At 46.2% G+C, this 70971-nt stretch overlaps 5 protein-coding genes and 1 pseudogene across 6 annotated transcripts; 3 read left to right on the top strand and 3 right to left on the bottom strand.

Annotated features, from left to right (window-relative positions):
- The first annotated feature begins 45807 nt into the window (after nucleotides 1-45807).
- LOC125514261 (uncharacterized) lies at nucleotides 45808-46953 on the top strand. Its single transcript, XM_048679556.2, has one exon. It carries the CDS (start codon nucleotides 45907-45909, stop codon nucleotides 46711-46713), a length of 807 nt encoding a protein of 268 aa, XP_048535513.2. The 5' UTR covers nucleotides 45808-45906; the 3' UTR covers nucleotides 46714-46953.
- A 140-nt stretch (nucleotides 46954-47093) lies between these two features.
- Nucleotides 47094-50340, bottom strand: OTP51 (endonuclease). Of its 2 annotated transcripts, XM_048679555.2 has the most exons (4): nucleotides 49719-50340; nucleotides 47551-49555; nucleotides 47287-47460; nucleotides 47094-47202 (listed from the first exon to the last, which is right to left on the bottom strand). In XM_048679555.2, the coding sequence occupies exons 1-2, from the start codon at nucleotides 50208-50210 to the stop codon at nucleotides 47690-47692; spliced, it is 2358 nt and encodes a 785-aa protein (XP_048535512.1). In that variant the 5' UTR covers nucleotides 50211-50340; the 3' UTR covers nucleotides 47094-47202; nucleotides 47287-47460; nucleotides 47551-47689. The 2 variants fall into 2 exon arrangements, with proteins under 2 accessions (XP_048535512.1, XP_048535511.1); XM_048679554.2 differs by having other exon boundaries at nucleotides 47094-47460.
- Nucleotides 50341-51801: 1461 nt separating this feature from the next.
- TSC10A (NAD(P)-binding Rossmann-fold superfamily protein) lies at nucleotides 51802-54261 on the bottom strand. The gene is made up of 3 exons (XM_048679553.2): nucleotides 53398-54261; nucleotides 53142-53289; nucleotides 51802-52314 (listed from the first exon to the last, which is right to left on the bottom strand). The coding sequence occupies exons 1-3, from the start codon at nucleotides 53932-53934 to the stop codon at nucleotides 52013-52015; spliced, it is 987 nt and encodes a 328-aa protein (XP_048535510.1). The 5' UTR covers nucleotides 53935-54261; the 3' UTR covers nucleotides 51802-52012.
- Nucleotides 54262-54985: 724 nt separating this feature from the next.
- On the top strand, nucleotides 54986-56240 carry LOC147965808 (uncharacterized). Its single transcript, XM_087526943.1, has 4 exons — nucleotides 54986-55090; nucleotides 55204-55513; nucleotides 55605-55786; nucleotides 55905-56240. The coding sequence occupies exons 1-4, from the start codon at nucleotides 54986-54988 to the stop codon at nucleotides 56184-56186; spliced, it is 879 nt and encodes a 292-aa protein (XP_087383069.1). The 3' UTR covers nucleotides 56187-56240.
- A 1549-nt stretch (nucleotides 56241-57789) lies between these two features.
- Nucleotides 57790-58488, bottom strand: LOC147965807 (uncharacterized). Its single transcript, XM_087530617.1, has one exon. It carries the CDS (start codon nucleotides 58486-58488, stop codon nucleotides 57790-57792), a length of 699 nt encoding a protein of 232 aa, XP_087386743.1.
- Nucleotides 58489-65930: 7442 nt separating this feature from the next.
- The window catches only part of LOC125516852 (uncharacterized), a 23854-nt pseudogene continuing 18813 nt past the window's right edge, over nucleotides 65931-70971 (top strand).

Below are 70971 nucleotides of genomic sequence, written 5' to 3'. Positions count from 1 at the left end.
AATCAAGCAGGACGTATGGTTTTACCTCCATCAAGAGGGCCCGAACCTGGGTAAAACATCGTGTCCCCTGCCTCCTGTTACCATCCGCCTTAGACGCACAGTTCGGGACCCCCTACCCGAGATCCGACGGTTTTGACACCGACACCTGCGGTACTACCGCTCCGAAGAGCAGTACTACCGTAGGCCTCAGAACAGCAACATTAGGAATTCTTCTTTTTGCACAAACACGAAGAAACGGAGGATGCTCCAAAGTGCTAAGGGAAAGGCGGTGCAAAGAGGAGTAAACGTGTACGTAACGATTCCACCCAAACCTTTCCAAAGCGGACCCCCTCTTAATAGTACGACTTTCCTACGACTCAAATCCACCAGAAAAGGAGCGTAGAAAAAACACTGTCTTCAATGATCTCCGAGGGGGGGGGGGTTCCTAACCATCTTGTGCCTAGTAATGAAATACCTGAAATACTTGAGGCACACGATTAGTCCGCAAATGCATTGTCATCGATCACCAAAACACCTTACGGATAAATATGCCCTTACAATCTCCCCCTTTCTGGTGGATTGATGACAATACGGGATTTGCACAAGGGAGAAAGAGTAGAACAAGAGCAAATCATACATCTCTAAAATATAGACGGGCTCCCCCTAGATGTGTGCTATTTAGATGAGTGCTTTGTACTGCACGGCACACATACTAGGATCAACACTCCCCCTATATTTTATAGACATGGCATATCTTGCAATAATAATGCTAACACTAAGCACGATAGTAAATAAGAGCATAAACTAAGTAGCACAATATATCATAAGCTCAGTAAGGTGCAATAGATAGAGTGCATATGTCTTACACCATATGATAGATAAGTCTCACAAGCTCAAATAAACTCAAACCAAACCAAAGCAAACAAGGTTCAACACACCAAACACAAGTGAAGCAAACACGACATGACAAATCCCTACACTCTCTCCCCCTTTGGCATCGAGACACCAAAAAGGCAGAGAGGACACCTACAACACAAGTGGTGGCTCAAGTGGAGTAGTCGCTCGCACGCTCTTCGTCGGACTCGGCAGCGGGGATGCGCTCCTCCTTAGAATCAGTCCACTTGTAGCCTTTTTTTGCCATCCATTCGTCCTCTGGAGTGATGTGCTCCTCGAAGCCGCCAGAAACATCCTCTCCAAAAACCCTCATGATCTTATTGTTGCGGCGATGACTCTCCTTGGAGGCAAAGTGAGTCCGGTACTGCCCCTTGGCGTGCATGCAGAACAAGGCCTTCATCTTGGCCCTCTAGCTTCTTCACCCATGAGGGATCAGTGGAGGGAGGTGCATATCCAGCAGAGTTGTCCTCAACTACATTCTCCTCCTCAATCTCCCCCTCATAAGCAGCCCTCTTAGCAGCCTCAGCCTCGGCACGAGTAGTAGTGTTAGCCCACTTGGGCTTGATGCGGAGTCTGATGGGGTCATGACGGATCCAGTCAGGGGCCAAAAACTCCTCAGTGGGATAGAGCTTCTCCCAAGTCTTCGGTATCAGGAGGAACAAATATGGACCATAGATGGGTACCTTGCGGGTGAACACCGCGAACCAAAGCTCGCACCACATGATATGTGAGACATCAAGTGGTTGAGTCTGAGAAACGCGTGCCTCCTCACAAATGAGCAACATGTCCACAAGAAAGGCATGCACCTTGTCCTTGTCCCCAATGCGAGGAAAGAGGGAGTGGCGGAAGATCCGATGCATGATGTCAAGGAATGAGTTGAGCACCCACGTCGACTTGCCACTGGCCAGTTTCGTCTCAACATAGAACGGCAGAAGCTTGTCCTTGCTTGCTAACTCGACGTTGGCATGAGGGTGAACACCAACAGGCGTGTGGAGCCCCTCATCAGGCACTCTGAGCAAATCCATGAACTCCTTCCAAGTAGCAGTCAACTGACATCCATTGGTCATCCAGGTCATCCTCCGATCCTCCCCAGAATGGAAGTGGACTGAAGCAAAGAACTGGGCCACCAGCTCGGGGTCATAGTCCAGGTGGAAAGAGATCACATCCTCAATGGCAAACTGCTCCACGAGATCCAAGGCCTCACCAAAGTAGTCACGATGCTTATCATCCCTCATGTGATGCATGTTGATCCAGTGCACATCCACATACAGATTTTGCTTGGCCTTGATCACATCCAAGTAAATGAGATTCTGCTGCTTGGTCCAGAATAGTTCATTCCCTCTGAAGTTCGCACAAGGATTCACATAAGGGTTGATCTTCCTTCGAGAAACAAACTCAGCAAGAGGTATGTCATCCATGTCCTTTGATGGTTCCTTGAACTTGCTAGCAGTGGTCTTGACATTGCGCTTGGGGGCATTGGAGCCCTCTAGAACATCCTCTTGGTTGCGCAGACGTTTGGAACCCGTATCATGGCTTGGATTGGAACGACGAGCAAGGACACTGGAGCCACCACCTAAGACACACAAAAAACACAAACACACACGAGAAGCAAGACGGGTCAAAACAAAGACCACAACAAAACACAAGAAACTAGTAGAAAGTGCATATGGTAATTGCCATGAAGAAAATTTGACAGCGGCGGTAGTACTGCCTGTTCGCGCGGTACTAAAATTTTAGTGCCGCTCCTAGTCGCGGTAGTACCGCGTCAAGGCACGGTAGTACCGGGGCTTGGAGCGGCAGTAGAACTTTAGTACCGCGTCCCGCGCGGTAGTACCGCTCCTGAGGAGCGGTAGTACCGCACCTGTTATGCGGTAGTACCGCACGGCATCAGATTCGAACGAATGAATCTGAGAACAACCGAGACAACGAGGCGGTACTACGGTTGATCAAATCTACCACGAGACAACATATCAAGTACACTTTCTACGCATCACTACTCTCCTACATACTAATCTTGCAAAGATTTGGCCTAAAATCTCAAGAACAACATGCATCTCCCCAAAACCTAGAAGCGAAAGCATGAACAAAAGAGAGATGGATTTGGGGAGAGACCTTGATCCATGGCAAGAGGAAGTGGTGGGGAACGATCCCACCGGTCGGAATCCGAGGAGAGCGGCCGGGGACGGAGATCCGGCAAGGGTCTCCGGCGCCGTTCTTGAGCAGGAGAGAGAGGCGGCAGGGAGAGAAACTGACTAATGTGTATGGGGGAGTTGGAACTCCCCCTGCCCGGGTCTTAACCCCCACGCACCCTCGAGAGTGCGGTAATACCGCACCACAACGCGGTAGTACCGCTCGAGCATAAGTGCCGTACTGAAGCGGTAGTACTGCTCCCCCAGGAGGCAGTAAAAAATTACTGCCACGCTGGGTGCGAAAGTACCATGCGCTCCACAAGCGGTAGTACCATGGCAGGCCGCGGTAGTACCGTGAGCTCAAGAAGATGCAAGTTTCAAACGAAAGAGAAAGGGTCTTCGCAAGGAAACTTCAAGCGAATGAGACGCCGCAAGAACACGCTCAACACGAAGAAATAAAGGCAAGAGATGACAGGGACAAACCATGAGATACAACCTCTCCAAGGAGAGGGCGGTGGCCGGAGCCACCTATGTTTGAGTCAATTGGTATGGCACCGCGAAGAATTATCCTTGGGCCCATGACCAAAACTCGTCTTTGAAGCACAAGTACCATCAAAAATGGCTAATGTGAAAGAGTTGATCAATTTATGCATAATGGGGGGAGGGAGAGTTCATTGAGACAACAACACTCCCCCTATGTCCATGCCTACATCTAAACTAGACAAAAAGTTGAGTGTGGTGGGGTGTGCAAGGGTTCAAGTCACATTGCTCGAATCAGTGATATTTAGCTCATGCCTTAACTCGCGAAATCTAGCTTCATCCAAGGGCTTCATGAAAATATCTGCAAGGTTGTCATGGGTGTTGACATAGTTGAGCTCGATCTCCCCTCACCTAATATGATCCCGGATGAAGTGATACCGAATCTCAATATGCTTCATCTTGAAGTGTTGCACCGGGTTGAGAGAAATCTTGATGGCACTTTCATTGTCACACCAAAGAGGCACTTTGTCACAAATGACACTGTAATCCTTTAAAGTTTGCCTCATCCATAGAAGTTGTGCACAACAACTACCGGCAGCCACATACTCCGCTTCCATGGACGAGAGAAACACACAACTTTGCTTCTTGGAAGACCAACTCACCAAAGAGCAACCAAGAAATTGGCACCCTCCGGAAGTGGACTTCCTATCCACTTTGTCTCCCGCCCAATCCGAGTCCGAATAACCTACAAGCTTGAAATTTGCTCCTCTTGGGTACCATAAGCCAAAGTTTGTGGTATGAGCCAAATATCGAAAGATTCGCTTGACCGCCACGAAGTGACTTTCCTTAGGCACGGCTTGAAACCGTGGACAAATTCCCACACTCAACATGATATCCGGTCTAGATGCACAAAGGTAAAGCAAGGAACCAAGCATGGAGCGATATACCTTTTGATCCACCGCTTTACCATTGGGATCTATGTCAAGTTGGCATTTGACGGGCATAGGAGTGGACGCCGGCTTGACATCACTTAGCTTGAATCTCTTGAGCATGTCTTGAGTGTATTTAGCTTTGTTGATGAAGGTTCCTTCTCTTTGTTGCTTGACTTTGAACCCAAGAAAGAACTTCAACTCTCCCATCATGGACATCTTGAACTTGGAGGTCATGAGCGCGGTAAATTCCTCATTGAAAGATTTGTTAGGGGAACCAAAGATAATATCATCAACATATAGTTGGCACACAAACAACTCCCCTTTGATCTTCTTAGTAAAAAGAGTGGGGTCGATTTTCCCAATTTCAAAACCACGATCTTGAAACAACTCGGTAAGGTGGTCATACCACACACGTGGGGCTTGCTTAAGGCCATAGAGTGCCATATCGACTTGATACACTGCTACCTCTTTTAGCACTGCGTTGGTTTTCCCCGAAGAGGAAGGGATGATGCAGCAAAGTAGCGTAAGTATTTCCCTCAGTTTTTGAGAACCAAGGTATCAATCCAGTAGGAGGCTACACGCGAGACCCTCGCACCTGCACAAAACAAATAAATCCTTGCAACCAATGCAAATAGGGGTTGTCAATCCCTATAGGGCCACTTACGAGAGTGAGATTGATAGATATGATAAGATAATATTTTTGGTATTTTTATGATAAGATGCAAAGTAAAATAAAGGCAAAGTAAATAGCAAAGTAAATAACTAAGTAGTAGGAGATTGATATGATAAAGATAGACCCCGGGGCCATAGGTTTCACTAGTAGCTTCTCTCGAGAGCATAAGTATTCTACGGTGGGTGAACAAATTACTGTTGAGCAATTGACAGAATTGAGCATAGTTATGAGAATATCTAGGTATGATCATGTATATCGGAATCACGTCCGAGACAAGTAGACCGACTCCTGCCTGCATCTACTACTATTACTCCACTCATCGGCCGCTATCCAGCATGCATCTAGAGTATTAAGTTAAAAACAGAGTAACGCCTTAAGTAAGATGACATGATGTAGAGGGATACACTCATGCATTATGAAGAAAACCCCATCTTGTTATCCTCGATGGCAACAATACAATATGTGCCTTGCCGCCCTTACTGTCACCGGGAGAGGACACCGCAAGATTGAACCCAAAGCTAAGCACTTCTCCCATTGCAAGAAAGATCAATCTAGTAGGCCAAACCAAACTAATAATTCGAAGAGACTTGCAAAGATAACCAATCATACATAAAAGAATTCAAAGAAGATTCAAATATTATTCATAGATAGACTTGATCATAAACCCACAATTCATCGGTCTCAACAAACACACCACAAAAAGAAGATTACATCGAATAGATCTCCACAAGAGAGGGGGAGAACATTGTATTGAGAACCAAAAAGAGAGAAGAAGCCATCTAGCTACTAACTATGGACCCGTAGGTCTGAGGTAAACTACTCACACTTCATCAGAAGGGCTATGGTGTTGATGTAGAAGCCCTCCGTGATCGATGCCCCCTCCGGCGAAGCTCCGGAACAGGCCCCAAGAAGGGATCTCGTGGATACAGAAAGTTGCGGCGGTGGAATTAGGGTTTTGGCTCCGTCTCTGATCGTTTGGGGGTACGTGGGTATATATAGGAGGAAGAAGTACGTCGATGGAGCAACAGGGGGCCCACGAGGGCGGAGGGCGCGCCTGGGGGGGGGGGGGGGGTAGGCGCGCCCCCTACCTCGTGGCCTCATGTTACGTGTCTTGACGTAGGGTCCAAGTCTCCTAAGTTGTATTCGATGAAAAAATCATGTTCTCGAAGGTTTCATTCCGTTTGGACTCCGTTTGATATTCCTTTTCTTCAAAACCCTAAAACAGGCAAAAAACAGCAATTCTGGGCTGGGCCTCCGGTTAATAGGTTAGTCCCAAAAATAATATAAAAGTAGATAATAAAGCTCAATAATGTCCAAAACAGTAGATAATATGGCATGGAGCAATCAAAAATTATAGATACATTGGAGACGTATCAAGCATCCCCAAGCTTAATTCCTGCTCGTCCTCGAGTAGGTAAATGATAAAAACAGAATTTTTGATGCGGAGTGCTACCTGGCATAATTTTAATGTAATTCTTATTAATTGTGGTATGAATATTCAGATCCGAAAGATTCAAGACAAAAGTTCATATTGACATAAAAACGATAATACTTCAAGCATACTAATAAAGCAATTATGTCTTCTCAAAATAACATGGCTAAAGAAAGTTATCCCTACAAAATCATATAGTCTGGCAATGCTCTATCTTCACCACACAAAATATTTAAATCATGCACAACCCCAATGACAAGCCAAGAAATTGTTTCATACTTTTGATATTCTCAAAACTTTTTCAATCTTCACGCAATACATGAGTGTGAGCCATGGATATAGCACTATAGGTGGAATGGAGTGGTGGTTGTGGAGAAGACAAAAAGGAGAAGATAGTCTCACATCAACTACGCGTATCAACGGGCTAGGGAGATGCCCATCAATAGATATCAATGTGAGTGAGTAGGGATTGCCATGCAACGGATGCACTAGAGCTATAAGTATATGAAAGCTCAAAAAGAAACTAAGTGGGTGTGCATCCAACTTGCTTGCTCATGAAGATCTAGGGCATTTTGAGGAAGCCCATCATTGGAATATACAAGCCAAGTTCTATAATGAAAGATTCCCACTAGTATATGAAAGTGATAACATGAGAGACTCTCTACTATGAAGATCATGGTGCTACTTTGAAGCACAAGTGTGGTAAAAGGATAATAATATTATCCCTTCTCTCTTTTTCTCTCATTTTTTTATTTGGGCCATTTCTCCTTTTTTATGGCCTCTTTTCTTTCTCTTTTTTCCGTCCGGAGTCTCATCCCGATTTGTGGGGGAGTCATAGACTCCATCATCCTTTCCTCACTGGGACAATGCTCTAATAATGATGATCATCACACTTTTATTTTTCTTACAACTCGATACTTAGAACAAAATATGACTATATGAATGCCTCCGGTAGTGTACCGGGATATGCAATGATGCATGAGTGACAAGTATGAAAGAATTATGAACGGTGGCTTTGCCACAAATACTATGTCAACTACATGACCATGCTAAGCAATATGACAATGACGGCGTGTGTCATACACGGAACGGTAGAAAGTTGCATGGCAATATATCTCGGAATGGCTATGGAAATGCCATAATAGGTAGGTATGGTGGCTGTTTTGATGAAGGTATATGGTGGGTGTATGATACCGGCGAAAGGTGCACGGTATTAGAGAGGCTAGCAAAGGTGGAAGGGTGAGAGTGCGTATAATCCATGGACTCAACATTAGTCATAAAGAACTCATATACTTTTTGCAAAAATCTACAAGTTATCAAAGCAAAGTATTACGCGCATGCTCCTAGGGGGATAGATTGGTAGGAAAAGACCATCGCTCGTCCCCGACCGCCACTCATAAGGAAGGCAATCAAAAAATAAATCATGCTCCGACTTGATCACATAACGGTTCACCATACGTGCATGCTACGGGAATCACAAGCTTCAACACAAGTATTTCTCAAATTCACAACTACTCAACTAGCACAACTTTAATATCACCATCTCCATATCTCAAAACAATTATCAAGTATCAAACTTATCATAGTATTCAACACACTCATAAGAAAGTTTTATTATTAATCTTGCATACCAAGCATATTAAGATTTTAAGCAAATTACCATGCTATTAAGACTCTCAAAATAATCTAAGTGAAGTATGAGAGATCACTAGTTTCTATAAAACAAATCCACCACCGTGCTCTAAAAGATATAAGTGAAGCACTAGAGCAAAATTATATAACTCAAAAGATATAAGCGAAGCACATAGAGTATTCTAACAAATTCCAAACCATGTATGGCTCTCTCAAAAGGTGTGTACAGAAAGGATCATTGTGGTAAACTAACAAGCAAAGACTCAAATCATACAAGACGCTCCAAGCAAAACACATATCATGTGGTAAATAAAAATATAGCTCCAAGTAAAGTTACCGATAGAAGTGGACGAAAGAGGGGATGCCTTCCGGGGCATCCCCAAGCTTTGGCTTTTAGGTGTCCTTAGATTATCTTCGGGGTGCCATGGGCATCCCCAAGCTTGGACTCTTGCCACTCCTTGTTCCATAATCCATCAAATCTTTACCCAAAACTTGAAAACTTCACAACACAAAACTTAAAGTAGAAAATCTCGTGAGCTCTGTTAGCGAAAGAAAACAAAAGACCACTTCAAGGTACTGTAATGAACTCATTCTTTATTTATATGGGTGTTATACTTACTGTATTCCAACTTCTCTATGGTTTATGTTCCATATTTTACTAGCCATAGATTCATCAAAATAGCACACGAAAAACAGAATCTGTCAAAAAACAGAACAGTCTGTAGTAATCTGTAGCTAGCGCAAGATCTGGAACCCCAAAAATTATAAAATAAATTGCTCGACGTGAGGAATTTATCTATTAATCATCTGCAAAAATAATTAACTAAATAGCACTTTAAAAATAAAAATGACAGCAGTTCTCGTGAGCGCTAAAGTTTCTGTTTTTTACAGCAAGTTCAACAAGACTTTCCCCAAGTCTTCCCAACGGTTCTACTTGGCACAAACACTAATTAAACACAAAAAACACAACCAAAACAGAGGCTAGATAATTTATTTATTACTAAACAGGAGCAAAAGCAAGGAATAAAAATAAAATTGGGTTGCCTCCCAACAAGCGCTATTGTTTAACGCCCCTAGCTAGGCATAACAAGCAAGAATAGATCTAGGTATTGCCATAATAGTAAGATAGATTATTAAAAATCATTTCATATTCTCTACGTTCAGCAGCAAGTTTTCTTTGAGGCAAGAAAAAGTAATCAAAAGGGCTAAATTTATTGGGAAGAAAGTCTCCAAGATCAACCTTGGGAGGTATAGGTTCCTCCTTCGGTCCTTCATATTGCACAACCAATTCATCATTATAAGCATTTTTTGACAGAACTTTGTGAGCCTATATTCAAGAGAATATCCCAATTCATCATTTCGAATAGCCAAATCATCATTAAGTTCAAAAATTCTATCAACAAAAACATTGGTAGGCACCCTTTTTCTAAGATTTTCATGGAAAGCAACATAGTCTAGAGATTTAAAACGCATTATTTCTTCTTGATCAAAGAGGATGGCCTCTATGGGAGGACGGCAAGCGTCCACCCTATAATGTGCAAAGATTTCTTTGGCCTCTTTTATTATGAATCGAAACTCATGAGCCAAAAAGATAGTAACGACACGCTTAACAGAAGAATGCTCAATATTAGAAAATTCTAGGAAAATCCTTTGTATGGAAGGATGCATGTGCATAAATTGCCTTTGAAGTTCAACTATAAGCATGGCAATAGCATCCGCAAGACTACTAGTTCTATGAAGGATAGAACTACCCATAGAGGGTAAAGCACCGACACAAGTAAAGAAATCTTGAATAACTCCTTTTCCAATAATATTACCACTACCAACACGGAATCTTTTTATATGTGAGATAGTGGGTTCTTTAGTAGGAGCATCAAAATTATTATCGACAATAGTATCCCCAATTTCAGACATAGAGGCAGAAGGTAAAGAACTAGCCATAATGACAAGCAAACAAACTAACACACAAGCAAACAAAAAGCAAACGGGCAAAAAGAGGCAAATAGAGGGAGGATAGAGAGAGAGAGGGCAAATAAAACGGCAAGGGTGAAGTGGGGGAGAGGAAAACAAGAGGCAAATGGCAAATAATGTAATGCGGGAGATAAGGGTATGTGATGGGTACTTGGTATGTTGACTTTTGCGTAGACCTCCCTGGCAACGGCGCCAGAAATCCTTCTTGCTACCTCTTTTAGCACTGCGTTGGTTTTCCCCGAAGAGGAAGGGATGATGCAGCAAAGTAGCATAAGTATTTCCCTCAGTTTTTGAGAACCAAGGTATCAATCCAGTAGGAGGCTACGTGCGAGTCCCTCGCACCTGCACAAAACAAATAAATCCTCGCAACCAACGCAAATAGGGGTTGTTAATCCCTATAGGGCCACTTACGAGAGTGAGATCTGATAGATATGATAAGATAATATTTTTGGTATTTTTATGATAAAGATGCAAAGTAAAATAAAGGCAAAGTAAATAGCAAAGTAAATAACTAAGTAGTAGGAGATTGATATAATAAAGATAGACCCGGGGGCCATAGGTTTCACTAGTGGCTTCTCTCGAGAGCATAAGTATTCTATGGTGGGTGACCAAATTACTGTTGAGTAATTGACAGAATTGAGCATAGTTATGAGAATATTTAGGTATGATCATGTATATAGGCATCACGTCCGAGACAAGTAGACCGGCTCCTGCCTGCATCTCCTACTATTACTCCACTCATCGACCGCTATCCAGCATGCATCTAGAGTATTAAGTTAAAAACAGAGTAACACCTTAAGCAAGATGACATGATGTAGAGGGATAGACTCATGCAATATGAAGAAAACCCCATCTTGTTATTCTGGATGGCAACAATACAATACGTGCCTTGCTGCCCTTACTGTCACCGGGAAAGGACAACTCAAGATTGAACCCAAAGCTAAGCACTTCTCCCATTGCAATAAAGATCAATCTAGTAGGCCAAACCAAACTGATAATTCAAAAAGACTTGCAAAGATAACCAATCATACATAAAAGAATTCAGAGAAGATTCAAATATTATTCATAGATAGTGTTGGGGATATAGTTACTGGAGGTAAACCGGCTAGGCATGGCTGGATTAGCTCCATGAAGATTGAAACCCATGAAGATGAGAAGATACTAGTGCTTTAAGAAGGCCCAAGGCCCAAAGACGGATTAAAGCCTGTAGATGTGAACCTACTTTATCATGTAAACTTGTATTGTAAGTTAGAGGAATAGAGACCGAGCCGGACACCTCTATGATCCGGCCTCGGGACTCTGTAAACCGGCGGGCGTCAACCTGTGTATATAAAGGGACGACCCGACCACGGTTTGAAGACAGAAAACAACAACTCGAGGACCAGTCAAAGCGGATTCGCTCCCTGGTCATCGAAACCCTAGCAATACCAATCACAACTAGACGTAGGCTTTTACCTTCATCGAAGGGGCCGAACTAGTATAAACTCCCCGTGTCCCATTTTCCGGTTTAACCCCTTTAAGCTAACCCATTGCGATGGCCCCACGACTAAGTCCTTTCACGAGGACATCTGCCGTGACAAACCCACGATAGTTGGCGTCCACTGTGGGGCTATCGCACGATGGTTTCGAGTTCTTGAAGGGCAGCTTTGATGGACTCAAGGGATACGCTATGGGCCGGATGACGAAGAGTCGTCGCGGCAAGCTTTACATCGACAACGCGGGATGGGGCCCCGAGGCCGATTCAATTGAATACGGGTACCGGGTCCCCTTTGGTGGGATTCACGTCTTCATCGGCAAGATTGGCGAACCGGGCCCTGAGCCGGACACCTGCACCGACATCATCGAGACGTTTCAGCGTGCAAGCCCTTCCCCAGTTCAGCCCATGGAAAAGCATGTTTTCGTAGGTGTCATCCATGGAGCAGAATACGAGGACGGACCAGCATCCGATGGAGAAATCGTTGTCTGCTCCGACAACGAGTCTTCTGGAGAAACCGAATCGCTCTATCAGTTGCAGGATGGCCGGATTAGTGGAAGTTCTGAGGGCAACAACATTCCAGACTCCCCTGATCTGCCAAACCGGGCGGCTATCTTCATGGACGGTACTCAATCAGCGCCCCACTCATCAACCGCCGCAGCAATGCTCTCCGGTTCAGCAACAGCCACGGCAGCGGGGGCAGGGAGCTCTGCGCCACCTCCGGCTCAAGTTCTGTCTGACTTGTTCGACGCCTTGGCAACATTGATGGCCGCGGAGGTGGACGCAACAGCCCGGGATCAGCACAACGCGGAAATCGCAAAGGCGAAAGATTAGATAACTCAGGCTAAAGCGGACCTAGCAGCAGAGAACACTAGGATGGCTACAGAACGGGCCGAGTTGGAAGCTCAGGCCTACCGGCTTAGGCTGGATCAGAATGCTTCAGAGGAAGTCATGACAAGAAGATACCGATCGCATCTCCTGCCGAGTTATGAGCCAAGAAATCTCTTCAACACGCCAGGAGCAGGAACTAGTAACCAGCCAATATTAAACCGGACGGAGGCGCTAGGAACAGGAGCGCCGGTTCAGTCGCGCACGATGGACCTGCCTCGTCAGAACAACATTGTGCCATAGTATGTTCCAACACTTCCCGGGCATTACTCCAACCCGTTGGACAACATTGTGGCCGCCGCTTCACGGTTGGCAGCCCTCCCTACCGACGGTGAATCACCAGCTGCGATTGAGGCACGACGGGCCAGAGATCTCCTTCAAACAGCTCTAAACCAGCAGCAGGCTTATTCGCACAGTCATGAGAGGATTCATTCCACCCCCCATCCAAGACGGAGCTATAGCAGGCACGTTGAGGATGAACCGGCTGTGTCAAGCAGTGCACGTCGCCGTAACTCGCCGCGAGGGCACAACCCGGCAGGGGGAGGTGCTAATGCGCAGGATGCGGTGGATCATGGTCGCGCGCGTCGAGAGGCCGAGTTAGCAGCTCTGCACGGAGCCCGTTAACCCACTCCGGTTCACCCTACCGCTTCAGTAGAGCCAGGTGTGGTATTCAGTTCCTTAGGGGTGCCGTGTCTCACCCCCGCTTTGCATAATGTGTGACTGCCCAAGGATTTCAAAGGACCTCGTAAGGTACCCAATTACACCGCCGATCTGCAACCAGAGGCATGGGTTGAAAGCTACGAGATGGCAATGGAGATGTTAGATGTGGATGAAGCAGTATGTGTTAAATACTTCACCATGATGTTGGAAGGAACAACTCGTACTTGGTTGAAGAGCTTACCAACTAATTCTGTCGGATCATGGGCCGAATTGAAGCACTGGTTTATCTAGAACTTCAAAGATACTTGTAAGCAGCCCATGTCAATTGTGGATCTGGCCGCTTGTGTCCAAGAGGATGGGGAGTCCACGACCCATTGGGTAAAGCGGGTCTCAGCTATTTTGCATTCATCGGATCGTATCAATGCAGATACCACAGTGCTAATGTTGGAGGGCAATTACCGTTTTCTGCCGCTCAAACAGAAGTTAGGAAGGCTCAAACGTCACTTCAATGACATGTCAACGCTTATGGCCGCTTTGGTTAAGTATGCCGATTCAGATAATACCAAAGACCCCGACTCAGAGGAGGACAAACCGGGGAAAGGGAAAAAGAACGGCAACACCAAGGGTCAGCAGCATAATCTGGCAGGCCATGGGAATAATGGTAAGCGCAAGGCCGACAACAGTTTGGACTTTGTGGCTAACACCAATGCTTAGGAGAATGGTCAGCGCCGTAAGGGCAAGCAGCCCCAGAGGGGCGGAGGTTCAGGCCCCAATTTGGAGCGTCTGTTAAATCAACCTTGTCCAAAGCACGGATCAAAGGTGAAGCCAGCATCGCATCTTTGGAAGGATTGTTATATCATGCGAGATTTCAAGAACTCCAATATGTTTCAGTACGATAATGGCCCGCCCGGCGGTTCAGGAGGTGGTTTCCACGGGCCGGGTTACGGAGGCGGCAGCTCCGGTTCAGGATTTCAGGGCAATCAAACCAGACACAACAATCAAGGGAACCAGGGCAACCAGGGAGGTTACAACCATCAGGGGAACCAGCAGCAGCAACAGTCGGGTTATCAGAGAAATCCTAAGCAGTTAAATAGTGGGCAATATTATGTCTTCACCACTAGCTTGTGTAAGCGTGATCAGAAGCTTCACAAGAGGGCGGTGAACTCTGTTGAACCGGCAGTGCCTCAGTATTTGCTTTGGTCTGAGCAACCCATTTTATGGAGTAGAGAGGATCACTCGCCCTGGGTTGACAATCCGTGTCATCTGGCCTTAGTGGTGGCCCCTCAAGTTGGGGGATATAAGTTCACTAAGGTACTCATGGATGGGGGAAGTAGTATCAACATTCTATATTATGATACCTTCCGTCGTATGGGGTTGACAGATAAGAATCTTAAACCGTCAAACACCATTTTCCATGGTGTGGTGCCTGGTAAGTCTGCGTATCCAGTTGGCAAGATAGCCTTAGAGGTGGCTTTTGGAGATGATCATGATTCAAGATCAGAAACATTGACTTTTGAGGTGGTAAAAATCAAAAGTCCGTATCACGCTTTGTTTGGGCAACCGGCTTACGCTAAGTTCATGGCGAGGCCGTGTTATGTTTATCTACAGCTTAAAATGTCAGGTCATAAGGGGACCATCACAGTACATGGGAGCAGGAAGATCTCTTTGGAATGTGAGGAAGGTGATGCGTCTTATGCTGAGTCGGTTTGTGCCACGGAGGAGCTGAAGTTTTATAAAGACAAGGTTGATCCGGCAGATATGACTTCTTTGAAAAAGCCAACTATGGAACATGATTCGGCATGGAAATTTAAATCGTCCATAGATACTAAGATGGTTGATTTTGTTCCTAGTGATTCATCCAAGCAGTTCAGCATCAGTGCTAACCTGGATCCCAAATAGGAAAGCGCGCTCATCGAGTTCATCCGTGAGAACCAGGACATCTTTGCATGGAAACCTTCTGACATGCCAGGTGTACCGGGGGAACTCGCTGAGCACACACTTAACATTGATCCTAAGTTTAAACCGGTCCGACAGTTTCTCCGCCGCTTCAATGAAGAAAGGCGCAAGGCTATTGGTGAAGAGGTACCTCGGTTGTTGGTCGCAGGGTTTATCGTGGAGGTCTTTCACCCGGAGTGGTTGGCTAATCCGGTGCTGGTTCTTAAGAAAAATGGCACTTGGCGTATGTGTGTAGATTACACAGACTTGAACAAGGCTTGCCCTGCAAATCCCTTTGCACTCCCTCTTATTGATCAGATTATTGATGCTACGGTGGGTTGTGACTGTTTGTGTTTTCTGGACGCTTATTCTAGTTATCATCAGATCAAAATGGCAGTTAGGACCAGGAGAAGACAGATTTTATAACTCCTTTTGGAGCCTTATGCTATGTCTCCATGCCCTTTGGGCTCAAGAGTGCCCAGGCGACTTATCAACGTTGTGTTCAGAATTGTCTTCATAAGCAGATTGGGCGCAATGTTCATGCATATGTGGATGATATTGTGATAAAGTCCAGGAAGGAGGAAACGTTGATAGATGATTTGAGAGAAACCTTTGACAACCTCCGGGTTTACAAAATGATGCTTAATCCGGAAAAGTGTGTCTTTGGTGTCCCGACAGGCAAACTCTTGGGTTTTCTGGTGTCAAACAGAGGCATTGAGGCTAATCCGGAAAAAATCTCAGCTATTACATCTTTGGCTAAACCGGCATGTATCAATGGCGTTCAACGTTTGGCCGGCCGGATTGCGGCTTTGAGCCAGTTTATCAGTCGTCTTGGGGAGAAGGCTATCCCTTTATATCAGATGCTAAAGAAAACAGATGATTTTGTCTGGAGCGAGGCGGCTGATAAAGCGTTTGAGGATCTGAAGAGGCAGTTAGCTGAACCGCCTGTGCTTGCAGCCCCGATCGATAAAGAGCCGTTATTGCTGTATGTGGCTGCTAATGCCCGAGCTGTTAGCGTGGCTATTGTGGTGGAGCACAAGGAAGCTGGAAAGGAATATCCGGTTCAACGGTCGGTTTATTATATCAGTGAGGTGCTCATTGAGTCAAAGCAGAAGTATCCACATTGGCAGAAGCTGGTGTATGGAGTATTTATGGCAAGCCGAAAGCTCAAACATTATTTTCAGGGTCATCCTATCACAGTGGTCAGTTCAGCCCCTCTGGGAGATATCATTCAAAACAGAGAAGCAACTGGCCGGATTGCTAAGTGGGCTATTGAGCTTGTACCTCATGGGCTCAAATACACACCTCGCACAACAATTAAATCCCAAGCGCTCGTGGATTTCATCAATGATTGGACAGAGTTGCAGGAACCAGAGGAAAAGCCAGATAACATGTGTTGTTCTATTCAGTTTGATGGATCTAGACAGTTGGAGGGCTCGGGGGCTGGAGTCATACTAACTTCCCCACGAGGTGACAAGTTTTTTTATGTCCTCCGTGACAAGTTTTTTTATGTCCACCATTTAATGTTCCCTTGTACTAACAATGCAGCTGAATACGACGCCTTACTCCACGGTCTTTGGATGGCAAAGGAGATGAACTTAAGCCGGGTTAAGTGCTTTGGTGACTCGGATCTGGTGGCTCAACAGGTGTCTGGCACTTGGAATTCAAAAGACCCACTCATGGCGGCATACCGACGAGACGTAGACATGGTGGCTGGCCATTTCAAGGGTTATCAAGTTGACCATATAGACCGGTGAAAGAATGAAGCGGCGGACGCTTTAAGCCGCCTTGGTTCTCAGCGTAAACTGGTCCCACCAAATGTCTTCCTTGACGTGCTGCATAATCCGTCGGTCAAGGTACCAACAGAGGAGGAGTTGGCTATTCCTGATCCGGAGGCTCAATTGGTGGCAACTTTGCATGTCATACCGGATTGGACAATCCCATACCTGGCTTACATGAACCGGGGCGAGTTACTGGAGGATGAAACCTCGGCCCGGCAGATAATCCGGCGTTCCAAGTCGATGACCATAATCAACGGAGATTTACATAGTTACAGTGTCTCAGGGGCAATTCAGCGTTGTGCCTCTCCTCAAGAGGGTTGTGAGATTTTACGAGAAATCCATGAAGGGGATTGTGGCCACCACGCCGGTTCAAAGTCTTTGGTAGCTAACGCTTTTCGCCATGGTTTTTATTGGTTAACAGCTCACACTGATGCGGAGGATTTAGTCAAAAGATGTGACGGTTGTCAAAAATTCGCACGTCGTGCTCATATTCCGGCTCAGGAGTTGAGGATGATTCCAATAACTTGGCCGTTTGCGACTTGGGGGCTTGATATGGTTGGACCCTTCAAGCGATCCAAGGACAAAAAGACCCACTTATTAGTGGCAGTTGACAAGTTCACCAAATGGGTGGAAGCAGAGCCAGTCAGTAAGTGTGATGCGGCCACGGCGGTTCAGTTCATCAAAAAGGTGATATTCCGGTTTGGCTTTCCACACAGTATTATAACTGATAATGGTACTAATCTGTCAAAGGGAGAGATGGAGGAATTTTGCCAACGTGAGCACATCCGGCTTGATATAGCATTGGTGGCTCACCCCCAATCTAATGGTCAAGCAGAGAGGGAAAATCAAGAAATTTTGGGAGGTATTAAACCCCGGCTTATGGTTCCTTTGAAGCGGACACCGGGTTGCTGGGTGGAGGAATTACCTTCTGTGTTATGGAGCATCAACACCACACCTAACAGATCTACGGGTTACACGCCTTTCTTCATGGTTTATGGAGCAGAGGCGGTTCTTCCTAGTGACATCCGTCATGACTCGCCCCGTGTGGCAGCTTATGTTGAAGCTGATAATGAGAAGGCACATCAGGATTCACTGGACCTGTTAGATGAGGAGCGTGATCTCGTAGCAGCACGTTCGGTGATTTATCAATAAGATCTCCGACGTTATCACAGCCGCCGGGTTAAGACCAGAACTTTTCAAGAGGGCGATCTGGTGCTCCGCCTCATCCAGGATCATACTGATATGCACAAATTATCCGCGCCTTGGGAAGGACCTTTTGTGGTCAGCAAGAATCTGCACAACGGGTCATACTACCTCATTGATGTTCGAGAGCACAAAGACTCACGTAAATCGAAGGAGGAGACCAAGCGGCCGTGGAATATAGCTCTTCTTCGGCCTTACTATACTTAAGCCACAAGATCTTCGTATGTACATATTTATGACAATGTATATATTATATAATAAACTGGAGACTCGAATAAATCGGGGTCTCTGTTCTTTTTACATCGTGTGTGAGCCTACAAGAGTTTCTACTGACAAAGCGGAGTTTTGTTACACCGGCCTCTGCGGCCGCATGGATATAAAGAAAATCACTAGGGGGCTTGGTCGTATCTGAACCATAGCTACACCTCTTGATCGGTTTGAAACCACAAAGGGATATCACTAGGGGCCTTGGTTGTTGTCACACCATAGTTACACCTCTTGATCGGTTTAACACCACAAAGGGATATCACTAGGGGGCTTGCTTGTTGTCACACCGTAGCTACACCTCTTGATAGGCGTTAAGCCAAAAGGAAATTATGTGGAGCCAAAGAGAGTCTGTTGCATTAAGCACAGCTCAAACATAGGTGACCACCGAGCACAGCTCACATATTACCTGGGGGCTCTTTGCTTCCCCAAGAACAATGAGTTTTGAACCCTTGTAATAGGCTATCAAGCTAGGCTTGGAAGCCAGGTGTATTCACCTAAAACCCCGGGTTATCCTGCCTATTTAAGTAAGTCACTCCGTCCAAATAAACCTGGTATGACCCATCGAACGTTTGACAAGTCAATCCCATGGACCCTGAACTTGTCAAAGTTAAATCGGGGATTGGTTAAAGATTGAGGTCCATCTTAAAAAGGCTTTGCAAAATGGTTTAACTCAGTGGCCTGGCAGCCCATGAAAAGCCTCGATTTAGGGCCTGGCAGCCCATGAAAAGCCTTGCATATTTCTTTTATTTTTGCTATTTTTATGATAAGGGATTTATACACATTTTTCCGACAAACCGGTGTTCATTACAACCCGGCTTGACTTTCAGCGCTTAGTTGTCAGTACATGATCAGATTCTAAACCGGTAGCAAACTGCTCCGGTATGATTTTGACTAGATGTCATCATTCTTATATAAATAACTCAAACGGCTTTTTAGCCCAATATGATTTCTACATGCAACGGTAAGAGGGCCAGGAGTTATCAATGCTCCGGATTGGTGTTTTCACCTTTACCATACAAGCAGTTGGTCAACCAGCAAGGTATGCTGCAGATGTTATTTTTAATACAAACTTTGATTATCCATCCAAGTATTGTATATTTTGTGGGCATCATGACCCGTCCAGTGGTAAACCACTAGGACACTTTCAAGTTCTTGTATCCAGGAACATGAATCATCATGGGCTATGCATAAATAGATCCCAAAAAGTGAAACAAGTTTTCTACATGTCAAAGCAACATAAACATGCTCGAGGGCATGACAGATAATGGGGTTTTTGCTATCCTATTACAAGAAGCTTCAAAACGGCTCCAATTGAATAATTTTTTCAAAGCAGTGGCACATAGTAGCTGGTAAACCGGCTGCCGGTTTAAGATGCTTCGTCTGGACGGCTTGACGGTTGAGGATCATTTGGTGCAATCACTTCTTCTTCATCCCTCCCCAGACGCTGGAAATCAATCATTGACCAATCGATTCCGGTTAAAGCTTGAAACACGGCTTCTTCATGGATAAGGCTGGAGGGGTTAATGTCAGGAGCGTAAGTATGCTTACGGATTGGAGGCACAAGTTCTTCGACTTCATGGATTTCGGCAGGCTGCCTCTTCCCTTCAGTGTCGTAAGCCGGCTGGAAATGAGATAAGTCTGTGTCTTCTGCCAGTTTGCTGGCTATTGGCCGCATCTCCTTTGTCAGCCTTCAGAGATCATCATTGTTGAAGTTTGAACCATCCTCCTTCACACCTGGATATCCTTTAGTAATGTCATCCGCTTCAAGATCCGGAATCCATGCCTTGGCCCGGATTAGTGCGGTCAGCGCTCCTGCTCTTGTGGCTGCCTTCTTCAGTTCAGTAATCCGGGCTGGTAGCATGGCCAGCTTCTCAAGGGTTTCTTTTATCAGTGTTGGTGCCGGTTTATTGTAGGCTGCAGTGCATATAGCACGCTGGGATCCAGAGTAAAGTTGTTCTATTAAGGTGTAAGCCGCTTTAAGCTTCATCCGCATATCAGCGCCCAGATGAGTAATGCGAGTGCCTGTCATGGTTTAATATCAGCCAAACTGGTAAAGAATAAGATCTCATGAATTGGACAAACAGCATAAGGAGATACTTACCAAATACAGCAGACGTCATGGCGTTGATTTGCCGCTTCAAGCCAGTTAGTTCATCTACAACTAGCTTCAAGGCTGCTTCGGCATCCTCAGCTCTTTTGGTTAAACCGGCCTTTTTGGTTTCCAAGTCAGCACGCTCCTTGTTAAAAGTCCCCTTTAGCTTTTCCATAGCTGTCAGGGCATTGGTCATCTCCTCCTTGGCTTTCATAGCCTCTGCTTGTTGGGACTTCACGTTCTCTTGCAGGTCAGTGGTTCGGGCATCTCTATTGCTTAGTTCGGCCTGTAATAGCGAAGATATGTCAACAACAAGATATGTATTTTCTAAGTACTAAGCGTATAACAAGTTATGCACTTCGTACTTGGGGGCTAATGCCTATTTGCTCTATTATCAATACATCTTTTATAAGTCTCAAGAACAATGCAAGCATTATCCTTGACACTTGGGGGCTAATGTACATCTGTTCAAAATTGACGCATGGATTCAAGACCCGGATTACCTCGCAAAGCTAAACCGGCCTTTGGGGGCTACGTTGATGAAAGCTACATAACTACATTGGTAAAGTAGCGATTTTGTTTTCACTAAGGACCTGACATATTGAGGGTCGGCAGGAGAGGATTAAAGCATTACAAAGTCCCGGTTTAAGATTAACATCATAAAACGGCCCTTGGGGGCTACTTGGGCTGGTGTTTCAACTTTGGAATCAAGAAATAAAGGGAGATGAAAATACCTCATAGCGTTCCTTCATCAAGTTCACCAAACCGGCCTCATAATCTCGGTTTGAGTGCAGACGGTTTAAAAAACCGGAATGGAGTTCTTTAGCGTTGAGATGAGCATAACTTGACAAATCAGTGCTCCATTTACCCTTCTCCATGGCAGCACGCTCTTCTTTGGCGCTATGTTTGGCCAAGATTACAGGATGGCCAGGAGAGTTGTGGCCCATGCCAGTAATGATAACGTCATCTCCTGGGCCTCCAGTAGTTTTTGTGGGTGATGGTGGAGTGCTAGTAACTCTCACTGGACTAGCCTGGATTGGAGCTGCCGGTTCAGTATCAGGAACAGTAGTATCAGCTTCAGTTTGTTCATTGATATTCCGGTCTTGAGGGGGTGGCTCATCAAAGGTAGCGTCAGGATGGGGACCCTCCGGTTCACGAGTTTGGTCTGGCTCATCTGTTTGCTCCTGTTCAAGAACCACCTGGTCTTCAGATGGATTGTTCACCCAAGCTTTTTTGCTGGGTCTGGCTTTGGCTCTGCAAACAAAAATAAAAGAGGTGAAATTTTAGCATATTACTCAGAATATGTAAAACAATCGAAGAAAGGGTTTGAATACTTACCCAGCTACAGTTTTGAGAGGAGGGAGTTGGGTTGCTGTTGACTCGCCAGAGGATGAGGGAGGTGTCACCTGATAATTTGAATCGGACAGATTAAGAGGTTGTCTGAAATAACCTGCCTTGGGATAAGAATTGTCAAAAGTGGGGGAGACCTCAAATCGACGCTTCCGAACCGGGGTATCAGGTAAACCGGCCGAAGTGACCTATTGGCTGCTGTGCCGGGTTGTTCGGCGAGCTTCGTGCTGCTGCGTCTTCAAAATAAATGTTGGATTCAAGTAAGCAAGAGGATGAGAAAAGCTTACTTTTCGGACCGCTTGACGAGTTTTTTGTGTTGGCATAGAATCTGAACCGGAGGAACCTCTACATCATCAACCTGGCTTCCCTCCACGTCCTCCTGATAAAGATCATTGTTAATGAGATGCATGAAAACGGAGCCAAGGGAGTCAAGTTCTACCTCAACTTTCGGTTCATTTGCATCTTCATCAAGTTCCATGTTGATACGTTCGGCTGTTTTCCGCTTTGAGGTTCGCTTGACGGCTTTGGTTTTGGGACGGGGTGGCTTTGCCGCTTTGTTTGCGGATTTCCGTTTCTAGAAGGGATCATCACCCTGTTTATACACAAACAGAAGAAAGTTTACAAGTTGAACAATTTAAAGATATCAAAGATAAAAAGGAAGCATGGTGCTTACAGCAAGCGGTTTATTTTGAGTGTAGAAGGGGTTCAAGCCGGTTTGGCGACAGACTGATTCCGATTCATTCAAAATTTTCTTAACGCCTTTAGTGACCTCTTCATCGGTTAACTGAATGTTGATGTGGCGTTGGGGGTCTTCTAATTCACCGGTGTACTCACACATTAAACCGGGGCGGCGGCTTAGTGGCAAGATGCTCCAAGATATCCAGCAACGCACAAAATCAACGCCTGATAAACCGTTGGCCATAAAGGCCCGGAGCTTGGCGAGTTGAGGGGCATATGTGGCCCATTCCGCAGAACTTAAACGTTGCGGCAATGGATGAGTGTTGGAAAGTCGGTGGTCACGATAGCCTGGAAGAGGGTTCTCATCTTCAGGAGAGGTATCTATGCAGTAGAACCAAGTCTGGTTCCACTCCTTAGGGTGACTGTGCAGTTTGGCATGAGGGAATTCAACTTCTTTCTGCTTTTGAACAGAGACACCACCAAGTTCAGTGTTGGGACCGTTTACAAATTCTGTACGCCGGTTCAGATGAAAAAAATCCCGAAACAGCTCAGCAGTTGCTTCTTCTTATAAGTACACTTCACAGAAGACTTGGAAGTTGCATAGATTGGACACCGAGTTGGGTCCAATATCTTGAGGATGGAGTTGGAAACTGGCAAGAACATCTCAGAAAAACTTCGACCCGGGCAGTTTGAAACCACGGCCTATGTGGTCGACAAAGACCACTACCTCACCCTGCCTCGGGGTAGGAGGATTCTCTGTTCCTGGAACTCGCCATCGAATTTCAGTTTTCTTGGGCAAGGTGCCGATATTGACCATTTCGTTCAACTGTTCTTCGGTGACCCGGGAAGGAGCCCAGTTGCAAGCGTAAAACTGTTTGGCCATTGTGAAACGAAAAGGTGAAAAAGAAATGCCGGTTTACAAATCATTCATGGTGGTACGCAAGATGCAATGGAATAAAGATATACAGATATGTGAAATTGCGTAAACCGGAGACTGATACAATAATGAATGACAAGGTCATATCAAGGGTATACATGTGTTGTTAAACCGGACTGTTACAATGAATGTAAAGGGGGTTTGCCGGTTTACCAGGGGACTAATGGTATGAGATAGATTGTTTTTACAAGGGTAAATTGCCTACATGGTAAAAAGGATATAGACCCAAGGTAAAATGACTAAGTAAGGAGAAATAGATTCCGCAAGAACACATGGAAATTTTGGATCTACTGAAGACAGGAAAGCAAAAATATTTTGACCTAACAAGGGTTGGATCCACAGCAGTTCGTAGTGCTTCAGATCGGTTTTTGCGTACAAAAGGTTTGTTCTGGTAGCGGAAAGTAAGCTATTTATGCGCAATATATCAAGCGTGAAGTTTTTAAATCCATAGATGAGGAGGAACAGAGCCGTACTGGAGCCCCGGTGAACTTTGATAAACTGCGAAGAACAAATGAACCTTCAACAAATCTACAAAGGGGGAAAGGGAAAGACTCACAGAGGGTGAAGCAACAAAGGAGCACCGCAGTTTTCTGGTACAACCAGGTTGATGCAGCGATTGGCGGAGGACCGGTGGCGAAGCTCGGTAGCGGCGACGGCGCTCGGGGACAGAGATGTCGCAAGGAGGAAGAAGAGGGAAGCGGAGAGGAAGGGGATAAAGAGAAGGGCTCGTGGTCTTATTTATAAGGTGAGCCGATAAGTGAGAGGTGCATAAATCGAGGAGCTAGAAATGGATAATTAATAAGGATGATGCCTCAAGGGTTGAAACATTCATTAATGAAGGGCATCTTCGGCTTCAACGGGTGGATGACATCATAACGATTGGCTACGGATTTAAAGGATGACGTCATGGCGATTTACCAGATTTATACAAAGGTGCCAAAGCAAGAATTTTTCTAAGTATTGGAGATTGACATGAACAGGTTCAAATCAATCTAGGGCCTAATGTTGGGGATATAGTTACTGGAGGTAAACCGGCTAGGCATGGCCGGATTAGCTCCATGAAGATTGAAACCCATGAAGATGAGAAGATACTGGCACTTTAAGAAGGCCCAAGGCCCAAAGACGGATTAAAGTCTGTAGATGTGAACCGACTTTATCATCTAAACTTGTATTGTAAGTTAGAGGAATAGAGGCCGAGCCGGACACCTCTATGATCCGGCCTCGGGACTTTGTAAACCAGCGGGTGTCAACCTGTGTATATAAAGGGACGACCCGGCCACGGTTTGAAGACAGAAAACAACAACTCGAGGACCAGTCAAAGTGGATTCGCTCCCTGGTCATCGAAACCCTAGCAGTACCAATCACAACTAGACGTAGGCTTTTACCTTCATCGAAGGGGCCGAACTAGTATAAACTCCCCGTGTCCCCTTGTCTGGTTTAACCCCTTTAAGCTAACCCGTTGCGATGGCCCCATGACTAAGTCCTTTCATGAGGACATCTGCCGTGCCAAACCCACGACAGATAGACTTGATCATAAACCCACAATTCATCGGTCTCAACAAACACACCGCAAAAAGAAGATTACATCGAATAGATCTCCACGGGAGAGGGGGAGAACATTGTATTGAGAACCAAAAAGAGAGAAGAAGCCATCTAGCTACTAACTATGGACCCGTAGGTCTGAGGTAAACTACTCACACTTCATCAGAAGGGCTATGGTGTTGATGTAGAAGCCCTCCGTGATCGATGCCCCCTCCGGCGGAGCTCTGGAACAGGCCCCAAGATGGGATCTCGTGGATATAGAAAGTTGCGGCGGTGGAATTAGGGTTTTGGCCCCGTCTATGATTGTTTGGGGGTACGTGGGTATATATAGGAGGAAGAAGTACGTTGGTGGAGCAACAGGGGGCCCACGAGGGTGGAGGGCGCGCCTGGGGGGGGTAGGTGCGCCCCCTACCTCGTGGCCTCCTGTTACGTGTCTTGACGTAGGGTCAAAGTCTCCTGAGTTGTATTCGATGAGAAAATCACGTTCCCGAAGGTTTCATTCCGTTTGGACTCCGTTTGATATTCCTTTTCGTCGAAACCCTAAAACAGGCAAAACATAACAATTCTGGGTTGGGCCTCCGGTTAATAGGTTAGTCCCAAAAATAATATAAAAGTAGATAATAAAGCCCAATAATGTCCAAAACAGTAGATAATATAGCATGGAGCAATCAAAAATTATAGATACGTTGGAGACGTATCATACACATGATCGGGAAAGTAGGGATCCTCGAACCCGGGAGGTTGCTTGGCATATACCAACTCATTAATAGGACCATTAAGAAAAGCACTCTTTACATCCATTTGTTGTAACTTAAAGTTATGATGAGAAGCATATGCAATCAACATGCGAATGGATTCAAGGCGAGCAACGGGAGCAAAGGTTTCACCGTAGTCGATACCCTCGACTTGGGAGTAGCCTTGTGCTACCAAACGAGCCTTGTTGCGAATGATAATCACATGAGCATCTTGCTTGTTCTTGAATATCCACTTGGTCCCAATGACATTGTGGTTCCCCGTTGGACTTGGCACCAATCTCCATGCATGGCATTGAGCCAATCCGGATCTTCGAGCGCCTCATAGACCTTTTGGGGTTCAACACCAGAGACAAACGCGTGATGTTCACAATAGTTTGCTAATTGTCTACGAGTGCTTACCCCCTTTCTTAAGCTTCCAAGCACATTTGTCATGAGGTGATCTTTGGTGGAGAGCTTGGAAGCAATCTTGGTGGCACGACACTCCAATTCCTCCTCGGGGGTGAGTCGAGGAGCGGTCACTTGATCATCTTGAGCGTCGTCTTGAGCTTGTTCTTGATCTCGAGGAAGCTCTTGATCTTGAACTTGCTCGGAGGAGGGAACTTGACCTTGGGCATCACTTGATGTTACAACACCATCTTGAGATTGACCTTGCCCTTGGTCTTGTTCTTGAGGTTGAGGGCCTTCACTTTTTTCTTCGGAAGCGTGTGGGCCTTGGGTTGGTGATGGCTCCACTTGAGTGGAGCATTGTCCTTCTCCTTCGGCCACAAGGGGTTCCTCAATGGGTAAGATAAAACCAACACCCATTCTTCTTATGGCTTGGGGAGGAATTTCATCACCTACATCACAAGTGCCTCTTTGCTCCACTTGGGAGCCATTATTCTCATCAAACTCCACGTTACATGTCTCCTCAATAAGTCCCGTGGACTGATTGAGGACACGGTAAGCATGGGAGTTTGTAGCATAACCAACAAATATGCCCTCATGAGCTCTAGCCTCAAATTTAGACAAACGAACACCTTTCTTGAGAATGAAACACATACACCCGAACACCTGGAAGTACTTGAGGTTGGGCTTGTTCCCGGTGAGTATCTCATATGGAGTCTTGTTCAAGCCTTTGCGGAGGTAGAGCCTATTTGATGCATGACACGCGGTGTTGATGGCTTCGGCCCAAAAGTTGTATGGAGACTTGAACTCCGCCATCATGGTCCTTGCCGCATCCATCAACGTCCGGTTCTTCCTCTCCACTACACCATTTTGTTGAGGGGTGTAAGGTGCGGAATATTGATGCTTGATCCCCTCATCACTAAGAAACTTATCCATGGTGTAGTTCTTGAACTTGGTGCCGTTGTCACTTCTTATTGTCAAGATCTTTGCATTGTGTTGACGTTGAGCTTCATTTGCAAAGTCAATGACGGTTTGTTGGGTCTCACTCTTCCTCTTGAAGAAATATACCCAAGTGTATCTTGAATAATCATCCACAATCACTAAGCAATACTTCCTACCCCCAAGACTATCAAAAGATGGAGGCCCAAAGAGATCCATGTGAAGGAGCTCCAAAGGCCTTTTAGAGTAAATGATAGTCGTGGGAGGGTGAGCCTTTTCATGTAGCTTTCCTTCGATACAAGCACTGCAAGCACGATCTTTGGCAAAACTAACATCTGTTAGTCCACGGACATGGTCCCCTTGAGAAGACTTTGCAAAGATCTCATATTGACATGGGCTAGACGGCGATGCCAAAGCCATCCCACGTCAACTTTAGCCATTAGGCATGTCGCGGTCTTAGTGAGTCGCTCCGAACAGTTAATCACATAGAGACCATTTTCGACATGCCCAACAAAGGCTACTATAAGAGTCTTGCTCCACAAGAGGGCCACGGTATCAATCATCAAAGAAGGTGGCAAAACCCATGAGTGCTAGTTGACGAACGGAAAGTAAATTGTATGCAAGGGACTCAACAAGCATGACCTTCTCGATCGTAAGATCATGAGAAATGACAACCTTGTTGATTCCCAATACCTTAGAGGACGAGGCGTAACCCCACTCGACGTTGGCGGGCATGGGTGGAATCTTTTGCATGTCCACCAAGTCCTTGCTTCCGGTCATATGATTAGTAGCTCCACTATCGAGCAAACATGATCCCCCACCGGAAGCAAACACCTACAAGAGATCAATGCTTGGTTTTAGGTACCCATTTTGTAATGGGTCCTTTGATGTTAGTAACAAGGGTCTTAGGAACCCAAATAGACCATTCAATGTACTCATAAGGAGAACCAACAAATTTGGCGTAAACATGCCCATCACTAGCACGGCACAACACACAAGAAGGGTTAAAGTCACCCACTTTGTTGGGAAGGGAAGCGTTGCCCTTCTTGGCATCACTACCCCTCACGGTGTTCTCCTTCTCCTTAGTAGCACCCTCTCCCTCCTTCACAAAGGTTTGCTTGAGAGGAGGAGGTCGTTTGGCCTTGTCATTCTTCTTCTTGTTCGTGGACTTGGGCACGTACCCAATCCCTTCTTTGGCCACAACTTCCTTTTGGTTGATCAAAAGGTCGTTGAGGTTCTTCTCGCCTTGTATGCAACACACAAGACCTTTCTCAAGTTACTCCTTCAACTCAGCGTTCTCCTCCACAAGATGTACATGCTCACAACATGGGTTAGTAGCATTTGCATTATCAATTAACATCATACGAGGAAAAGTGGCTTTCTCCTTGGTTAGCTTTACTTGAAGTTGATCATGAGACTCTTTGAGGCTAGCATGAGCACCCTTCAAGACCTTGTGAGCCTTGTCAAGTAAGTCAAACTCCTCTTTGAGTCTAGCAAGATCAACCCCAAGCTTGACCTTCTCGGAGTTTAGCACACGAGAAACAACAAGAGCATGATCAAAATCTTTTTCTTTAACTTAGCGTGATCAACGTTGTGTGACTCCTCAAGAGCCAAACGAAGACCACGCTCTTCCTCAAGAGCATTGGAAAGATCCGAAATCTCATCGGCATAGTCACGACTATGCCCCTCCATCTTGGAGATAGTATCTTCGTGAGCCTCGATCATGTCATTGGCTTCACCAAGTTGTTCCAAGAGAGCAACAAAATGCTTCTTGCATTTACCCTTGAGTTTACCCATAAAGGACTCAAACTCATTTTCCTCCACATTAGATCCCTCATATTCATCAATGCAATCCGTCAAAGAAGGATTATTAATGATGGTAGTTTTGATGTTGGGGGTTACCTTGTTGGTGGCTTTAGCCATGAGGCACTTGGCGGTGATGTTCTCATTGGGTGAGTCAAAGAGTGACACCCGTGGAGTTGTCGCAATGGCAACGGAGGCCATGGCAACTGACTCACCATCTTCATCATCATCATCATCATCCTCATTGTACTCTTCTTGTACCACCAACGCCTTGGGAGGAGTCTTCTTAGTGAAGTTGCTCTTGTTGGGGAAAGACTTGACTTTGTCCTTTCAGATGAGCTTGCCACCATTGTCTTCCCTCTTCTCATAAGGGCATTCCGCAACGAAATGACTCACATTGCCACAATTATAGCAAGTCCTCATACGTTGATTGACCTTCGCGCCACTTGAGTTGTTCTTGTTGAAGTTGGGCCTTGAGTTCTTCTTGCTCCAAAATTGCCTTGAAGCAAGATCCATGTGTTCATGATAGGCATACTTTGTATCTTCAGGGTTGCTCTCCTCTTCTTCCTCTTCGTCCTCTTCTTCCACCCTAACCTTGGCTTTTAATGCAAGGTTGGGCTTCTTTGCTCTTTGAGAACGTAGCACCGCATTGTCGGCGGTTTTGTCCAAGATGCTCATAGCCACAAACTCATCCAACACTTCACTTGAGGACAAGGTGTGGAAGTCCGGCCTTTGACGAATGACGGAGGACATGGCCTTGTGGTAAGGCATCATTGCCTTGAGGAATTTGCGCTTGATCCAATTGTCATCCGTATCCTTGCTCCCATGATGTCGGAGTGAGACCGCGAGTTTGGTTACTCTCCGATAAATCTCACGAGGTTCTTCATCTTCTTTCCTTGCAAACTCATCGGCTTCATCTTGCGCCACTTCATAGTTGGAGCGTTGAATGCTTGCGCTTCCCCTGTAGATGGAAACAACTTGTTGCCATGCATCTTTGTCCATGGCGAAGGGCCGGAGGTGAGGAAGATTTTCGAGTGGAATTGCATCTTGGATGATGAAGAGAGCATTCTCATTGAATTGATTATCCGCGGCTTCTCTAGGAGTGAAGTTGCTTCGGTCATGCGGATAGAAACCTTCTTAAATGATTCTCCAAAGATTAGTATTCACATGATTTTAATGACGCTTGAAATGATAGACCCAAGAATCAAAGTCCTCATTTTTCACAATCTTAGGGGGAGGACCGGCATGATTCAAATGAGTGGAAGGAATCGATCCACCATAAACAAGTGGAGGTTCCACATGGGCAAAGATGACGGTGCCATTTTTACCACTAGAAGAAGGAGCCTTTTCACTCGTAGCTTCCCCCTTGTCGGAGTTAGCATCCTTCACCTTGTTAGTGGGATCACTCACTTTCAATGGTGCGATGGAAAGTTTAAGCCCTTCTATGAATTTATTAAACATGCTTTCAACCTCGGTCGTCATGGAGGTTTTGAATGTTTCCAAAGCCACATTGAATTCCTCACGAGAGACCGAGGTTCCCCCATCGCCCGTAGACGAGATCGGATTCACACCGGAGTGCTCCTCCACACCGTCTACGGTGTCAACCATACTCTTCGGACGGCAAAGTCCTTAGTAAAGAGACGAGGCTCTGATACCAATTGAAAGGATCGATATAGTTGACTAGAGAGGGGGGTGAATAGGCAACTAACAATTTTTAACTTTTCTTTACCAAATTAAACTTTGCATCAAAGTAGGTTGTCTAGACATGCAACTATGTGAGCAACCTATATGATGCAACAACAACAAGCACACAAGCAAGCAAGAGAAATAACACAAATAAGCTTGCACAAGTAAAGGTACGAGATAACCAAGAGTGGAGCCGGTGAATACGAGGGTGTGTTACCAAATTTCCTTCCTTTTGAGGGGAAGTACGTCTCCGTTGGAGCGGTGTGGAGGCACAATGCTCCGCAAGAAGCCACTAGGGCCACCGTATTCTCCTCACGCCCTCACGCAATGCGAGATGTCGTGATTCCACTATTGGTGCCCTTGGTGGCGGCGACCGGACCTTTACAAACAAGGTTGGGGTAATCTCCACAACTTAATCGGAGGCTCCCAACAACACCACGAAGCTTCACCACAATGGAATATGGCTCCGCGGTGACCTCAACCGTCTAGGGTGCTCAAACACCCAAGAGTAACAAGATCTGCAAGGGATTAGTGGGGGGAATCGAATTTCTCTTGGTGGAAGTGTAGATCGAGGCCTTCTCAACCAATCCCTTGAAAATCAACAAGTTTGATTGGCTAGGGAGAGAGATCAGGCGAAAATGGAGCTTGGAGCAACAATGGAGCTTAGGGCTGGAAGAGATAGTCAACTCGGAGAAGAAGACACCCCTTATATAGTGGAGAGACAAATCCAACCGTTATCCACTTAACCAGCCCGCGACATGCGGTACTACCGCGCCAGCCAAGCGGTACTACCGCAAGGGCTCACGGTACTACCGCAGCGAACCGCGGTACTACCGTGGCCACGGCAGGAGCTAGCCCAGGCCTGTAGCGACGAAGCTGGAGCGGTACTACCGCAAGGCAGGCTTGGACCAGCCTGGGAAGGCCGTGGACAAATAAAGAAACGTCCGTGGCAACTTCCGCTGATTTTCAAATAGTGCAAAAATCTGACACGGTACTACCACTGAAAGCAAGCGGTACTACCGCGCAGGGAGCGGATGTAAAAAATTACATCCGCCCCTACTTCCGCTAATGGTGCTGCACCAGACCAGGACTCACGGTACTACGGCTCCCAAGGAGCGGTACTACCGTGACCACCTGCGGTACTACCGCAAAGGCCTGCGGTACTACCGCAGGGGCCTGCGGTACTACCGCTCCGAAGAGCAGTACTACCGCAAGCCTCAGAACAACAACATTAGGAATTCTTCTTTTTGCGCAAACATGAAGAAATGGAGGATGCTCCAAAGTGCTAAGGGAAAGGCGGTGCAAAGAGGAGTAAACGTGTACGTAACGATTCCACCCAAACCTTTCCAAAGTAGACCCCCTCTTAATAGTACGAATTTCCTACGACTCAAATCCACCGAAAAAGGAACATAGAAAAAGCACCGTCTTCAATAATCTTCGAGGGGGGTTCCTAACTGTCTTGTGCCTAGTAATGAACTAGATCATGAAGACGCGCGTTGCCGCGCCCGCCCATATTGAGAAAGTATAGATATATGCATTATGATGGGTGATACGATGGACTAATGATTCAGAAAACACATATGTTATCACAATTTATCTGTAACAATCCCTTCTGTCAAATGTCAAGTTGGTCAGTTTATCATCTTAACACTGGAGAAAGTAAGACATCATATTTGGCTACTATGAGAAGCAAGCGCCTATGAGTGTGTTATCACAAAGGCATTCAGCAAAGACGTCAAACTTCACAAATAAAATATCTCTGAATGTTAACTCCATCCAGTATTCAAACATTATTGAAAACTAAATAATTCCCAAGCAGCTTGTACAATCCACGGATAAGCCAAAATTAAAATTATTCATGCTGATAATTGCACAAATAGACCGTGCTGCAAGCAAAGTACTAATAATAGAGACTCCCGGGAAAGTACTCCTGAATAGATTCAGAAAGCAATCAATAGGAAACATCTGTATGTTGCAACAGAATAGGGACCAAATAAAGTGAAAATATGAGTGAAGATAAGAGCATGGATAGGACAAGGAATGTGTTATTCAACAATATGCGGCATCAAGATTACACACCTTCCATCCTAATGGATAGACTTGAAATTATCAGCATTTGGATACGGCACTTTATTTCCAGATGATCCAGAATAACATAATGCATGGTCAACAAATGGTGTGTATCATGATTCATGCATCGGGGATATTCTACCCATTCCCACTCATTTGAGACTGACGGAATTTTTTTAGCTAGAACAATTTTGAAGTGTTGATGGCAGTAGCACAGGAAAAGAAGAAAGCCAAGAAGCGTTATTCAGTATTACATACCCAGGCGGGGCCGCCATACCAAATAAACCAATATGCATAGGTCCAGCTCATGCCACAGCCAGATTATATCAAATCTGAAACAAATTGAGGGAAAGGGAGCGTCCGGTTGGAATAAAAGTTGAACAAATTGCATATAATGCAGAACTAAACTCGTAGTAATAAAGAAAACAAATATGAACATGAGGAGAATTTGTTAGTACTTGCCTTGTCCAGCAGCCATGGTCATAATTGGATGTGCGACACACGCTCTAAGAAATTCCAACACAGAAACTCCATCGAGTCAGCACTGCAACCCTATAAGGAGGAATAGTAAGTCATTTCCATAGATTTGTAGACATGGGGAAGAGGTAGATGGATGGTCTGCAATAGCAAAACTAAGCAACGGGCATGCCTGACAAATGGTGAGAAACAACACAGAAGCGAGGAAGGAGTAGAGGTTGCCAAGAATAATATATGAGGGAGAACGGGAGATTGTGATAACGAAGTGATAACGGAAATCAATTACCGTCATTACACGAGGGAAACACTCAGACCTTTATGCGCTGGCGACGGTTTCAGCTTCCACGTTCTAACGTTTCAGTTACGGAATGGGAAAGGATGCGGTCATGATGTGGCGGTACAGCCGCAATGGCATGGCGGCCGATACACGCCGAGGACAGCCGGGAATGGACGTCGACGGCGCATGCGGCCGTCGCAGCCGCAATGGAGGAACACAACAGGGTAAGACATAGTAGGAGAGAAGGGACTCACTATGCGGGCCAGCAGAGGAAGAGAAGAGGGCACCGACACTCACACACACATGCAGTAGAAGCTCACTGTCGCGACTCGGGACGGCGGCGGCGGCGCAACACGGAGGAACACGCGAGTTGCTTGGGGATACAGATGTTGAACGGGTATGACGTATGGATCAGGAAGCTGCACAAATCACGGACTGGGCAAGGTAGCATGTTCGACAGGCCTTTTGGGCCTTCGACCTGTTCGACCCGATCACGCACCGCACTTCTAACTCGTTCTGAGGAGCAGCGGCCCAGACAACGGTGCCCTAAATGGCCCAAGCGGGCAGAGTGGTAAAAAAACTGGCTCAAATGACGTGTGAGACGACCAACCTAATCCTGAGCATACCTAAGAGTGATCCAACGGCTGAGAGTGTCAAAATGCTGTGGGGGCTCCTAGCTAGCTAACTCATACTGTTTTTTAATACCTGAAATACTTGAGGCACACGATTAGTCCGCAAATGCATTGTCATCAATCATCAAAACACCTTAGGGATAAATATGCTCTTACAACTTGGATGAAACAACAATAAGATTTACGTTATGCGTATCCTTCACCAATTTAAATTGATGACAAGCAACGGATTTGGCATACTACTTATTCTCGTAGAAAGGATTAAGATAGATATAGCGCAAACTTGAGAAAGGTCTTCAACGATCCGCCGGTAGGATTGGAAAGAACGAATGAATTGATAAGATACCCCAGAAAAGAGTAATCTTGAATGGACCATCGTAAGAATTGAAAAATAAAGTAGCAAAGGCACAGTTCACCGGGAAGAATTGGAAAACAATGAAGAAATTTTAGGGGATTTGGATACATGAGAACGAAGATATCACGAGCGTACTAGAGATTACTTGAACGATGCACCGGTAAGATTTGGAGAACGATAGCTACACGCTGAGAATGAATAATTCTGAGATGATGGGCTCCGGAGAATCAAACTGAAAAGACTCCTGAATAGTTCCGGATGGGTGAAAATAATTCTCACAATCGAAAATAATTATGAGAGATTGGCATAAAACTAGCACCAAGAATCTTCAAGAGAACGGATATGATAGCAGAGAAACTCCTCTTTGGTCTGCAAAATCCGAGAATGACGACGAGAAAGAACACCATGAATTGTTGAGGCACTCCAGAATAATGAGGAATATAAAGGTTGAATCAACAATGAAAAGAATTTGAAAGAACTTGGAGAAAGACATAAGACTGATGATAATTCATTCTTACGTCAAACTTGAAGAAGAATTTGAGAGTAACTCTGGGAAAATAGAAGAGTCAGGTAAGATCCTGGGAAAAGACCTGTGGGTTAGGGCCCACTCAAAAGAAACACCGTTGAAATGATTTAGAAGAGAGATTGCACCAGTTGAATTAAATGGCTTGAATGAGATAACAACCTCAAAATAGGTTGAACGGATCTTGAATGAAACGACGAGCCTTCTGAGATATCTTCAGCACTCCAGAACAAATGAAATAGCAAGAAGTGAATGATTGAGAGGTGCACCGGCATGAGAAAGCATTTGAAACGAGGAAAAGATATGATCAACACCGAAAGCTTGAATTGAATCCATCAAAGAAGAAAAGAGAACAACAAATAATAAACTTGAAGCTCCGTTAGTATCTTCCTGAGAATCATCGGAAAAGAACATTGACGGAAAAGAATGGAGAGGCTTCCCATCAATAAAAGGATACTTGATTAAGAAATCTGAATCCTTGAAGAAAAAGGGTGGGAGGGTGGGAAAATAAAGGCAACTTGGGGTGGATGAAACAAACATCGATGAGAAAACTTAGAGTTGATCTTGTGGATGTTGAAAATGATCGGATTCACTTGAAGGGAAACACGCCGGTTGAAAAGGATTGACATGACAATCTCGATTATCATGAAGGATTAGTATTCACATAGAAATATGAGAACACCGCTTAGGAAAGGTATGGAATCAACACTTGACATTGAAGCAACTCGAATACCACAACTCAAAACAAAACAAAGGATTGGCTTGCAAAATAAGCCGGAAACAAACATATGATAGATCCCATATCGTATCATGTGTCTGTTGAAAAGATATTCTACGATATACTTGAATTCCCACTTATAAACTCCCGAAACTTTCTGGTTATGCAATCAGGTGTTGGGGATACAGGGGAAGCATAATATCTCACCCAAACTAACAATTTCTACATCCAGTTGTATCCATCCTTCAACACATAACCAAGAAACCTTCGGAAATCATGTACCTCAACCTTCGAAAAGCATCCGTTATACGAGTTATGGCAATACTCCCGAACTCCCGCCCCAGTACTGGGTGGCATCGAGGTTATCTCACCAACAACTGCATAAAAGAGATTTTCGATGTCGGTGAAACTCAGGTATTCCAGAACTGCAACGATAAAATTGTGACGACAACACCTCGGAGCTCAACTCCCCAGGACACTGCCACAACCCCTAAATGTCAGGAGGTACCAAGAACAATGTTCTCATCACAAGACTATCGGAACGATTCCAAGATACCCGCGTGATCCTAATTTTTTTCGTGAAATTTGAGGAGAGGAGAGTCAAAACTTCTACGTCAGGAGGCCTCATCAGAGCGACGAAGGGACTGAGGAGTAAAAAGAATCCTACTCTCCGATATATAAAATCCTAAGACTCAAAACATTTTGTTCTAGACTCAACAACGTCAGCGATTCGATCAAGCAGGGGGCTCCTAAGTCGGGGATGGCTCTGATTACCAACTTGTAACACCCACAATGCGGCTATATCTCCCACGTGTCGGGGCACGACTTAGAGGCATAGCCGCATGGTAGGTCTGTCGCAAGAGGGGTAATCTTCACACAATCCCATGTACTGAATAAGAAAGGGATAAAGAGTTGGCTTACAATCGCCACTTCACACAAATACAAGTTAAACATACATCATCCAGAATACAATCAAGGTCCGACTACGGAACCAAAATAAAGGAAGACAGCCCCTAATGCTAGATCCTCGATCGTCCCAACTGGGCTCCACTACTGATCAAAAGGAAACGAAACAAAACAACGAACAAGATCTTCATCAAGCTCCCACTTGAGCTCAGTTGCGTCACCTGCACTGGTATCATCGGCACCTGCAACTATTTGAAAGTATCCGTGAGTCACGAGGACTCAGCAATCTCACACCCGCGAGATCAAGACTATTTAAGCTTATGGGTAGGATAGGGTAATGAGGTGGAGTTGTAGCAAGCACTAAGCATATATGGTGGCTAACATACGCAAATAAGAGCGAGAAGAGAAGCAACGCAGCGGTCGTGAACTAGAAGTGATCCTGAACTACTTACTGTGACGCCCCGAGACCATTGCGCCAGGTGTCTTCCAGTTATTCGCCGTCGTTGCAATGTCTTTCTGCCTGCGTGTTGCATCTTGCCATGTCATCATGTGCATTGCATCATCATGTTTTCAAAATGTGCATCCGTCCCGGTCTCCCCGTTCTCTCTGTTGTCCGTTTTGAGCCCAACCACACTCGCACGCGCCCGCAGCACGTTCGAAATAGTATTTTATAAGTGGCCGGAAAATGTTCTTGCAATGGGTTGAAAGTTGGCATGCAGTGTTGTTATGTTGTTAGTAGGTCGCCCGCCAAGTTTCATCGCATTCGGAGTTCGTTTGATACCCCAACGGATAACTATAGCGGCAATATAGTCGGTCAAATCGTCGGACGTTTCCGGTATCCAGAAACATATGCCGGGCTTTCCATCTCTTTCCTCCCTAGACTGTCTACACAGTCCACTACCTACCGCCATGCCTAACCTAAGCTCTCTTGTTAGCCCGCGGACCTCCTCGCGCGCGCGTCCGAAAGCTGTCCCGGACCCGACCCGGGCAGTCATCACCGTTGGATTCGGATCATCCCCAAACATCTACAAAATATCTCCGATTCTTTGTTGGGCTCCCCTAAGCTATTTATTCTTGTCCGCCCGATTACGATCGGAGGGACGAGGTAGCCCCTAATCTAATCCACGCGATGTATATATGCGTCCAAACCCTAGTCATAGGATCTGTCCCATCCATCTTTTCCCATCGCGTCGCCGCCACCCACTCACCATCCACATCGGGATCCATCCCGCATCCACCTCGTCTTCAGCCACCCACCTTTCTTCCTCGTTCAGCTTCCACCGCACTCCACCAGCCTCCATCGATCCAATCACCAGCAGCTCCACAGCCGCCCTCCTCCACCGGCAGCTGACCTCCGCCGGCGACCATCTCTAGCAGGCCCGTGCCGCAGCCTCCTCCCTCTTGGAGCCCGAGACCATGCCCCTGCTCGATCTCGACCAGGAGGGCCCCAAGCTTCTTGCCCGCAGCTTCCCTGCCTCCGGTGTCCTCCCGTCCCTGAGCACGCAAACCGCCGGAGAGCTCCGGTGAGCAACAGGTCAACCGTGACGCCGCCCCGAGCCGCTTCCGCGCCATCCCTCGTCGCGCCGACCAGCAGCAGGGAACTAGGCTAGCCCCGCACCGCCCATCTCTCCTTCCTCCTCCCCGCGGCTCTCTCTTTTCTCTAATTTTTCTGTCAATCGTTCCACAGCCACCGCCATGGGAACTAAGCTCCAAGTTCCTGCTCGCCCACGCCAAGTCCATCTACGAGAAGCATTCGCCCGCATCCGGCCATGCATCCGGCGAGGACCGGTCATCCCACGACCCAGATCTGCATCGCGCCGGTTCCACGCCCTCCGCCTTTCGCCGCCGCGCTGGAGATCCCTGACGCCGCTGCTCTGCTTTGCTTCTTCTAGAGCAGAGGAGCGCGCCCGCAAACCTCTGCCTCATCCGCTCGTCCAGGAGCGCGTTGACCTCCAGCGTCGACCGCGCGAAGCCCATCTCCAGACGCCTGTCTCCTGCGCGCGTGGGCCACAAGCAGGCCGGCCCAGCGCGCACCTTGCCGCCTCTCTCGCCATCGACCTGGGCCTCAGCCCTTGGTGATCCAACACCCGAGCCCCCATGTGCACTGTTGGGCTAGCCGGATTCGGCCCATTCTTGTTTTTCCCCTGTCCAGCGATTTTAGTAATTATCTGGAGACTCCAGTTTTACAGAAAAACCCTCATGTTTCATGCATTTAATAACTCCACAACCGTGCATCATATGTAAATAACTTATATATGTAAAATGCTTAGAATCTTGTCTAGTTTCATACTATGCAATTTTCATCCATGTTCGAGATGTTTAAATTGTTGTTTGTTTAAATTTGTTCAAATGCCATGTTATAATGCTTTAATTCATAACTAAACAACCGCAGCTCCAAACTTAATAAACTTTATATGTAAATGGGGTAGAAAAATGCCTAGTTTAACATGGTGGCTTTACTTTGCATGTTTAACAACTCTAAAATATGGTTTAGGGCAGAACAGTGCCAAATCCATAAATATGCATATGAGGATTTTTTTCGGAATTGTTGTTGTTGTTTCCGGCTTCATTTAAACTTGACTAGATAGTTAGTTTAATTATGCTTCACCCCTTGCCATGCTAACCAACATTTAATTTTGTTGAGTACATAAACGGGATCGAACTAAATAACTTGAATGTGGTGTTCCGTCAATATGCAACTCGTTGCATATTGAGCTCCCCTTAATTTGTAGTTTTGCTTGTGCACTTTGCCATGCCATGTTTCTTTAAACCGGACATGCATCATACTTGGTTGTGCATCATGCCATGTTGATGTGATGGTTGTTTACCATGTTGTTTGCTTCTTTCCGGTGTTGCTTCTTCGGGTTGGTACCAATAACGTCACGTTTGTGAGGATTCGTTCGACTACGTCCGTTTGTCTTCTTCATGGACTCGTTCTTCTTCCTTGCGGGATCTCAGGCAAGATGACCATACCCTCGAAATCACTTCTATCTTTGCTTGCTAGTTGATCGCTCTATTGCTATGCCGCGATACCTACCACTTGCTATATCACGCCTCCCATATTGCCATGTCAAGCCTCTAACCCTCCTTTCCTAGCAAACCGTTGTTTGGCTATGTTACCGCTTTTACTCAGCCCCTCTTATAGCGTTGCTAGTTGCAGGTGAAGCTGAAGTTTGTTCCATGTTTGGAACATGGACATGTTGGGATATCACAATATCTCTTATTTAATTAATGCATCTATACACTTGGTAAAGGGTGGAAGGTTCGGCCTTATGCCTGGTGTTTTGTTCCACTCTTGCCGCCCTAGTTTCCATCATACCGGTGTTATGCTCCTTGATTTTGCATTCCTTACCCGGTTGGGTGTTATGGGGACCCCTTGACAGTTTGCTTTGAATAAAACTCCTCCAGCAAGGCCCAACCTTGGTTTTACCATTTGCCTCACCATCACCTACTTTTCCCTTGGGAGTCGCGCTCCCGAGGGTCATCTTTATTTTAAGCCCCCCGGGGCCAGTGCTTGTCTAAGTGTTGGTCTGAACTAGAGTCCTTTGCAGCGCCACCTCGGGGAAACTTGATGGCTGGTTTTAGTTGTACGGAGCGCTCACCCGGTGTTGCCCTGAGAACGAGATATGTGCAGCTCCTATCGGGGTGTCGGCACATCGGGCGGTCTTACTGGTCTTGTTTTACTATTGTGGAAATGTCTTGTAACCGGGATTCCGAGACTGATCGGGTCTTCTCGGGAGAAGGAATATCCTTCGTTGACCGTGAGAGCTTGTGATGGGCTAAGTTGGGACACCCCTGCAGGGTTTGAACTTTCGAAAGCCGTGCCCGCGGTTATGTGGCAGATGGGAATTTGTTAATGTCCGGTTGTAGAGAACTTGACACTTGACTTAATTAAAATGCATCAACCGCGTGTGTAGCCGTGATGGTCTCTTCTCGGCGGAGTCCGGGAAGTGAACACGATTCTTGTGTTATGCTTGAACGTAAGTAGTTCCAGGATCACTTCTTGATCACTTCTAGTTCCACGACCGTTGCGTTGCTTCTCTTCTCGCTCTTATTTGCGTATGTTAGCCACCATATATGGTTAGTGCTTGTTGCAGCTCCACCTCACTACCCCTTTCCTACCCATAAGCTTAAATAATCTTGATCTCGCGGGTGTGAGATTGCTGAGTCCTCGTGACTCACAGATACTTCCAAATCAGTTGCAGGTTGCGATGATACCAGTGCAGGTGACGCAACCCAGCTCAAGTGGGAGCTCGATGAAGATCGTGTTCATTGTTTTGTTTCGTTTCCTATTGATCAGTAGTGGAGCCCAGTCGAGACGATCGGGGATCTAGCAATTGGGGTTGTCTTTCTTTATTTTGGTTCCGTAGTCGGACCTTGATTGTATTCTGGATGATGTAATGCTATATTTATGTATTGTGTGAAGTGGCGATTGTAAGCCAACTATTTATCCCTCTCTTATTCAGTACAGGGGATGTGTAAAGATTGCCCCTCTTGCGACATGCCTACTATGCGGTTATGCCTCTAAGTCGTGCTCCGACACGTGGGAGATATAGCCGCATCGTGGGTGTTACACTTACGTTCAAGCATAACACAAGAATGGTGTTCACTTCCCGAACTCCGCCGAGAAGAGACCATCACAGCTACACACGCGGTTGATGCATTTTAATTAAGTTAAGTGTCAAGTTCTCTACAACCGAACATTAACAAATTCCCATCTGCCACATAACCGCGGGCACGGCTTTCAAAAGTTTATACCCTGCAGGGGTGTCCCAACTTAGCCCATCACAAGCTCTTCCTTCTCCCGGGAAGACCCGATCAGTCTCGGAATCCCGGTTACAAGACATTTCGACAATGGTAAAACAAGACTAGCAAAGCCGCCCGGATGTGCCGACAAATCCCGATAGGAGCTGCACATATCTCGTTCTTAGGGCACACCGGATTGTCCAAGCTTCCGGTAGGCCAGCCCAGAGTTGCCCCTGGTGGCCACCGGCGACTGACTGGTTGGACCAACACTCAGAGGAGCACTGACCCGGGGGGGTTAAAATACAGATGACCCTCGGGCTCGCGAAAACCCAAGGGAAGGTTATAGATTGTTAGGCAAATGTAAAACCAAAGTTGGGCCTTGCTGTAGGAGTTTTATTCAAAGCGAACTGTCAAGGGGTTCCCATAACACCCAACCGCGTAAGGAACGCAAAATCAAGGAACATAACACTGGTATGACGGAAACTAGGGCAGCAAGAGTGGAACAAAACACCAGGCATAAGGCCGAGCCTTCCACCCTTTACCAAGTATATAGATGCATTAAATTAAACAAGAGATATTGTGATATCCCAACATATCCATGTTCCAACATGGAACAAACTTCATCTTCACCTACAACTAGCAACGCTCTAAGAGGGGCTGAGCAAAAGCGGTAACATAGCCAAACAACGGTTTGCTAGGAAAAGGTGGATTAGAGGCTTGACATGGCAATATAGGAGGCATGATATAGTAAGTGGTAGGTAGCGCGACATAGCAATAGAGCGAACAACTAGTAAGCAAAGATAGAAGTGATTTCGAGGGTATGGTCATCTTGCCTGAGATCCCGCAAGGAAAAAGAACAAGCCCGTGAAGAAGACAAACGGACATAGTCGAACGGATCCTCACAACTCCGGAACGAAACCGAAGCTAACGAGAGAAGCAACCCGGAAAGAAGCAGGCAACATAGTAAACAACCATCACATAAACATGGCATGATGCACAACCAAGTATGATGCATGTCCGGTTTAAAGAGGCATGATATGGCAAAGTGCACAAACAATACTACAAATTAAGTGGAGCTCAATATGGAACGAGTTGCATATTGACGAAACACCACATTCAATTATTTAGTTCACTCCCGTTTATGTACCCCACAATATTAGATGTTGATTGACATGGCAAGAGGTGAAGCATAAGTAATCTAACTATTTAGGCAAATTTAAATGAGGCCGGAACAACAAACAACCATTCCGGTAAATCCCCATATGCATTTAGCAATTTAATGCAACAACAATTTAAACATTTTAGAAGTTGTTATCATGATGCGGATGACATATGCAAGTTTATGCAAGTTTTTATGAAAATGTTGATAAGAGCATGATATGAAGCATTTGTCATCGTGGCGGAAACGAAAGGGTGCCATGGCAACGAATCCGAAAATGATGCCATGATAACATATCGGTTCCGGTAGCTCATGGAGATACCGGTGCAAAGGAAGTGTGGCGGGAGCGTGCAAAGATGGTGGGGTGATCCCGGTTACCGGGTTCCCACGGATCGACGGCGTGGCAACGAGAAGGAACAACTAACGTTCACAGGCGGATACAACATCCAAACATGCATCTCATACAACTCATGCATTCGTTCACAGACGTCGTCTCGGGGTTATACCTTCGAAGCGTGCGTTCGAGGCGGTTCGGATTCGATGGTAGTTGTTCATGGTTCGTCGCGAGATGTAGTCGTTCTCGCGAGGGTAGTGGTACACGGTCGGAGAGGGACTTGACGCATCCGAGGACTCCGGACGTTGTGGTACTTGCGAATCCAAGTGGTCGAACAGGTTCACGAAGAAACTTATGCGACGCCGTGGAACTTGGCGCATCCAAAGGGAACTTGACGGGTCCGAGTCCTCCGGGGGTCGACGGTAGTGTCGTGGTACTCGGCGTCTTGTCGAACCCATGTGATGGTATTTATTCACTCGACGGTCTTTGGCGACGGTAGTCGTACACGGTTTGTAGTCGTACACTCTCCGTAGATGTTCCAGATCGTCACTGTTCATAGTCGATGTAGTTGAACTTGAGGGTCGTCGACGTCGTGGTACTTGGTATCTTGGCGCCCTCTTGGGCTTGACATAGAAGAAACGGAACGCGACGATGGATACTCGGTCTCCAGCGACAGCAACAGGATGGTACAGGGGGCAGGGGTCTTCACCGGTCATTGTTGCACTTCGGGTACCACTTACTGAAGGTGACCCCTGAGGATTCGACGAAGGCGCTAACCACAGAGATGCATGTGCTTGGAGGCAGCAGCGTGTGGCAACCAACCGACCAAGGCAGGCGACATAGGAGGTGAGGAAGATAGCCTGCTACTGGGGACAGCCCCGTCCATGGCGAGGTGGAGATCGAACGGTGGTGGAGCTCGGTGCAAGGCGGGCTCAGAGGCAAAGCAGGCGCGGTGGCTGCCTCCTGCAAGGTCACATGGATGACGACGGGGTTGGGGCGGTCCGGCGAGGTGGAGATGGGGCCGGCGACGATGTGCAGAAGGACGGCGAGGTGGAGCTCGGGGAAGGAGCACGGCGCGGTAGAGGGGGGTCCACAGCGTGCGTGGTTGCTGCCTGGAGCTGCTCCGGTGACCTGCGGCTCGCGGTCGACGGCTGAAGCGAGCGCTCCGCTCGGGAAGAGCTCCTTCTCGATCCAAACGAGAGGAGGCGAGCGGGGAGGCCGGGCATGGTCGGGGTGGTGTAGGCGAGCGAGAGGAGGGAGGAACGGGCGATGGGGCCGCCGGAGTTGGCTGCCTGGAGGACGAGCGGGGAAGGGCGAGGAGAGGGGCTCCTCTGGCGGCGTGAGGGGAGAAGGTGAGGAAGAGATCGAGCAGAAGGGAGACGCGGCGCAAGGGAACGAGGGAGAGGACAAGGGTTTGGGGAGATGGGGGTTTCGGCCTAGGGTTGAGGCCTTGAGGTTGCCGGCTGGGCCTCTGGGCTTTGGTGGGCCGGCCTGGACTAGTGGCTTGCGGGGGCTGGGCTGGGGTCTACTGCTGCTGCTTTCTTTTTTTCCATTTCTTCAGACAGAAATACAAAAAGGAAAGAGCAGGGGAAAAAGGAGAGGAGCTAGAGAAATATAAAAATATTCTCATGATCCTGAAAATGTGCTCTATTTAAAAAAATTGGTTTGGAGATTTTAAAGGAAGTAAAAATAATTCAAGTTTGAATTAAATTCAAACTTGAACCATTTTAAACCCTAACCAAGACAATTCCAATTGAGATGAAATTTGACAGAAGGCTAGGTACATGGTGTTAGAATATTGGGGAAAGATAAACATCAAAAGAGAAGGGAAAATGGCACTTGCAGAAAGGGAAGAAAGGGAAGGAAGGAGGAGTGATGGTGCAAGAACCACACATGGAGCATGCAACAATACAACATGCATGAATATGACAATGCATATGATGATTATGAGAATGCAAACAGACACAAGCACAAATGCAATATGACAAGTAAGCATGGCAATGCAATGAGTAGAACAACATAACAAAACAAAGAGCCCGGAAGATGGAACCCCAAATGAAATTGGATGGAGATCAACATGGATATATAGCCAAATATGGAAGTTTTACATCTAGGGTGTTACAACAGGTGTCGCTGGTCCAGTAGGACGAACTCCAGTAGTAGCATTTTTGGGTGCTGGTTCCAGCAAACCTTCCAGCTGGTTCCAGCAAAACATGTCGCGGTTGCAACACCCCCGGTCCACCAGTCAAAATTGCCGCCGTGACCCGACACTTCGCCGCGGTCACCGGTTCCAGCAAAAATCGGGCGTGGTTGCAGCTCCGGGTCTAGCCGGTCGCAGCACTTGACCGCATGAGAGGAAACGAGGACATGGACGAAAGTACGCCACGGTGCCTTCCTCGTCGTCGTTCATGGTCTCCGGCATGAGCAACACGCGCGGGGATCAGCAGAGGGGTGGAGCGAAATAGCCGCGAGCGCACTAGGGAGCAGCGAGGATCAGCAAAGAGGGGGCATGGAAAGAAGCGGAATAGGCGCAGGCGCGCTGGAGAGCAGAGATGCGGGAGGTGGAAGAAATAGGAGAGGCAGCGTAGATGGGGGCTCGCATCCTACATGTCGCAAGTTGCTTCGCTAGAAGCGTGAGCATGTGGACGCGACCGGCCAATGCTTCAGCCGGTGCACCGGGCCTAAACGTTTTCCAAAAAAGTAACGGCTGGTCAAATATACGGATATGTTCTGGACAGAAAATTCGTTCTCGTGTGCTATATCGACGATTATTATGGCTGACGGGTTGTTTTACATGATCTCATAGAGTTGCTCCTAGCCCCGCCGCCGTCCCGAACAGGAGATCAGCACGCGAATGAAACCAGCGTGCTCAAAAAAGCGTGGGCTGCAAATCCCAGAGCGCATTCCGGCGCGGTGCCCTTGAGAATGTGATTGACCACCGACGGCAGAAAATCAATCAATCAAACAAATCCTAAGGCGACCAATGGCAGCATGAGAATGTATGTCAACATTATCCTGCGACCGCGAGCAAGTCTTGTCTTATTTTTTTCCTTCGACACGGCACGTCAGGCTGACAGCGGCGCTGCCGGAGGCCGCGGGCACAGCGTCGCGCTCGCGCGTGCGTGCACGTCATCGCTATCCAGGGAGAAACCGGTCAAACGGACAGCGATACGAGCAGCACCTGAAAAGGCATGAGGCATCCGTTCGCAGGGCATGACGTGGCGTCGCCAGTGTGGACGGGGGCAAAGCCGTTCTCACCAGCCGGCGGGTGTGAACCGGCGAGGGAGTTCGAGAGGCGTCGCAAAAGAGAACACGAGCGCGAAGGAGACCAACGGCTGCTGCATGCAAAAGCTGGCCCTGGCGACCCCTTCCACACCCACCAGCACCAACACGCGTAGCCGCGTAGGCGCACCCTTTATCAACCCGCAGCCTCTGCAACGGCCGATGGTGAACGAACGCTGCGTGCGGCAGGCCGGCGAGAGCACGAGCGAGCACAATCACAATCACATCACGCAGTCTTCCACGGTGCGCGGCGGGAGCATGCAACGGCAGCGCTTCGGGTCTGACGAAGGGCCGGGACGGAACCCCGCCGAGGAGAGGAGGCTCAAGAGACCCGCGACCGAGTCCGAGGAGACCGCCGGCGGCGACGACGACGACCTGCCCCCGGGAACCAGGAGGAAGATGAAGGACGCGCAGCAGAAGACGAGGCCGAGCGGCAGCGCCGCGGCCGGCGCGGCGTCGGCGTCCTCCGTCCGCGCCGTGCTGCAGGACTTCCTGGAGCAGCAGCAGCGGCTGGACGCGCAGCGGCAGGAGGCGGCGGCGCGGCACGCGCAGGAGCGGCTGGCCTTGGAGCAGCAGTGGCGGCAGGAGATGCAGAGGCTGGAGCGGGAGCGGCTGATGCTGGAGCAGGCGTGGCGGGAGCGCGAGGAGCAGAGGAGGATGAGGGAGGAGGCCAGGGCCGAGCGGAGGGACGCGCTCCTCACCAGCCTGCTCAACAAACTCTCGCGCGATGACTTTTAGGGAGGGACACGTGGCTCCACGACGCGTGCCTGATGATCAACAAAAAATGTTTCACTGGTAGCGTAGGTTATGGCGGTGGATCAGTAGAAATTCTTTGTTTGCTTTGTCGTCACCTGATCATAGATTAATCCGTAGGAATGTTAAGCCTCTTTAGTAGTCTATAAATCTCAGTTGCATACACATGTAATGTAATCACTAGCTAAGATGCTGCCAAATGCCATGCTGAGTTTCTTTCTGGAAGGGTAAATGTTTTTTTTTTGCTGCCAGACATCATGGGACAAATATATGTTTTTACAGCTTATTATGTACTGCCATTAGCGACAATCCATGAAAATTTCACAAAGAAATAAAAAAAAGATTTGGCAAATGAGAACAGGTGATTAAATGCACAACATATAACGTACTGTAAGTGGTCGACAGAAATCCACAAATTTTCTGTCTAGTCTAGTGTGCAAATCTATCATGCAGATGGCTACATAGGTACTCCCTCTGTAAAGAAATATAAGAGTGTTTAGATCACTACTTTTTACGGAGGGGGTAGATCAATACAGGCAACATGTTGTTAGTACTTACTGTACTAAGAAGGTGAACAACAAAGTAAAAGTATACGTAACAAAACCCTGATCAATCTGTAGGCTTGTGAAGTTGTGTTCCTTCCGATGTTCAGATTGTAATGAACTACTTCCTGAATATTGTCTTCAGTCTACGTTGCAGGCTATAAGGGCAGAGCCCCGGTTCACTTTTCCACTGTGAAAAAAAATTCAAAAAAATTGATGTCAGTTCACAGCGGTCACAGGCCATCGCCATAAAGGGTGAGCAAGTTTGGCAGAAAATAACCTTTACAAGCGAAAACCGCCACTTGGAGACTTTTCAAGCTCTACCACCAAACCACTAAAATATAGCACATCTGTTCGCAGCAAGAACTTGACGTTGATGAAGTACCTCCTGTCACCAGACATCTCCTGCTCCCTGGTATTCACTCTTCACTTCCATACTTATGAGCATCATCATCAGAATCAGTATCAGTTTCTTGGTCATCACCAGAACCTGCAGTGCCGCTTTCCTGTGTTGTCAAACCCAAGAAACCGTCCAATACATAAGGTTCTATAACTTTCCAGAAAGAATCGGCATTGCTCCCCTGAAAACCTATCCAGAAGAATTGCCCTTTCCTCTTCACTTTACTAGGTAAGGACTGTGCATGCAAGGAGTTTACAATTCTTTCAACACCCTCACTGTTCCCACCACTGACCTTGAGAACGATATCACCTGACGAGAGTTTGAGGCCTCCAAACATGAACCAATACGCTAGAACACGTGGAGATAACCACCTGTGGATAAGCTTTGGGAGAACAGGCTGGCCTTTTAGAAAGAACTGGTCAGCAAAGAAACCGAAATGTAAATGAGGTATGGTTGAGAACTCATAAGGTATCTTGCTCTCATCCTCAAATGATCTGCTTGCTGAAGTCAGCCATTCAAAGAAACGCTCATGAATGTGCACCCTTAAGACCGAATGGGCATCAGAATCTTCCTGGAACTTAAAATGGACAATATGAACCCCTCTCTGTGCATGAGATTCAATCTGTGTGCCTCCCAGAAGCAAACCAATCAAAATCTCACGCTGCTCTTGATCCAATTTGATGCTCACGGGTTTTGGCTTAACAGCGACTTTCTTACCAAGACGGAGGCCAGTCTGAAGTTCTTCCAACAAATCCTCTTGTACATCATACTTCTTTTTACACATCATATCATAAACCTTTTCAGCTTTCTGATAGTCTTCTGCAGAAATATAACCTCTTAGCATGATGTTGCAAGATTTTGCATTAGTACCTATCGTCCCTTTTTTGTGCATTTCATCGAAGACCTCCTCAGCTTTCTCGACATTTCCAGCCCTTATCAGTGATTCTAGATAGATGATGTACAAGATTCTATTTGGACGGCACCTAGCAAGGCATTTCGAGAATGTTAATTCTAATTTCTCATGCATATCAAGATCCAAATACATGTACATCAGGGCAAGAAATGCTGGCATCAGATGCTTCATATGACTCTCAGAAAATTCATCCATAAGTTGTTCCGCAACATCTATCTCCTCAGCATTTGCCATTATCTCAATTATCTTATGATAAGTTGCAACGTTTGGGGGTATACTTTGCCTCTTCATTTCTCTGAATATATCCAGGGATTTCATAGGCTCACCAGTTCGAGCATAAACCTCCATTCGGCAGACATAGGCCTGAGCAGGAAGTTCTGAACCCCTCTGGAGAATTTCATGCCATGTTGCCTCTGTTTCTTGAACCCTCCCTTCTTTGGAGAAAGCCCGCATGACTGACACCAGCACATCAATACTCTCATCAAAACCAGCCTGCTTCATTTCCTTCCTAAGAGCTATGATCCTGTCTCTATCAATGACATCTTGGTAGCTGTGAAGCCAGATGAGCCCAGCATAGACCTCCTTGTGCACCTCAAGATTGGTGGTGACAAGATTGTGGTAGACAAACTCAGCCTGCCTGAGGTTGTGCTTTGCAGTTCCTCCTGTCTTACTCACAAGTGCGCGGAACAATGAGTTGTGAAGGCTGAGGCGAGGCTTGTAGCCGCCCATCTGTATCATCTGGTTGTAGATAGTGCAAGCGTGCTCGAGGCACCGTCCCCTGGGCGTACTGAGGTACGCAACGGTCAGTATGTGGAAGGTGGACTCGGCAGGCACACGGCCCTGCTTGACCATTGCCTCAAACATCTCCCGGCATTTCTCAACCTTGCCTTCCCTGCCGAGAAAATCCGCCACCCTTGTGGCAAGCGCAAAGTTGAAGCGGTACCAGTGCTGCCGCTCCATCCAGCTAAACACCTGAAAACAACCAACGAGTACATCTATGATCCATCAGCTATGGCAATTCGTCGAACAGTTCATGGGCAGGAAGAAACCAAATGAACATACGTCTACAGAGATCACTAGTCGAACATGTTATGGGAGGGAGGTGGGCGTGTGGTGAGCCTGCGAGGGTACTGACCCGGAAGGCGGCGTCGTTGTCGCGGATGCGGAGGCAGTGTACGGCGACGTAGGTGGCGTCCTCCTGGGTGAGCCACTTGCGCTGGGCGTTGAGGATGCGGGTGAAGGTGGAGTGCTTGTAGGCGGGGAGCTCCTTGCAGAGCCAGGCAATCCTGGAGCGGCGCCACTGCTCGGGCAGCTCCTCCAGCTCGGGCACCACCAGCTCCGGGGACCGCACCGCGTCCCTCTCGTCCGCCGACGCCCACGCCTCGTCCTTGAACAGCCCAGACCCGTCGTCCTCCTCGTCCTCGTCATCGGACTCATGCACTAGGGACTCCAGCGCTGACGCCACCGCCGGAATTCGAACTCTCGGTGGGGATATGGCGAGACGGCGGGGGAGGAGCGGAGGGACGGCGAAGCGGAGGGCGGGAGGCGGAGAGGCGAAGGTGGGGAAGAAGGCGGCAGAGCATCGTAGGGACGGAGATGGAGTGGCGCAGTAGGAGGTGGAGGCCATGAGCGAATCGATGGCGAGGACCGGAAGCGGAAGCTGTGCTGCTTCTATCTCACTCGGCCTGCCTCATCGTCTCCGCGGATTGCCGTGTACATCTCCGAGGAGCCTGGATTGGGATTTTGGGGGGAGCGGGGCGAGGACTGGGACCCCCTCCGTGACCTTCCAGGGCAGTCCAAGTGATCTCCTCCGTCGATCTTTATTTCGACGATCCACGGCAAAGCTTCTGCTGTTTACGAAGCTTCAGATATCATGGATTTTGCCTCATCAAACACACGAAACTGTGTGGATGCATTTTTTTAGAAACTTCCAACCTATTCAACTTCAATCATGCCAGCACAAAAAAACCAGACATAATAAAAATTACAACTAGCTCCGTGGACCACCTAGCGACGACTAGAGTCTAGAAGAAGCATTGGAGCGAGCTGAAAGTGCACCGCCGTCATCACCCATCCCTCGTCGGAGCCGAACAAACTTTGTTGTAGTAGACAATCAGAAAGTCGTCGTACTAAGACCCCATAGGACCAGCGCACTGAAGCAGCAACCATCGCCGATGAAAGAAGTCATAGATCGGAAGGATCAAACCTGTAAAACCCAAAGAAAGACGAACGAAGACCAGATCCAAAAGGGTCCACCAAAGACCAGCCCTGAACGAATCCCACATGCCCTCCGACAAAGCTAGACGCACCATCTGGACGGGAATAGAACGTAAGAGACATTATTTCTACTGAGGGACGCCGCCGCCGTCACACAGCCCAACCAACACAATGAATCTAACAAAAATAAGAACATGGTCCCTCCCGCCGACAGGGGCCGAGGTGCTTCTCACCTCCATGGCCCGAAGACCATCGAAGATCTGTGGATGCATTTTTCATTTAGAAATGGCACCAGAAAGTTGGCACTGATACATAGTACTACTACCTCCATTTCTAAATAACATCTGTGGATACATTTTTCATTTAGAAATGGCATCAGAAAATTGGCACTGATATATAGTACTACTACCTCCATTCCTAAGGCCTTGTTCGGAATCCCTCATCTCTGCTCTGACTCCGCGGAGTTGTGGAGCTCACTGCCAAAACGTTTGTGAAAATGAGCTAGAGCCTGGTCCGCTCCGGACCGGAGTGGAGGGAGCGGAGAGGAGCCGGACGCGAAGTAAATATAAGACTGCCAAAATGTCTTATATTTAGGAACAGAGGTAGCAATATATATTTGTACGAATTGCACCCGGTGAACAGTAAATTCTAAAAAATACTAGAAAAACTAAAAAAATAATCTGAATTCTGTTTTATGTAAGACGTTTGAGTGCATTAGGTGCGTGCCAAATTTCAAAGCATTTGGGCATCCAGGTAGCTCTCAAAAAATAAAGCAACTTACATATCCAAATGTTCTGAAATCTGGCACATACATCAGGCACTCAGTCATCTTTCTCCACACACAAAAAAACGGTTTTTAAAATTTTATTTCATATTTTTCACAATTTTTTTGCTCACTCCCGGGCTCATTTGAGCCCGGGAGCCAAAACGCCTCAACCATATTTGTTCCTCTACCTAGTACATATACTATTCCTATATTACTTCAAGCAATAACAGAAAGATTAAAACACAGGCAAAAGGGAATTTTTAACTGTCTGTCCAGTACAAGTGTACAACGTGCTAAGTATAACTGGTCAAAAACAATAACCCAGATATACATTGTATCCCAAAGTACAAGTGGGATATACATTCAGTCCAGGGATAACAAGGTACATTATTGGTTGTATATAAATTGTAAGCCCTTGAAAATCTGGGAATCCCAGGGTTGGGCTTTCACCCATGTTTCTTGTTCTTGGCGCACCAGTTCTCAATAGTAGAGAACCAATTCCACTGGAAACATAGTGCTACAAATCGCATCAGTCCAGCACCGATCACCTCCACGAATGCAATTAACGGGGAACTCTGGGGGGTTAGACCAGAAGTGGCTATAGCTAACATTGCTCCCTCGAAATTGCAGGGGATAATAAACCTCCCAGATTTGATGCCGGTTAGAGCCTTCATAGCAACATCATCAGCCTTCATTCCACCAGATGAATCTGCTATGATAGTGGTAAGCTCTGGCCTCTTTTTCTTCTCTGCAACCAATAAGAAAACAGCCAAGTACACGTCATGCTTCAGTTTCACTGTATGAATATGTACTGTTTTTATTTTTATTTTTGAGAGTAAAGTGTGAAATGAATGTTGAACTGAATATTCCCTCCGTTCGGACATAAGTGGCATGGTTATAGTTCAAATTTGAACTTTGAACTAAAACCACGCAACTTATTTCTGAATAGAGGGAGTACGACACTAATGTGCATAGCTGGTCCACTATCCAGAATGAAATGCCACAAAATAAGAGTAGCTCCAGAACTGGGGCTGTTAAGAACTACTGTGGAGGGTTCTCCCACCCATTTTCTCCTATCAATATGTGATATGCATGCTTGTGCATATTCTAGAAAAATGAAATGTACATGGTCTTCAAAATCGTAACAAAAATCAGAACTAGATTTTTTTTCCATTCTTCCGTCAGGACAGTGCAGCTTGCAAGAATCAAATAAGGTTATTTAACTAGAAGTGAAATTATATCTACATAAGATCAGTTCATCACTTTGTCAATGCAAATTTACTGGTAGGCATAACTAATCAAATGGTTTCGGTTGTGCTGGTCTTATGATCCTTCAAGTAAACTGTTTGCATTACATTTTCACCATTACATAAGCTTGAAATTTTGAGAATCTAAAAAGCGTCTCAACTACACCAAGTACTCAATAGTTTTTCGTGTCACAATCTTCAGATATGTAAATCATCTAATAATTTTTGTATCATGTGAGAAATTCAACAGGAAAGAAGATTGCCACATAAGTTAGTTAGATAATTCAGCAATCACTTCAAATTTAAAACATATATTATCAATGCATACCCTCGACAAGACCCGGTGTCTCTGTGTCAGGAGGGAAGATCAGCGACACGTGAATATCGTCCGAAACGACCTCATGCTGCAGCGACTCTGCAAGTCCAGTTAGTGCGAACTTGCTCGCGGAGTAAGCAGTATACCCATAAACACCAACCTACAGCAAAGATATCAATTGAGCTTTATCTCCCATCATGAGACATTACATCAAACACTTTAGCTGCATTGTTGGCAAAGCAGCGAAAGAACCCTGTATACTGTATACCTGACCAGCCTGCGATGACATGATGGCAATGGACGCCGGGAGACTGGTCTCGCGGGTGCGTGCCTTCATGGCAGGGAGCGCGGCCTTGATGAGGTGGAAGGTCCCCATGAGGTTGATGTCCACCATCCACTTGACCTCCTCCATGTCCTGCTTCTCCAGCTCCTGCGCCACGAACACGCCGTGGTTGCAGACGAGCACGTCGACCGGCCCGGCCGCGTCGAGTGCACTTGCCACGGCGGCGGCATCCCGCACGTCGGCCTGGTGGACCCCGACGTCCTGTCCCGTGGCAAGCCTGATGGCGGCGCGCGCGTCCTCGAGGCGGGCGGCGTTGCGCGCGAGGATGGAGACCCGCGCGCCCTCCCGCGCGGCGGCCGTGGCGAGGGCGAGCCCGATGCCGCTGGACCCGCCGGTGATGAAGAAGTGGCGGCCCTTGAGCGGGATTCGCGCGGCCCGGGGCCGGGTCAGGAAGGCGAGCGCGGCGAGGAGGCCGACGGGCGGCACCAGGAGGAGGAGCAGGAGGAGGAGTGCTGCGGCCATGGCGAAGTCGCACTAGGGCCTGGGTTCCGTGGACGGTGGAGTGAAGAGGTGATTGAGGCGCTAGGGTTTAAAGAGGGCGAAGGGGCCGCCGGAGTGGACCAGGGCGAGGGCAGCAACGGAGGAGGAAAGGTCGCCGCCTGACGGGTGCAGATCTAGGACGGCGACCGTCGAGACAAGCTAGCACACTCGCCTGGACTTGGACTTCAGGTGTGGGGTTCCCCGGCCTCGCGCGTATCGGACACGAGGAGGGGCTTTGATTTGGGTGCGCGAGTGGTGGGAAGGCCGAAGGCCGGCGCCCGGCGGGCGACGGCAGATCTGACCGGGCGACATGGAGGCGGCCCATCCACCCTCACGTGGGCTGAAGCGACTTTGCCGGGTTCACCGCTATGTTTGTGGGCGAATCCTATTGGACGCCCGTGTGCGTTGGCCCGAAATCACTAATTGAGGAGCGCTCCTCGCCTCGATTAGTCGAGGAGCGCTCCGTGTGCGTCAAGTGTCATGCGCGGAGCGATCGGAAGACTTTTTCAAGGCGCTCCGCGCGTGACACTTGTCGCGCATACGGCGTCTTCCGTGTTTTTCGGTTTTCGGTTTTTTCTTTCTGGTTTTTCCTTTTTTTCACTTTAGTTCTTATACTTTTAATGTTTAGTAAAACCTGTTGATCTGTTTTGAGATCTGTTTTCTCTCTGGTGTGGGCGAACCGTCGTGGAGCACTGTTCTTTCTTTGCCATCGTCTCCGTCCGTCGCGGCCGCCGCTCTTGTCGCGTGGTTACGGCGGCCCCTGTCCCGGCCGCCGCGCTTGTTGCCTGCTTTTACGGCGGTCCTTCTTTAGCGTCGCCCGCGCTTCCCCGTTCGCGTGATCTTCGTTCCCTACCGGTTGCCTTCGTGGGTTCCCTGTTTCCCTTTCTCGTTTCTCTTTTTGTTCCCATTATATTTCCGGGATATGGAGATTTATGGGGTAGTTACGGGTAGGGACTACCAACACTATCAGATGTCAAGTTTCAACTGGGTTTTGTGGGATTAGTTCTTGATAATCATTGTGTTTCTTGCAGTTATGGCTTGTCCTTTTTGCCGTATGCCTGGTGGCCCGTGTTCTTCTGTTGATTCTTCTGTAGATGGGTTCAGTGTGGTCCTGGATCGGCGTTGTTGGAGGCGTGTTGTAAGAATATCATTTTATAATTGTTCAATTTTTGGCACACACGTTTATTTATTTTGGTGTTGCTCATGTTGTTTAGGTTTTGATTATGATCCTTGTTTTGATTTGTTGTGCAGTATGTTCCGTGCAGTGTTAGAGCTCATCTTGCTCGTTACATCGAGGAGTGTAGGGCTTTAGCCATAAGGAGGGGTGACGAAGATACTGATCTTGCTTTTCAGTGCAATGGGGGTTATTTGTATGGTGTTCTGTTTAGTCATGGTCGGTTGAGGAGCAAATTCCATGGTCCTTCCTGGGAACGATTGGTCAGTGATTATGATGTTCGTCCTCGTGATATAATGACCATTAGGCTTGAACACTATGGAACATGGATTGGTGATTTTTATCGTGTTGGTCGTGGAGATGCGTTGTCTCCTTTACCGTCTGTTGGTAAGGTTTATTTTTAAGGAAGTTTTTAGCTTGTTTTATTGCACATGATGATTTTCCTGTTCCCTTGAGCCTATGTAATTATATTTTGTAGCTCTTGATGGTTTGAGCGACTCCGAGATGAAACTTGTTGGGAGTTGTTATTACACCCGTGGTGTTTTTTTTAATTATCAGCAGATGTATTTCATGAGGTGTCAACTCTTTGATGATGTCTACATACCGTGTTGTCCTTTTGTTCACAGGATTGATTCCATGAATGTTAATGGTCATCATATGGTCAGATTTTTTCCACTATTTTTTCTTTGTTTCTGTTTATTTATTTATTTTTATTATCTATTCTATTTATAGTTTTTAATTTTTGTTCTATTTCTGATAGCTTGATGTTTTTTGTCAGGTTATTCCTGGTATTGTTGTGAGGAGTTTGAAGGAGTTTGTGACTTTTCCTAGGACTGGCGTTTTAACCCTTGAAGTTACTTTGGAATCTGGTAATGATGATATATATGTGAGCACTCCTTGCTCCTACTTCATTGGCTTGGGTAGTAGAATGGTGTTCAAACAGGAAGGTCTCAGTGATTTTCTCCAGGCATCGTCTATTGAAGTAAACAACTTGGTGCTGATAACTTTCAAAGAGTGTGATGGGAGGCTTGTTGTTATCTTCAATCTTCTGCCGCAGTGATGTTAGTTATAGCCTTTGAACATAAATGGATTTTGTTTAAAAATCTATGCTACGGGTTAATGTTGTCTAGATATATGAAACAATATGAACCTAAGAACCTAAGTGTTCATTGCTGTTGTATGTTTGTAGAAGAGGTATGGCTGTGCATCTCTTTTAAACATGTTCTTTTGGATGGATGTTATTTAATTGGGGTCATAGTTATCAATACAGTAGAGGCACGTGTGTTGTTTACTCTGAGGCACGGCTGTGCATCTCTTTTATGTGAGGCACGTGGATCAAGCAAATGAAGGCACGAAATTGAAGTCAGTGCAGGCACGGTCATGAGGAGGCACGGGTATACTGAGAGCTACGTGTGTGCGGCGCCAAAGTTGTACGGGCGAGATACTATGGGTTTCATGCGAGAGGCACGTGTGTGTGTGTGTAGGACGTAGAGTTACTGTTGGTTTTATGTGAGGCACGTGGATTGAGCAAACAGAGGCATGGAATTATAGTTAGTACAAGCATGGTTGTGGAGGTACAGGTATACTGAGAGACGCGTGTGTGCAGCACCAAAGTTGCATTGGCGATTACGCATGCGGAGCACGTAGAGTTACTATGGGTTTCAAGTGAGGCACGTTGATCAAGAAAACAGAGGCACGAAAGTGCAGTCAGTACAAGCACGGTTGTGTGGAGGCACGGTTTTGAACCCTCTTGCTGCTGTCAAGATTCTAGAGGCACGGATGTACGGCAGTAGAGGCATCGTTCGAATATCTGGTTAGAGGGGCTCGGTTAATGATGCACAGGCGTGTAGTCTCTAGGGTCACGGGTGCGTGGCACCACAGGCATGGATTGAGTAGACACTTAGTGAGTCACGCTTGTACATAGGTCAGTTGCACACAGTAGTGTAGTTTTGTGTCATCGTGCAGAACTGGTGTACGGAGAGGAACCTGTGTACAATAGCAAGGATGTTCTGAATGGACGGAGCGGTGTTTGATGTGAAATGGAGGCAAGGATTTTTTTTCAATGTGGTTAAGGTAAGAAAGTTCTCGTCGCTTGTGACTGTGTACCGAATGATCTTCTGCAATATTTATGAATTGTTCACGCCAATGTTTAATAAGTATTATACTGAAAATTTACAACGATATCATCACATATTCTTGTAAATGCACGATGCATCTTGTAAAGGTTGAGTATGAAAATTATCGTGCGAGATATCTCTCGTTCTATAATCATGGATACAATATATGCTTGCTCAGTACTGGGACATAACTTACTAATTGCATTTAGACATGCAAAACGTAGTATGCATTTGTACATGAGCACACCACTGTGTTTAAAGTTCAAACGTAAAATAGTAATACAATACACATAGTATCTTTGAGCAACAACAAACATATTTACAACATAGGTTCATACAATCCAAATTAGTACATGAGCACACCATTGTGTTCAAAGTTCAAACGTAAAATAGTAATACAATACACACAACATCTTTGAGCAACAACAAACATATTTACAACATAGGTTCATACAATCCAAATTATGATAATAGTAGTTCCTACTAGTTTAATGTAGACATCCATTTTCTCGCAATTTAACAACCACTGTTTCCCTTCCGGCGCTTCTAGCCGCTGGAAGATCCCTCGTCATTGCTCTTACGTGGGCGGAGTCTTTCTTTCATTGGTTGTTGGTGGAGGTGACGTAACCCGTTCTTGATGATTAGGATTCTACGGTACAACTCATAGCTAACATACCCGTCCTTTGCCGCGTACTCAAGGTGTATCGGGGAAAGTGGCTTCCACTCCCAGAACTGGTGCTTCTCCTTTGGGAATGAGTTCTTCATGTTCTTGTATGAGGGGTCGATGATGGCCGCTGCAAGGTCACCCATGGAGTCCCTTTCTCCACCACCCTTGATGCAGAATAGCCTCTGGATGTCGACGTGGTGCTCGTCTGGAATTCTGATGCATGCACGAGCAAGCATGGTCTTGTCGTTCCTGGTGTCAACGCTAGTGAAAGTTACCGCTTTCCATTGCAGGAAGTCAACTAACGCCTGGGAGCGCTCGGATCTGCAGTAGTGGTATACAAGGACATGCTCACGCATGGAAAGTTGGACGACGGCGATCCCTTGTCGTATGTAACTGCTCTTACGTGTATACTCGAGGTCGAGGCCGACGAACTTGTTCTTCTCCTTCTTTAGCCATTCTTCGTACTTGTTGATGATCCACTCCACGGTCCTTGGGTCGTTGGTGTACACCACCTCGAGCACGGCTGTACCGTGGGTAGTGATGTGTTCCGTGAATGTTGTTAGTTTCCCGTCATCCATGGCTAGAGGTGTGCGGTGGTGAAGGATGAAATGGAGTCGGAAAAGTGAAAGGGTTGTTTTGTCGTGCAAAAAAGGAAACCGCCAAAGAGCAATTGCTACTCACGCGGTGGTTCCAGGCATAGAATTTCAGAAACAGGGGTTTGTTTTATCTGTTTTTTTAAGATTTTCACTTGTCTTGTTCATTGAATTTTTTTTATTCGTTGCGTGTTGCCTGCGTGATGCATCTTTGGCTGTGAAAGTAGTCGTGTAAACGGTAGAACACTCAGCAGATGCATGGTCGTGCCTTTGTTGTGAAACGTTTTTTTCAATTAATAATCTTCCTTGGTTAGGGAGGCACGGTTTTTATGTTATTCGGTGCACAAGTGTGTGTTTAGGAAAAGTTGAAGTAAATATAGTTTGGACTTGAAAATGGAGTCCTGTTTGTTTTTTAATTCAGATATGTTTCACTAGATGGTTTGAATAAGTTTGATAACATCGCATTGCTAGAGGTTTTGAATCACAAACTGATTCTTGTTTCGTTTCATTTTTGAAAATGAGTCTTTTTTTTTGGTTTTTTGAATTGTGAACTTTTCAAAGGATAAGAACTACATTTTTTCGAATGAATCATTTCGATGGTTCAAACAACATCTGTTTTAAAGGATCATTCCGATGGTTGAAACAGCAAGTTGAGTGTCCGTAAGAGCTACATAAGTTGCAAAAGATTATTCTGATAGTTCAAGCAAGCACATGGTCCATAATAGTTAAATTACTCTACCATCCTAACTAGCAAACTTATAGTAATCAGTTTTTTGCTCCTGGAGACATCATGATGAAACGAGCGTTGAACATTCTAGGAGATACACTGTTTGCTTCCATTTTAGGTGCTAGTTCCGACGGAATCTACATAATGCGCTGAATGATGATGGACACAGAACGATCATTTCGCTCTTTGAAAGTGATTAGAACAATGTTCTTTTCAACGAAGGATGCAGCTGATATGAAGTCTCTGAAAGAAGACTTTTGTATTACCATCATGCCGTCGTTTTTGGAGATGTAGTACGATGAAGGAGTGATGACATGTGTAGGTTCATCAGGAGCTTCAAGGGTTACCCTGCCATTGGTTGGCATGTCCACCCATCTCTTCAGTGTTGAGACAACGCTCCTCGGAATTTTCTAGAAGAAAATCGAAATTAAATAGAAATTAAAACCGTTGATTTGTCACTTGGACAATAAATAAAGGAATGTCTGAATATGGTGAGTGCACAAACATTAAGAAATTCCATATTGGAAGTAATATAGTTCCTGGCATGTTCAGGTTTGTGTGTAAACAGATAAAACAACATATTAAGAGAACAACGGAAGTTTTGTTGTTTTAGGTTTGAATAAATAGGTTCTTTATAATTTTACATATAAGCAATATTACGTCAGTATTGTTTATATTACATATGAGCAAAATACGTTTTGTATTTTAACAAGGACAGTTGTAACCAACCATGACGTAGTCTTTGGTGTTAGTGTGAGTCAGGACATGGACAAATGGACGGCAATAGATGAAAGTATCTCCAAAAAGGCGTTGTAGAAAGAATCGTGTCTGGTCGTAGGTAACTCAATATCCTTAGAGTAGACACAGCAGTGAACATGGTCGAAATCGTTAGAAGAAAGATCGTCGAGAGCTAGAAAAAAAGCTTTTAAAGTTAGATAAAGTTATATCCAACACGGGGTTAATATTATTCAGTTCAATTCATGCATATAAAATTACAGCGAAAGAAGATAAGTTTGTAATGTTTGTAATATTAAATACCTAACAATGTGGGGTAATGGAAGCAGCCTTTTGTTATCTCGATATGTTTGTATTTCGAGATTGAGACCCTCGTCTGGTAGTTCAAATTCTATGCGGTCTCCAGCACGAAGTTCATAATCAGCCGCAAAGATGTTCCACTCACCACGGCAGAACTTTGTGTAGTTCGCCCTATGCTTAAACAAAGCATTGTAAGACCTTCCTTCATGTGTAAGAAGCGCTGGCTCTACCTATTGTTTATGCAATTTTCTTGCTTCTTTCTTCTCTTCTTCAATGTATTCAGCGAGAAAAGCTCTGACATTACAAGGTACATACTGGAAAAAATAGTGCAAATAACAACATGTAAGTATAAATTTGAACTCGCGTACTATTAATGTTAAAAGTTTTCTTAAATTGGATATGAATTTTTGATAAGAATTATAGATAACAACATAATTATTATAAATTAATGGACTATATTAATCAGGGCATAAGCAAGCAAACTAATGGAAAATGAAAACACAAGGCAGGTGCGAAGAAGTGGCAGCAGGGGGGCCTAGTGTAGGTGCAAGGGGGTATGAGTGACAGTGACGATTTTTACTGTGTCGTAAGCAACTAATTTGTTAGTGATGCTTACTAACCATCCGGCTCCAGCAATTTTCATCAAGAATAACCTCAAACTCCTGGATAACTTCAGGGTGTGGTTCGCAAGGGCCGCCTGGTTGGCGGCAGGCAGGGCAAATCATACCTAAATATTTCAGAAAAACTATGTTAAGAAAACAAGAATATCATAACAATTTAAAAACAAGCTTCAACGTGGAAGGTAGACAACGACTAGCTTCAAATATGTTAGCCATATTGAAGGCAGGCAACAACTATGAATTTACCAGTATATAACACTTGTTTAGATTTTCAAATGGTTTTTATATTCCTTTAGAGAATGAAGTCGTTGTACCGGATCTGATGCTTCAATAACTATCAAATGAAAAACCTAAACATAAAACGTAAATACGGATCGGAGCATGCTGCTTACGCATATGCTTTTTACCTGGGACAGAAGAAGAACGAGGGTTGATGAACAGAGATTTGGGTAGGGGAATCTTAGGGCAAGCGCACACGGCTAGCAAAATCTACGAGAGAAGCACGGCTTGGAAGTTATTCAAGAGACCCAATAAAAACTCTACAATAACTTGTTTGAAATGAGACTGTGTGCGGGGAAGAAGCACGAACCCTAGAAGTAGGCGGATGGATAAGGCAGATGGCTTGTGATGGGAAGCTTAGGGCAAGCACCCACGGCCAGCAATCTATGAGAGAAGTATGGCTTAGAAATTAATCGATTGTGTGCGGGTTAGAAGCACGAACCCTAGAAGCAGGAGACGGAGAAGAAGCACGAAACCTAGAAGCAGGCGACGGAGAAGGCAAATGAGTTGTGTTGTGGCTGAGGGAGTCAGAGCTTATGGAAATATAAAGGAGACAGGAGAGAGCAAGAGTAGTAATGAGTGCTTCTTGTTTTATTTTTTATTCTGTGAAATGGAATGAATGATGGTTGTAGATGGTGTGCGTGCATTCCGAGGTGTTATGAGGAAACGAGATGTTTGACTCGTTCAGCTGCCTCCCATTATAGTTGTCCAGCTGTGCTGCCTCCGAGCGGAGTCTTTTACGTGCCTATCCTGCCTCACATACTTTTTGTAAGGCACGGTTATACATGTTCAAAAGCATGCTCGTGCTTCTGTGTTTTTTTAATCACATGTTTAATCAGATATGGTTGGGTGTTTCTTTAGGCGAGGACTGGTGATGATGTTATTAGATGCACGGTCGTTGTAACAGGAGAGGCATGGTCGATATGTCGGGGGATGAAAATTGAATAATGAGAGGCACGTTTGCATCTGAAATTGAGTCACGGTTTGTGACTTTGGTATTGCATTTTTTTCACGTAGTCGTTGACCCAAGTGAGTCACTGTTTTTATGTACGCTGGCTTCAGGCGGGATTATGTATGATAGCCCACGGTTATATGTATGTCAGAAGTATGGACGTGCTTTTGTTTTGTCAATGTTTCTGGTGGTACACAGACGTGCGTTGTTGTTAGTAAGGTTTGTCTTTAACCAAAGTGGATGCACACGTGTGGCTTTTGTTCTGGCGAACCGTGCTTCCATTTTTGTTCACTCCCAGTGTAGTATTTGTACGACAGGGTCATCTCGTTTGCCTCTTCGCATTGTTCTCTCGGTCAAAAGATGTACCGGTGACTGATGGGATGGCTATTTATTGTTAGTATTTATTGTGCCAGATACCGTGCTAGAGTTAACCTAGAGGCTCCTCGATTACAGCGTGGCAGTCGTGACTTTTGAAGTGCATGGTTTCACGAGCTGCAGAAGCACAATCGTCCATTCACCGTTTCCTTAGCAATTAAATGGGCATGGTAACTGAGTCGTCTCTCCCCAAAGGTTAAGTAGTGGTCTATTCCTGGAGGTTATGGCGTCTTATTCCCTCCAGAGAAGTGCAGGTAGCTCCCGTCATCCTCGCCTCGTACAAGAAGCATAGTCAAACTCCATTGTCGTCTCAGCCTTGGTTCCATGGACGACTTCAGGAACAATACTGAGCGTCTCTCTATAGATGCTGATGGTAATACCAAGCTCGATTGTTGTACACCAACGAGCCCCACAAGGTGGAGGAGATTCTTACTCTCTATGAGGAATGGCTGCGTGAGGACAGGTACAAGTTTGTTGGTCTTGATCTGGAGTACACACGAGAGGATTATTTTGATCGTAGTAGAAAAGTTGCCGTTATGCAACTGGCGATGCGCAAGCATGTTCTTGTTTATCACTTGTGCAAGTCCAGGATGGAGTGCGCTGCTCTGAAGGATTTCCTTCGGAACAAAGGTATAATCTTCGCTAGTGTCGACGTCAGGAACGATAGGGATGTTCTCGCAAACAGTTGCCTCAAAATCCCAAGAGAGTGTCACATCGACCTTCAAGAGGAGCTCATGATCAAAGGAGGCAATCTAAGTGATTCAATGGCAGATTTGGCAGGATCCGTCATAAACAAATCTTACTTGAGTATGAAGTCGTCTTTTCCACAAGGTCTGCATGACTACTGGGAATGGAAGCCGCTTTCCCTTAAACACCTAAAATATGCGGCAATTGTAAGTGAAAATTTCGTTTTTATATTTTTGTTTTATTGCAACAATAGTACTTTTTGTCCTTTACGTATATCTTCATTCTCATCCGCTTTTTATTTTAGGATGGGTATGTCAGCTACGAGCTCTACCACCGAGTTCTGTCTATGAAGGACATGATGCATCCTCGTTGTCTTCCCGACCCCGGACGCCGTTGATGCTTTTGAGCAGAACTCCAATTGAGTAGAATTGTCCCGGTGGTCTGAGCAAAATGGACTCCTGGAAGACTTTCATTTCTTTTTTTTGTATAATTAATGAGTACTTTTAGTTCAATCCTATGGAGTACCGTCTCATGTTATGTGAATATAATTTCTTATGTTTTTTCATGTTACAAGTTCATTGTTGACGTTTGCGCGTGGTCATGTATATTTAGAGAACCTATTGAAGTGGCGCATATGTATTGTTTGGGAGAAGCACGTTTTGTGTTTGGCTTTTATTCAGTGTCGTTTGTTTGTGTTTGTATTGTTGTCTTTTACACGTTCGCACAAGAGAGGCACGTCTGCTAACATACGAGGCAACATTTTAGTTTCGTGTCTTTGTGTGCTTTAGGACCGTGCCTCGAGAATCCGGGCATCCGTGTATGTTCAGGCTTCACTTCCGTGGCTTCTTTCCGTCTATGCATGTACATCCGTGACACACGCCATGTCTGTAACGTGCTGGTTTCACACGGCAGTTCCTCTTGACACTACACGACCGTGCCTTTGCCACCACTCTTTTATGCGTCCAGATTGTTTGTACCCGTGCTTCGATAACTATGAGAAGCCGCAATTCCGTGCCTGTATACGCTTTTATTCGATGTCTCCTATACGTGCATTTGCGTGTCTCAGGCGTCATGCTGGCTGTGACTGTACGTGCCTCTGGTGCTAGACGCCCGTCCGTGAGGGGACACATATGTATTGTTTGGGAGAAGCGTGTTTTTTGTTTGGCTTATATTCACCGCTGTTTGTTTGTGTTTGTATTGTTGTGTTTTACACATTCGCACAAGAGATGCACTTCTGGTAACGTACGAGTCAACATTTTCAGTTTTCTGTCTTTGTGTTCTTCGGGACCGTGCCTCTAGAAGCTCGCATCCGTGTCTGTGGAGGCTGCACTTCCGTGGATTCTTTTCCGCTATTCATGTACCTCACGTGACACACGCGATGTCTCTATGTGGTGGTGTCACATGGCAGTTTCTCTTCAGACTACACAACCGTGCCTCTGCCACCACTCTTTTGTGCGTTCAGGTGGTTTGTACCCGTGCCTCGAGAACGCCAATTCGAAAGCCGTACCTGTGCGACAAAAGTCGCAATTCCGTGCCTGTATACGTTGCAGTTCTGTGCGTCCTGTACCTGCATTCGCTTGTCTCAGGAGACACGCTGACTGTGACTCTACGTGCCTGTGGTGCCAGATGCCAGTCCGTGAGGGGATGCGGTGGCCGTGACTCGTCGTGCCCATGCTTCTACACGCCCGTGCCTCTAGACACTTTAAAACTGTGGCTCTTTCACTTCTACCATTGATTCGTTGCTTGTATTTGATGTATCCTCATGTGATAAACTTCACGTGTCTATGTGTCTGCGGTGTCACATGGCTGTCCCTCTTGAGAGTTTGCAACCGTGCCTCTCGAACAGAGTGTTCTTACCGATGCCTCTGCCACCTCTCTTTTTTTCATCCAGAGGATTTGTATTTGTGCCTCGATAATGCCAATTCGAAAACTGTGCTTGTGCGTCAGAGAAGCTGCAATTCCATGTCTGTATGCAGAGGGTGTCTAGCGGTGGCTCGAGAACGTTAATTGCAAGGTCATATTTGTGCCTTGCCAAGCCGAAGCACGTGCATGTAGAGGCTATGTTTTCGTGCCTTTGTTGCCTGCATTCACGTGTTTCCGGCGAGTTGCTGCTTGTATCTCTACGTGCCTGTGGTGATACCCGTGCCTGTGGAATAGACACGTATGTGCGTCGTGTGCCTACATACCCGTGCCTGATAGACACGTATGTGCGTGTTGTGCCTGCATACCCGGGCCTCACCTGAAACCAGCCTTGACTATCGAGGGACAGATGTTGTGAATCTAGCTAGATGAGGCACAGATGAGTTTTGGCCTTCAGATCTAAGGCGTACGGCTGGCTATTTGTTTTCTTCATTGGATTCTTCCATTGGTGGTCTTCTTTCAAAGGAGGAATTGATGACCGATCTGCCGGCTGTTCGATGTGACTATTCAGTGTGTCAGTTACCGTAAAATAAAGTTAGAGGCTCCTCGATTTCTCCACGGCATCAAATATTTGTGCACAGCCGTGACTTTACGAAGTGCATGGTTTTATGTGCTTCGGAAGCACAACCGTCTATTCGCTGTTCCTAGTTCACACGTTAATGCGCATTGTAACTCAAAGGTCCCTTGCCAAGGTTAAATACTGGCCGTGTTTGTGAGGTTTTCATATCGTATTGTAGCCACAGAACATCAGTCAGTTCCCAGCCTCCTCGCCACTCCCCAACCTTGTCGCAGGGTCTTAGGAATCTCCATTGGCACCTTGCTACTCGTTGCCATGGACGACTTTTTGAACACCACTAAGTACCATTCTATAGTTGCCGATGGTAACACGAAGCTCGACGTGTGGTACACCAACGAGCCTGGTAAGGTGGATGAGATCATTCGCTTGTACGAGGACTGGTTGCGCGAGGAGAAGCACAAGTTTGTTGGTCTCGGCATGGAGTTCAGCGAAAAGATTGTTATGGGCGTAGAAAAGTCGCTGTCATGCAACTGGCTATGCGGAATCATGTTTTGCTCTATCACTTCTGCAGGGCCAGGACGGAGTGCCCTGCCCTGAAGAATTTCCTTGAGAATAGAGGTATAACTTTCTCTAGTGTGGGCGTCAGGAATATTAGAGATGCTCCTTTTCAAGATTTCATCAGAATTCCAGAAGGGTACCATATCGACATCCAAGAGAAGTTTATGATCAAAGGCGGCGAAGAAAGGGACTCCATGGAGGACTTAGCAGGAGCCATCATTGACGAATCTTATTCGAAGCTGGAGTCATCTTTTCCAGAACTTCTTCGTCACTACTGGGATTGGAAGCCACTTACTTTTGATCACCTAAAATATGGAGCTACTTTAAGTGAAGATTTCATTTTCGTTAGTTTTTGCCTTTGTTGCCAGAACAGTACTTGTTTTTTTTGTATATTCATTTTTTAATTTGATTTTCCTTTAGGAAGGGTATGTGAGCTATGAGCTATACCGCCGGTTTCTGTCGATGAGGGACATCCTGCATCGTCGCGGTCTTCCTGATCTCAGATGGCGAGGACGTTTCTGAGGAGTAGTCCAGGTGGAAATGCCGACAAGATGGATTGTGTGATGAATTGGTTATTGTATGGGGTAGTATTACATAGACTGATGAATTTGTAATTGTGGTTGTTTTATTTTGAACCGGATGGAGTTGACTAGTTTGGAAATTTAAGTTTATTTTCGTTCCATTATGTTTTTCTTGATTGGGTGCCTTCAAGAATATTTTCCTGTATGATTTGTCGCTACGAGTTGGTATAAGATGAGATGTATTAAGAGGAGCACTCAGATGTGCACTTTCGTGATTCTAGGCAGCGCACAGTCATCTGTTCAGGGAGGCATTGATTTTGTTTTAGGCAAGGCACGCTCTGGTCTTATTAGTTTGCTAGCTTCTTCACTGATAGTTAGGGGCTTTACTTTTGCTTTGTGTTTGTACTGTGTTTGGCACAGTTGTTTTTATATTGAATATATGGCTGTGATTGTGTGTTTGAAATGGTTTTATGCAGAGCTTGAGTGTGTTTAAGATTCTTCAGATTTTCTCACTTTGCTATCTGTTTCAATATATGTTGTTTGTTTCAGTATATGTTGTCTGTTTTAGGGACGGTAATCCAGTGTGATACTTGCTGTGGGAGTATTGTGTTATCGACGGTTGCATTATGTTAGTATGAGTCACTGTCATGGTTGTATGTTCTGTAATATTTCTAGTTAGTCTGCTAGTGAAGTCACGTCTGTCTAGTTAGTGGAGCCATGTGCTATGTTATGTTGAGTTAGAGTTCTGTCTGTTGTTCGCAAATGCTTTCTCTTACACGTTCGCTCGGAGAGGCACGTCTACGATGTTACTCAAAGGCATGGTCGTGCCTTTCTTTCGAAATGTTTGCTTTCACTTATTTGCTGAGAGAGACTCGTCGTTGAAACTTGTGAGGTCACGGACCTTTTACAGTTCAAGTCACGGTTGTTCTTCTGTTTTGGTATTTTTTCAGTTTAGTCGTCTATCACAGAGGATGGTTCTTCTTTCGTTAACTTGAGCCATGGTCGTGCTTCCATGACTCATTTGGCTTGGAGAGGGACCGGTGTTAAGCAGTCGAGAGGGGACGGTCCTGTGGTAACTGGTGGCGCACTTGTGTGTGTCAGCTTAGTTATCCGTGTTGGGGAACGTAGTAGAAATTCAAAATTTTCCTACGTGTCACCAAGATCTATCTATGGAGAAACTAGCAACGAGGGGAAGGAGAGTGCATCTACATACCCTTGTAGATCGCTACGCGGAAGCATTCAAGAGAACGGGGTTGAAGGAGTCGTACTCGTCGTGATCCAAATCATCGGAGATCCTAGTGCCGAACGGACGGCACCTCTGCGTTCAACACACGTACAGCCCGGTGACGTCTCCCATGCCTTGATCCAGCAAGGAGAGAGGGAGAGGTTGAGGAAGACTCCATCCAGCAGCAGCACAACGGCGTGGTGGTGGTGGAGGAGCGTGGTACTCCAGCAGGGCTTCGCCAAGCACCACGAGAGACGAGGAGAAAGAGAGGTAGGGCTGCACCAACGGGGAGAGGAACTCGTGTGTATTGGGCAGCCCAAACCTCAACTATATATAGGGGAAGGGGAGGGGCTGCGCCCCCACCTAGGGTTCCCTCCCTAGGGGTGGCGGCAGCCCCCTAGATCCCATCTAGGGGCGGCCAAGGGGAGGGGAGAGGGGGAGGCGCACCAGGGTGGGCCTTAGGGCCCATCTGCCCTAGGGTTTGCCCCCCCTTCCCACTCCCTTGCGCCTTGGGCCTTGTGGGAGGCGCACCAGCCCACTCAGGGGCTGGTCCTTTACCACTCTTGTCCCATGCAAGCCTCCGGGGCTGGTGGCCCCACTTGGTGGACCCCCGGGACCCTCCCGGTGGTCCCGGTACGTTACCGATAAAACCCGAAACTTTTCCGGTGACCAAAACAGGACTTCCCATATATAAATCTTTACCTCCGGACCATTCCGGAACTCCTCGTGACGTCCGGGATCTCATCCGGGACTCCGAACAACATTCGGTAACCACATACAAACTTCCTTTATAACCCTAGCGTCATCGAACCTTAAGTGTGTAGACCCTGCGGGTTCGGGAACCATGCAGACATGATCGAGACGTTCTCCGGTCAATAACCAACAGCGGGATCTGGATACCCATGTTGGCTCCCACATGTTCCACGATGATCTCATCGGATGAACCACGATGTCAAGGACTTAATCAATCCCGTATACAATTCCCTTTGTCTATCGGTACGATACTTGCCCGAGATTCGATCGTTGGTATCCCGATACCTTGTTCAATCTCGTTACCGGCAAGTCTCTTTACTCGTTCCGTAACACATCATCCCGTGATCAACTCCTTGATCACATTGTGCACATTATGATGATGTCCTACCGAGTGGGCCCAGAGATACCTCTCCGTCACACGGAGTGACAAATCCCAGTCTCGATTCGTGCCAACCCAACAGACACTTTCGGAGATACCCGTAGTGCACCTTTATAGTCACCCAGTTACGTTGTGACGTTTGACACACCCAAAGCACTCCTACGGTATCCGGGAGTTGCACAATCTCATGGTCTAAGGAAATGATACTTGACATTAGAAAAGCTTTAGCAACGAACTACACGATCTAGTGCTATGCTTAGGATTGGGTCTTGTCCATCACATCATTCTCCTAATGATGTGATCCCGTTATCAACGACATCCAATGTCCATGGTTAGGAAACCGTAACCATCTATTGATCAACGAGCTAGTCAACTAGAGGCTTACTAGGGACATGGTGTTGTCTATGTATCCACACATGTATCTGAGTTTCCTATCAATACAATTCTAGCATGGATAATAAACGATTATCATGAACAAGGAAATATAATAATAATCAATTTATTATTGCCTCTAGGGCATATTTCCAACAGTCTCCCACTTGCACTAGAGTCAATAATCTAGTTCACGTCGATATGTGATTAACACTCAAGGTCACATCCCCATGTGACTAACACCCAAAGAGTTTACTAGAGTCAATAATCTAGTTCACATTTACCATGTGATTAACACTCGATGAGTTCTGGGTTTGATCATGTTATGCTTGTGAGAGAGGTTATAGTTAACGGGTCTGAACCTTTCAGATCCGTGTGTGCTTTACAAATCTCTATGTCATCTCCTAGATGCAGCTACCACGCTCTATTTGGAGCTATTCCAAATAACTGTTCTACTATACGAATCCAGTTTACTACTCAGAATAATCTGGATTAGTGTCAAAGTTTGCATCGGCGTAACCCTTTACGACGAACTCTTTTACCACCTCCATAATCGAGAAAATTCCTTAGTCCACTAGTTACTAAGGATAACTTTGACCGCTGTCATGTGATCCATTCTTGGATCACTCTTGTACCCCTTGACTGACTCATGGCAAGGCACACTTCAGGTGTGGTACATAGCATAGCATACTGTAGAGCCTATGTCTTAAGCATAGGGGACGACCTTCGTCCTTTCTCTCTATTCTGCCGTGGTCGAGCTTTAAGTCTTAACTTCGTACCTTACAACTCAGGCAAGAACTCCTTCTTTGACTGGTCCACCTTGAACACCTTCAAGATCATGTCAAGGTATGTGCTCATTTGAAAGTACCATTAAGCGTTTTGATCTATCCTTATAGATCTTGATGCTCAATGCTCAAGTAGCTTAATCCAGGTTTTCCATCGAAAAACACTTTTCGAATAACTCTGCATTCTTTCCAGAAATTCTACATCATTTCTGATCAACAATATGTCAACAACATATACTCATCAGAAATTCTATAGTGCTCCCATTCACTTCTTTGGAAATACAGGTTTCTCATAAACTTTGTATACACCCAAAACTTTGATCATCTCATCAAAGCATACATTCCAACTCTGAGATGCTTACTCCAGTCCTCAGAAGGATGCTGGAGCTTTGCATACTTATTAGCATCTTTCAGGATTGACAAAACCTTCCGGTTGTATCACATACAACCTTTCCTCAAGAAAATCGTCGAGGAAACAATGTTTTGACATCCTATCTGCAAGATTTCATAAATAATGCAGTAACTACTAACACAATTCCAACAGACTTTTAGCATCGCTACGAGTGAGAAAGTCTCATCATAGTCAACTCCTTGAACTTGTCGGAAAACATCTTAACGACAAGTCAAGCTTTCTTAATGGTGATACTTACCATCATTGTCTGTCTTCCTTTTAAAATCCATATGTACCTAATAGCCTTACGACCATCAAGTAGTTCTTCCAAAGTCTACACTTTGTTTTCATATATGGATCCTCTCTCGGATT

Source organism: Triticum urartu, chromosome 6A (genome assembly GCF_056163025.1).
Source record: "Triticum urartu cultivar PI428250 chromosome 6A, HENAU_Tu73, whole genome shotgun sequence".
NCBI lineage: Eukaryota > Viridiplantae > Streptophyta > Magnoliopsida > Poales > Poaceae > Triticum > Triticum urartu.
The sequence above is the reverse complement of the archived record's forward strand: the minus strand, read 5'-3'. Positions and strand labels throughout refer to the sequence as shown.

What these genes read in the sequence shown, in the direction of transcription:
- LOC125514261 (XM_048679556.2), top strand. Translation starts at nt 45,907, where the DNA reads ATGACGTGGCGTCGCCAGTGTGGACGGGGGCAAAGCCGTTCTCACCAG.
- OTP51 (XM_048679554.2), bottom strand. Translation starts at nt 50,210, where the DNA reads ATGGCCTCCACCTCCTACTGCGCCACTCCATCTCCGTCCCTACGATGC. An exon ending in ACAACGACGCCGCCTTCCGG is followed by an intron (nt 49,556 to 49,718) that starts GTCAGTACCCTC and finishes GGTTGTTTTCAG; the next exon opens with GTGTTTAGCTGGATGGAGCG.
- TSC10A (XM_048679553.2), bottom strand. Translation starts at nt 53,934, where the DNA reads ATGGCCGCAGCACTCCTCCTCCTGCTCCTCCTCCTGGTGCCGCCCGTC. An exon ending in TGTCATCGCAGGCTGGTCAG is followed by an intron (nt 53,290 to 53,397) that starts GTATACAGTATA and finishes TCTTTGCTGTAG; the next exon opens with GTTGGTGTTTATGGGTATAC. An exon ending in GACACCGGGTCTTGTCGAGG is followed by an intron (nt 52,315 to 53,141) that starts GTATGCATTGAT and finishes TATTGGTTGCAG; the next exon opens with AGAAGAAAAAGAGGCCAGAG.
- LOC147965808 (XM_087526943.1), top strand. Translation starts at nt 54,986, where the DNA reads ATGGCTTGTCCTTTTTGCCGTATGCCTGGTGGCCCGTGTTCTTCTGTT. An exon ending in GTCTCCTTTACCGTCTGTTG is followed by an intron (nt 55,514 to 55,604) that starts GTAAGGTTTATT and finishes TATATTTTGTAG; the next exon opens with CTCTTGATGGTTTGAGCGAC. An exon ending in ATGTTAATGGTCATCATATG is followed by an intron (nt 55,787 to 55,904) that starts GTCAGATTTTTT and finishes GTTTTTTGTCAG; the next exon opens with GTTATTCCTGGTATTGTTGT.
- LOC147965807 (XM_087530617.1), bottom strand. Translation starts at nt 58,488, where the DNA reads ATGGATGACGGGAAACTAACAACATTCACGGAACACATCACTACCCAC.